Source organism: Pagrus major, chromosome 18 (assembly GCF_040436345.1).
Source record: "Pagrus major chromosome 18, Pma_NU_1.0".
NCBI lineage: Eukaryota > Metazoa > Chordata > Actinopteri > Spariformes > Sparidae > Pagrus > Pagrus major.
Window position 1 is genome coordinate 12682327 of NC_133232.1, and position 64033 is coordinate 12746359.

Below are 64033 nucleotides of genomic sequence, written 5' to 3' on the forward strand. Positions count from 1 at the left end.
AGACTCCAGAAGTTAAAAGAAGTTAACATCAACTATGAACATACCTGTTGATAAGTGTCCTGTGGACAGGAAGCGTCAGTTATCTCCGTCTCTGTCACGACAGCATGGCGGGAGCCTGTGACAGGAGGAACATCCCTTGTGGTTGTGGTCATCTGCAATGATTTGATGGAAGAAATAATCAAAAATATGTTAAGCAATTGGTCAATTTGATGTAAACACTCAATAATTTTCAATTAGAGTAATACATTTCAACATTCAACGTTGTGAATGTCCCCGATTAGAGCAATATTTCTGCCCAAGGAAAATGTCTATTAAAGCTCAGATCTGTCCTCAATGTCCCAAATTCGTGAAAGCATTCATACATAGATTAATTAGATTTAATTTATTTTTCAAATGACACTACATTCAACCACCATGTTATTCTGAGACAATATTAAACCCTACACACTTAAACACTGTGCTGTGCTCTTCTCCATAGTCATATGTAATTTCTTCACCTTCCTTCATGTCTTTTAGAGCAAAAAGACATAAGTGTGGTGTTCCTTCCACGTCAATTTTTTTCATCTTACAATTTGGATGTCTGTGTTTATCATTAACTAAACGCCCAAATGAACCGTCTTCTCTGGAGGCATCAATACTAAAAAAGGACAAAAAACAAGAAAAGGGAGTGGAAAATATTACAGAAATGAAAATAGTCTCCTACAGGTCATATATTCTATTTGTTTTAATTTTGATACATTTTGAAATGTATTTCATTTACATTGCAGGATTACATTAGCAGATGGCAAAATGGCAATCACTGATTGTGCAAGCCTGTATGTCAAATTTAACAATGTATTCCCACTTCTCTCCGTATTACCATCTGGTTTTGCTCTGATACAGGAGAGACGAAACATAAGTGAGTAACTCAACGACAGCGTTGCAGACTTACTGCAGGAAACACATTTGACAGAAAATGAACATGTTAAACTGAAACAAGGGGGTTATAGTCACATATTTTTCTCATCATATACATCTCAGGCTAGAGGAGTGGCCATACTACTTCATAGAAATGTCCCATTTCAGGTGAATTCAGTCATTAAGGTCCCTTTCGGAAGATTTGTGATAGTGCAAGGGTTATTACACTTGGAACCCATAACACTGGTTAATGTTTATGGGCCTAACACAGATAATCCTCAATTTTTTGAGAAACTGTTCTTTACCTCATCTGACCTACACACAGAGGTCTACATGGGAGGAGACTTCAATTTAGTTTTGGATCCAATCTTTGATCGGTCTTCTCAGAAAACCAGCTCTCTAACACAGAGTGCTATATATTTAAAAGAAGAGATGCTAGGAATGGGGCTTGTAGACATTTGGCATACACTAAATAAAGATACTAGAGAATACTCATTTTATTCTCCTGTCCACAATAGTTATACCCGTATAGATTTATTTTTGATGCCCTCCTCTAAGATACACCAAGTCACTTCTTGTGAGTACTTGGCTAGGACCTTGTCAGACCACGCTGCTTTGTTAGTAACTATACCTGCATCCACACCAATTATCAGGTGTTACAGATGGAGATTTACCTCACACTTACTTAACAATTCAGAATTTGTGAATATGATTAGCAGGGAAATTGACTCTTTCTTAAATATTAAGGGTGTCACGATTTCGATTTTAAATCAAAATCGATTTCGATTTTAAATCACGAAATCGATCGAAATTAATTCACAATCTCGAACTTCAAATTAAAAAATGAAATCGTCGATGCTGCCACGCCCCCATGTCACGTCCGGTCGGCTTGCCAAGGGGAAAAAAACACACGTGTTGAAGTGCTGCGAGTCAACCTCCTCTAACTTAGCTACTAGCTAAGCCAGTAGCTATTAGCTACAGCCAGTCAAACGATAGCATGGTGTTACACCATTCCTGTTCGGCTCCTGGACCGTGGTCGGGAAGCACAGGGGAGATGATTTCCTCCAGGTCTGAAGTTTATGTTTACCTTCGGGGTGAACCCCCATTCACGTGTTAAGCTGGTCGGTAAATAATACCAGGGAGCTTTGCTGTATCTTGAGGAGCCGTCGCCTTTATTCACAGCCAAACTGCAGCCTATATTGTTCACTTTATTGCTCTCGCTACTACTGCTACTCCTTTCACTTCTCCTTCCTCTCCCATTCATTCACTGTCCGCACGTACGCACGCTCCCTCACTCTCGCTCGCCCACTCACACCTTACGCACCTTGTGTCCAACTGTAACTGTGGGAAATAGTTTGTTAAGACACTTAATTGTTCAGAGAAGACTATGGACATGGCTGATTTATTTTTTTGTTTGTTTTGTTGTAAACTTGAATGTCATCTTCTGTGAAGAAGACTGCAGTTACAAAAGAGAAACTAGATGGCAGGTTATTTTGTTTAATTTTAAGTGTTTTAAATTTGACAATGTAGAGTGGGTTCATTGCTAACAAAGGTCAGATATTATATTGCATAAAAGTCTAGTCTAAAAATGGCATAGCAACCTGTGCTTTAAAAAAAATAAATGTAAAAATCAAGAATCAAAGCGAATCGTGACCTTAGAATCGAAAATTGAATCGAATCGAGGATTTGGAGAATCGTGACACCCCTATTAAATATAAATCAAAACACTGCAAACCCTAACATTGTATGGGACGCTATGAAAGCGTACCTCAGAGGTCAAATAATAGCTTACACCTCAAGTAAACGCAAAAAGTATATAACCAAAATCCAATATCTTGAAAATAAGATTAAGAAACCAGAAAGACAACACGTACAGTCATGTGACAATATCATTCTCCAACAACTGAAATCAAAACAGCTGGAATACAACATGCTTAATACACATAAGACAGAAAATGCTATAAAAAGAATGAAACATAGATATTATGAACAGGGAGACAAGGCAGGGAAGCGTTTAGCTTGGCAGATAAAGAAAGAGGAGACAAACATGGCAATATACATAATCCAAAAGGATGACACATTTACTAGTAATCCTAGAGAGATTAATGAGACTTTCTTGAGTTATTACCAGTCATTGTATACATCTCAAGGATGTAACACTGTGAGTATACAGCAGTTTTTGGATAAGCTTGTTCTCCCTACCCTATCTGATGATAAGAACGATGATAAGTTCGACTGTGTAGAGTGGCAGTACTTGTTTGATATGATGGGAAGAATGAACATAGGTCCCAAATTCACCAATTTGGTCAAACTGCTTCACGAACACCCTACAGCACAAATACAAACTAACAAAGACATTTCGGCCAGATTTGTTCTATCACGCAGCACTAGACAAGGCTGTTGCCTTTCGCCACTATTATTTGCAATCGCGATTGAACCGCTAGCTACAGCTATAAGGTCTAACCCAGCCATTCATGGTATACAAATTGGTGACTGTACTCATACTTTGTCTCTATATGCGGACGATATATTGGTATACCTCTCAAGTCCAGATGAATCTATCCCAGCTCTTATGGACACACTGACAGAATATGGTAAAATATCTGGCTATAGATCAATATAAATAAAAGTGTTGTCATGCCCCTGAACGCCAAAGCTAAAGCTGACCCTCCTGACACTATGTTTCGATGGAGCCCTAATCACATTACCTATCTTGGACTTAAAATTCCAGTTGAAGAGCATAATTCAGTCTCCCTTAACTATACACCATTACTAAAAAAGACAAAAGAGGACTGTAAGAGATGGAATGATTTACCTTTGTCTTTAATCGGGCATATTAATTGCATAAAAATGAAAGTATTACCAAAATACTTGTATCTTTTCCAGATGTTACCAGTTCGGGTCCCGAAGCAATTTTTTAAACAACTCAACCTTTGTATCACACAGTTTATATGGAGAAACAAACCACCCAGGATAAAGATGACAATATTGCAAAACCCTCTAGAAAAAGGTGGACTGAAAGTCCCCAATTTTGAGCATTTCTATTGGGCAGCACAAATTAGAGCAATATGGGTCTGGCAAACAGTGCAAGCCCATTCACCTAAGTGGAAACAAATTGAACAGAACCATTTACCAGAGTTGAAACTGGAATCAGTTCCATATATCAGCTCGCTTAGCTCTCTTTTGGTTACAACAACAAACCCAGTTATTGTCCATACTTATAAGATATGGCAGCAAATTCGGAAGAAAACGGGCTGTATTCAACCTATTTATGACAAATCCCCTTTCCACTCCAATCCCTCTTTACCTAAAGCCCTTAGAGATATTATTACAAACCTATATTTTACAAAAGGTATTACAGCTTATGGGAATTTGTTCAAAGATGGAACCCTTCAGACTTTTGAAGAGCTCTCATCTCAGTATGGACTACCCCACACCCATTTTTCAAATAACTCCAGGTTAGGCACTTTGTTATCTCCGAACAGGGTGGCCATCTTCAACCATTAAAAGAGCAGCCTCTAGATAAACTTCTACTTAGTAAACAGGGAGTGAGGGGGTTTATATCCTACTCTTACTCAGGAATTTCTCAGATTATAGGTTGGGAAGAGCTAAGAGTGAAATGTAAATGGGAAGAAGACCTGGAGTCTAATTTTGAAGAACTGGGAAAAAAAAGTTTTTTTTTTCCCAGTTTTGCCCAAGATGCAAATCGGGAATAGGATCGTTGGTACGTATGTTTTGGACTTGCCCTTGTTTTAATTCATATTGGGTGTCTATACACAAAGTGCTTAATGATATCACAGGACTAACTATCCCCGCAGAGCCAAGAGTAATTTTCTTGGGTGACACATCTATGTTGAAAGTCAATAAAAACTAGAGATGCACAGATCGATTGGCAACCGATCGCAATCGGCCGATAATGCCCCTATCGGTTTTGATCAGAGTTCTCAAAATAGATCAAAGCAGGCCGATCAGATGACGTTTCAATATAGAGACAGTGCATTGACTGCATGCATTCCCACTTTTCAGACCCAGGTCTCCTAAAGGGGGTGTGGCAGTCTCTACATTGAAAGGCGGGCAGGCGAGGAGGGAGGGTGAGAGAAAAAAAGCATCAACACTGAAAATTTACACTGTGTGGACAACAAATTTGTAGTTTGCAAGGTGTGTGCAAAGGAGATACTTCGAGGAGGAATGCTACAAAAGAATTTCAACACAACGAACCTGATAAGACATCTGAAAGTTTCTCACATCGAGGAGTATACTGAGTTTTCAAAGTTGGCTGCTGCTAAGGCAGAGAAAGAAAAGGAGCGTGCAGCAACCCAGACACCACTTACTCAGCTGACTGTAACAGAGACATATAAATGACAGCAACCCTACAGCAACGACAGCAAGAAAAAGAAAGAACTAAATAAAAAGGTAATGGAATTCATATGCCTTGATCATCAGCCTCTTTCTGTTGTAGAAGACATCGGGTTCAAACGCCTCGTTAACTGCTTGGATCCACGGTACACGCTGCCTAGTCGTAAATATTTCACTGATGAATGCCTGCCAGAGCTATACCAAACTATATACAGTCACATCCAAAGCCTTATGAAGGACGACAAGATCGTGTCAATCGGCTTCACGAGTGACATTTGGAGTTCTAGTGTGAGTCCCATTTCGATGCTGAGTCTAACTGCACAGTTTATTGATGAAAAGTTCGAGCTGAAGAGAGTTGTGCTTCACTCACAAGAGTTTCCTGGGTCACACATGGCGGATGCCATCGCTAAAGCTTTTTACAGACATGTTCCAAGCATGGGGGATCCCAAAGGGAAAAGTACACGTTATCCTACGGGATAATGCGAGTAACATGGCGAAGGCTATGAGGGATGCTGGTTAACCAAGCCTACCGTGCATGGCGCACACACTCCAGCTCGCTGTGAATGAGGGCGTTTTGGCACATATAATAATCATATACATATATTATATACATATATAATCTGCCTGCCATTTTCACCGCCAACCAGTGGAAATTGATTGAAAATATGATTTCACTGCTTGACCCCTTTGACGAGCTCACACACAAGATAAGCGAATCAACTGCATCGGCTGCAGATGTAATTCCATCCATCAAAGCCTTAACTTGTCTTCTTGAGAAAACACAAGAGATTGACCATGGTGTGAAAACCGTCAAAGTCACGCTTTTGGAATCTGTCAAGAAGAGATTCAAAGACTCTGAATCTGAGCCCCTGTACACGATTGCAACACTCCTCGATCCAAGGTGTGAATAACTTCACATTCCTCTCTCTCTCTGTGTGTGTGTGTGAGAGAGAGAGAGACAGAGAGAGAGAGAGATTGATTATTATGCTTATCTAGCTTTGATTGATAAAAGGGGGTATGCTTAAAGATAAAATTTAACAATAGCGTTGTGTTGTGCTATCCTGTAGTGTAGGATGGTTTGCATTTCCCTCAAATTCGATTTCAAAATAAGCAGTTAATAGAAACTAATATAGAATAGATTAACCACGTTTGGACTATGCTATGAGGCCAGCCAAGCCCATGACTAATCAAAACACAAGTTAGGCATGACCTATGAAATCCATCATGACAAATTAATTAATGTTTAGTTCTGTCTTTTGTTTTCTTCTAATAAAAAGGTATAAAGACAGATTTTTCCACACTGCACTCAAGCCACAGATACGCAGGCTGCTTTCTGACATCCTGGGCCCGGCCACTGCAGCGTAGCAATAGGTTGGTGAGGAGAGTTCTGCAGCGAGCAACTCCGAGCCCCCACAGAAGGTACCACGGACTGGCTTGCATGCTATGTAAGCTGAACTGTTGGCTGAAGATGGGCAACATGAAGCTGCTGCTGACATCAACACAACATCATCACAGATTACTCTTTACCTATCAGAGCCAGTTATCCCAGACAATGAACAGCCACTTGATTTTTGGAAGGTCAATGAAGGCCGCTTTCCTGCTCTCGCACAAGCAGCACGATCCTATCTCTGTTCACCTTGCACAAGCGTAGATAGGGAGCATCTTTTCAGTACAGCAGGACTTATTATGGATGAGAAGAGGAGCAGGTTAACTGCAAAAAATGCCGAGATGCTTATATTTAGCAAGGCAAATCTGCCATTCATGCTGCTTAATCAGAAGTAAGCTTTGAGTCTGACTCTAACCCCCCCTCCCTCTACCCCCACCCCCTCTCCCTATATTTCTAAAAGTTACATGAAATGCCTCAGTTGAAATGAGAGGAGATATAGCCAGGCCTACAGATTGAGCTACAATGTTTATTTATTTATTTTTACTTTTGTATTTTATTGTGCACTTCATTGCCCATGGCTCTCTCCCTACTCCTCTCTAAAGGGCACAGAAACTACCTCAGCTGAAATAGATATGCCTACAGATATAGCTCAATAGTTTTTTGTTTGATTATTGCTAATGCTGTGAACTTGTTTGCACACTATTGTCTGTTATCTCTTACATGCAGACAAATTGTCTTGAAACTATATTATTGTATTATATTATTTTGGCTATAGCCTGTTTATGTTGCAGTTTGAGTTTATTTTTTGACAGGAAAGCTAGAGTATAAGCTCCAAGTTGTATGTCCAAGAGAGTGTCTCTAGAGATAATGTTGCAGTTGCACATATGTCAGTGTACATAGTTCTTATTCTCATTTGTATGACATATTTATTTTATTTTTCCACAAAAAAGCTTGTAGCTAAACTCCAAATTGTGTCTCTAAGAAAGCGCCTCTAGAGAGGGTGAAATGTTTATTGTTGGTGCACATGTTGTGTGTTGTGCACATAATCCATTTTTATTTAATTCCTTTTTCCACAGGAAAACTAAGGTTTATTGTTTACAACTTGTATCGACTCTAAGAGAGTGAAATGTTTACTGTTGTCTGTGTTGGTGCATTGCACATGTTGTGTGTTGTTGTTGTACACATAATTATTGCCACAAGAAAGCTTAAGCTAGTAAGCTACAGTTACTCTATGTAAGCTGAGTCCAAGTTGTCTCTAAGAGAGTCTCTAGAGTGTGAAATATTGCACATTGCCTCAGCCTGCAATAAAACGGTGGTTAATTCATGATACTTTCTCATCTCCCAATTTTTATACTTAATAATACAATGTCAATGTTGTGTAAGAAGAATCATTAATTAAATATATGAAAGTTACACAAGACAACAATATAGAAGAATTTATGGATTTGACGCTGTGATCGGTGATCGGCAATATCGGGATCGGCAGATACTGCTTTCGGTGATCGGTGATCGGTGATTGGTGATCGGCCCCAAAAATCCTGATCGGTACATCTCTAATAAAAACCAACTCAAATTTATTAGAATTGCCCTTATTACAGCCAACAAATGTATAGATATGCATCGGAAAGATGTATCACCACCTACATTTGCTAGATGGATAAATGAATTAGCATCATGCATACCAAGTGAAAAGATTATGTATAATTTGAAGGGTAAACCTAGAGAGTTCCAAAAGATCTGGGGTGGTTTTCTAACATATGTGGACACGGAGTCCACAATACAGTAATCCTCTTATATTTAAACAATGTCATGTGATTCTTAAACATGCTTATTCAACATTTGGTGCTGTTTCTAGCTTTATTTTTTATTTGTTTTAATTTTCTTTTCTACCTTTCCCTGCTATTTAATCCCTCTCTGCAACAGTTTTGTTTTAGGCTATTTTTGTTTATGTTTGTTTGTTTTATGATATACTGAAGGCTTGTATTTATTCTTACTTATTTGACTTGGTACACACTCTGAAAGAATGTACGGTCTGACCTGTAGGGGTGGGTTGAGTGGGTGGGTGGGTGGCTGGGGGGGATGGGCTGATCTGGTACCTATTTGTTATATTGTTGTACATTGCCCTTTCATTCAGCTCTAGGGTTCTTATGTAAAAAAAATCCAATGAAGATATTGTTGAAAAAAAATGTAACAATGTATATAACTATAAAGCAGTATAGTAACTGAAACTCTTACCACCATGTTTTCCCTCTCCACTTGAATGCAAACAAAAATGCAGAGCATGAGGGGTGGTAAGAGCTTCTTCTCCTCTGGGCTTCATCATCATTAATCAAATCTCCCCTGTATTCAACTACAAAGTCTCCTTTGCAGAATGAACCTCGGGTGAATAAACCACGTCCTGTGAAAAAAAATGAAGACAAAGAAAACAAATTATGTCTACTACAATTGTTTTTTGATCTGTAGCTAAATGTATTAAAAAACACACACTGTAGATAAAGAGCGAGAAATAATGTCTAATTTGAATTTATGAAAAAGTGGTAGTGGTGTGCTCATGCCCTGTCTTTATACTGTCAAACTCAAGAAAATGCCGGGGCTCTTAAAGAAAAGGGTCAACATGAGGTAAAAAGCAATGGAGCAGGAGCATGGAGCAGGACAAAAATACTTGAATTGGATTTAAATGCCTTTGTTTAAAACATGGCAACTTATGTCACTATAAAACACTGCCCTGTTTCAACCTAGAAGGCATTCATCAGGGTACAAAATGGTGGACAGAGAGCAAAAATGTTTATAACTTTGGTAAGGGGTGCCACCTAATCCTGATTGAGTGAATACAGGAGGCTGACATCAGGACATCCCAATACAAGTCATGTTTAAGATGACACACCTCCCCCACATGTTCTTCCTGTACATCCTACACTCATAAGAAATACCCAAACATTAAATTGCATCCATTATTATATCCATCACAAGAACACATTCCTGTACCTAGCCATGTTTTGAATAAAGGATTTTAAATCCATTTTAATCATTTTTATTAGGGATGTCCCGGTCCCGATCCCGATCATGGGATTGGGATCGGGGCCGATATGGGCATTTTTTCACTGATCGGAATCGGCAATTTTGAACGTGGACCCAAGCCCGATTATTTTTACATCAGCTGTCGTCAACGGAGCACAATTTGTGGCAGAATGCAGTCGTGCTCGTAACGTTAGTCTGGAGAAGGGTTGGAGAAGGGTTGTTGCCGTTGCAGTCCAACGGCAACACGTAACATCTGCGATACGACCGCTTCACGAGCTGGTAACAAAAGAGCTGCATTTAATACTACAAATTTGATACGGCACATAAACAAAAACATGAGTTCACTCAAACAATACAGGCAAAGGCACCAAAGCGACAAACACTCGTGGATACTTTCAAAAGGAAAGAGAAATATCCTCGAGTCAGCGACATGGCCACAAATATTACAGAGAAGGTCATTGAATTCATCGCTCTGGATAACCAGCCCACCTCTGTGGTAGAGGATCAGGGTTTAGTTACTGACTTTGTTTACTTGGTTGTTTTTGTTAAAAAAATTTTTAAAAAACTAATGAAAACCAATGTTGCAATAGGATATGCAGAATAAGAAAGAGCCATATGAAAGTAAAAAAAAAGCTATTAAGAACAGCTTGGATGCAGGTGATTTTTTTCTTAATGCAGCTGTATTATCTAGAAAAATTCTAGTTAGGGCTAAGTATCGGATCAGGACTCGGTATCGGCAGATACTAAATATTAAATGACTCGGATCGGGGTAAAAAAAACCTGATCGGGACATCCCTAATTTTTATCTTCCACTTCCTGCTTTTTCCCTTTTCAACATTTAAGTTCACTTCATGGCTGCTTGATTGAGATGTGCTGCCAACTGCCAGCTATTAAGGTGATCCTGTTGGTATACGGTTCAGCCATGCAGCTGCTGCTGAGGTGATACATGCAGGCAGTGCATCACCTCAGCAGAGGGAGGAGGACAGGATGAATGGCTGTTACTGTATGACGTCTGTATGCTTTATCCTTTCTAAACTTCACTCAATATTATGATTTCAGGAATATGTATTTATTTTACTGAAATTTTGACTCATTTCCAGTGATATATTAGTTTATATAGTGATGTTCCTGCTGTTAGCTTTACTGTTGTTGCTCAACAACATAATGTTACATAAAAATGAATAAAAAATTCTTATCATCTCTTTCTGAATCTATTCTTGGAAAAAGAAAATAGTAAGCAAAATAACTGATAAGGAGTATAGGTACTGATAAGAAACTTATCACCATCTGTCCATCTATACATCTAGATAGATAGCCAGATAAACAATACCACATTTAACACCATCTTACCTTTCACTGCATTGCTGTAATTCACCTCCAATCTCCATGTTTTGTCAGTCTTTAAAACAACATGGTGACAGGCATCCAAGAGGACTGATCCTTGGTGGCATTTCAAACTGCAAAGAAATTAATAAAAAATGAGATAGCTTAGGCATCAGTCCTAGTAAAAAAAATTTAAAATTTTTTAGGTTACAGAGTTTTAAACAATATGTTACCCAAGTAACATATGGACTCTTCCCCTTAGCAAAGTGAAAAACAGGAAGTGCAAACATTCCATTTTTACCATCTCTCTCCACCTGCCACTTTTGAAGCATTTAAACTGATGACGAGACTCAAACAAAAGAGTACCTGTTCTTCTGTTCTTTCTATTGTGCTATGCCAACTCAATTTTTGTTAAATCAAGCCTAAACTTAGTTGTGAAATATTGAGTTTATTGTGTAATGAAATCAATCAGTACAGTAGGGTCCCTAAATTCTTCATTTAACATATTGCTCGCTTATTATTTTCTTCTATGATATATAGATATATATTCTCTTAATTTTATTTCCACTGGCATGATTTAGGTTACACGTCCACCACGTTCTTAATATTCCAAGCAAAACCTGGCTTGCTACACTGTTTAATAACTATAACCAACCAACATTAAAATCGTTTGAAATTAACTGCGCCTTATCTGGAAAGCATGGCTCTAAAAACTTTGCCCGCTTCAATACTTCAGGTCAAATTGTGATCGAGTCAAGTGCATTGTCCTGCGAAACCAACCACCCATCCCCCCACACCAGGTGTGATGGACTCGGTGAATATAGCCGCTATATTCCTACCCTGGCACAGATAAAAAATAAAAATAAATAAAATAACTGACACCCGAACATACAAATGACCTTAATTTTAACGAGTCAGTCCACCCTGGTACCCGAAAACTCTGATAACTGTCTTAATTAGCTGACTGTTAACTCTAGCAAGTGCTAATTTATGATAGCTATACCTGTGTTCGGCTAGCGAGTGTGTTGATATCAATGTGTCATTACCAGTGGTGACCAATAGAGGGGGCTGGTGATTTTGAACAACATATAGAGGCACTTCCTGTGGTGGTCATTCAGAACGTGGATGAAGACGTAAATAAAGGTTTTGAGTGTTAGCTCATATGAAAGACAAAAGCCTCATCATTTTAAAAGATGAACAAGACATGGTACCAGGAGTGAAAGGCAGGTCAAGCATAACTTTCTACTCGAGATGGAGACTTTGAGGCCACCGGAGGGACTGAAACTGGTGGGAAATGTCAACGGCAACTGGCGGTGTTTCAAGCAGCAATTTGAGCTGTACATGGCTGCCATTGGACTGGACTCAAAATCGGGAAGTTCCAGGCACATTGCTCACCAAGAAAAAACAGTATATGAGAGATACGTGTTCCGTTCACGGATGCAACAGCCTGAAGAGACGTTTGATTGCTTTGTGACTGATTTAAAACTAAAGGCGCAATCATGTGATTTCGGGGATCTGAAAGACTCCATGATCCGTGATCAAATTGTGTACGGGATCTATGATAAGCGGACCAGGGAACGGCTGCTACGGGATGCGCAGCTAACTCTCGAGGAGGCGGAGAGACAGTGCCATGCAAGTGAGTTGGCACAACAGCATGCAAAGACGTTCAGTGAAACAGGTATCACTGCGGGACATGACAGTGTAAAAGTAGCTGTGGTTAAAAATAAAAAGAAAAGAATCACGCCACAAAAGAAAAGCACAGATGATGCGAGCTACTCCTGCAAACGCTGTGGTGGCAGACACGAGCCCCGGAGGTGTCCTGCATATGGCAAAAAGTGTTCAAAATGTAATGGAAAAAATCATTTTGCAAAACAATGTCTCTCTAAAAGCAAGCCCAAATCAGTGCGGTTAGTGGAAGAGACTGACCTGAGTGAGACTTTCTTTGTCGGGATGGTGTCATGTGATAATACACAAACAGAGCAGGAGGAAATGACAGGCGCTCAGAAAAAGGAGACACGTGGCTTGTGTCATTTCAAATAAATGGAGCTATAGTAGCACTAAGGATTGATACAGGTGCACAGGCGAACCTGATCAGCATGACAGAAATCAGTACTATGAAAGAAAAGCCCAAAATAATCAAGAAAAGAGTGCCGCTGAAGGACTACAATGGAAAAGACATTGAAAGCAAAGGTCAGTGCAGACTGAAGGTAACAGTGAAGAATAAAACTTACAATGTGCTGTTTTCAGTCGTACCTGAGGGCCGTGAGTCACTGCTGGGAGGGGTTGCATCAAAGGCATTAAACCTGGTGAGGAGAGTGTACCACATTAACTGCTCAGAAGCAATAAGTGTACACTAATGCACAGTTGACTCCATTTTGCAGTGTTATGATGATGTCTTCAAAGGATTGGGATGCCTGCCATACACATATAAAATCCAACTAAAAGACGATGCAAAACCAGTAATTCATGCGCCACGCAGAGTTCCAGCTCCACTTCGAGAGAGTCTCAAAAAGGAACTGGACAGGATGTCTCAGCTGCAAGTCGTCACAAAAGTGGAGGAACCTACTGAGTGGGTAAACTCGATGGTGTGCGTGGATAAAAAGAATAAAAACAAAGAACTGAGAATATGCATGGATCCTGGAGATTTAAACAAGAACATAAAACGTGAGCATTACCAGATACCAAAGCATGAGGAGATTGCAAGTGAAATGGCAAGAGCCAAATATTTCTCAAAACTTGATGCAGCGCAGGGATTCTGGCAAATCAAGTTGGATGAGGAAAGTTCAAGATACTGCACTTTCAATACACCTTATGGCAGATACAGGTTTCTCAGAATGCCATTTGGCCAAGGGAGTAGGTTTGATTTTGAGATTGGTGGGGACACAAAAGTGCTCCAAGGCAGCACTCCTAAAAGTTGACGTTTTTTGCATTAGCAATCATAATTTCACGTCATATCTGCATGACGTGAAATTATGATTGCTAATGCAAACACATACACACTAGTAACACATGATGAGGCCTCTTAGAACACCAGACTTGATATAAAGCTCTGATTTTAAAGCCACATGGGTGAAGCATTGCTATTCAGATCATCATCACACTAACATTTGTCACAGTGCTGAATCTCATGACTAACATATCCATCATTATTTAACCTCACCTGTGAATTTCCAGCCTCTCTTTCAGCTTCTCCTCCTCCATCTCCTCCAGCTTCTCCTCCTCTATCTCCTCCAGCCTCTCCTTCTCTACCTCCTCCTGCTTCTCTTCCTCCATCTCCTCCAGCCTCTCTGCTGTCTGTCACCATACAAAAATATGTTGATGCATGACATGAACAGATACATTAGGGATACAATGATCATAGAGCTTGATGGTACAGTTATTGCCTGAGCAAAAAATGCTTTTACTAAATATTAGGATTACTTAATATTAATTAAATATATTTTATAATTATAAAATAACATGATCATCTAGAATGTGATGTTTTATTGTATTTCCACCACAAATTTTCTTTATTTGTGTTTTTAAACTCTCTGCTCTCTTCTACACAAATACATGAAAATAAGAATTAAAAATAACTTTAAAAAAGTGTATCTCTTTGGCATTAAATATTCTCTTTTATTCAATATCTGTATTGTTGAGCCTCTACCTATACACCCTTGAAGTAACTTACACTTTGACTCCTAAAGAAGTCTCTTATATCCAGTTTTCTTTTCTTTGACATCCTTCAAATCCTATACAGCACACACGCACGCAAACAGACACAAACACAAATGTAAATGACACCACTGATATTAAAATCCTTCTAGCTGACGTGACCCAGGAAGAACAAATGCCGAACATGTTGACAACTTACACTCGCAGTTGCAGATAACATGCACTGCCTCTCCTCCGGTCCAACTAGCAGATTGCAGGTAGTTTGTACAAGCAGAAGGAGTGACAGTGGGGACAGCCAATCACATGTAAGTTAGTGAGAAACCGGCAGCCGATCAGGGAGCGGTATTTAGGTTAGAGGCGGGACTTCTAGCAGAGACCGACATTTAACCCTTTGTGTGCCATAATCATTGACTAAACACTACGGACAGCGGTTGTATTGATAGTGACTACACAGTAGCGGCTGAATAGTGGTAGGGACGTGTCCCTAGCGTCCCTACCCAATTCTACGCCCTTGCATTTGGCATAATCTCAGTTTCTGAGATTTTTCATCCTGCCATGGACAACATGTTGGAGGGACTAGTACATGAAAATGGACTGAGACTAAACCTTGCCAAGTGCCAATTTGGTGTACAGGAGATAACATTTTTGGGTGACACACTGTCTGCTCAGGGCATTGCGCCTGATGAAAGAAAGATAAAAGCTATCCTAGGCATGCCACGCCCTATTGACAAGAAAGGTGTGCTTAGAGTAATGGGCATGATAAACTTTATTGGAAAGTTCATACCAAACTTGTCAGTGAGAACGTCAGCATTAAGAGAGCTCCTTCATGATTCCACAGACATGAGTGGACAGAGACAAATGAGAGAGAGTGGAATGCTTTAAAGACCACAATGACAGCTGTCCCCGTGCTGGCTTATTATGATTCAACCAAGAGACTGAAGATTTCCACAGATGCTTCAAAGGACGGGCTTGGTGCTGTCTTGCTACAGGCAGAAGGAGAAGGTTGGAAGCCAGTAGCTTATGCTTCCAGATCCATGACTAAGACTGAAAGCAGATATGCTCAAATTGAAAAAGAGTGTCTTGGACTGACTTATGGACTGGAAATCTTTCATTGTTATGTATATGGACTTCCCACTTTCACAGTTGAGACGGATCACCATCCTCTTGTGTCGATCATCAAGAAAAGCCTGAATGAGATGTCGCCGAGGATTCAGCGCCTCATCATGAAAATGCAAAGGTATGACTTCGAGTTGATATACACACCTGGCAAGCATCTAGTGTTAGCCGATGCACTGACTGCTAAAGACAAGGAGCTGCAAGCTGTGATAGAACACCTCCAAAGTGGCTGGCCCAGGGGGTCCTGCCCAAAGTACTATCACATCAGATCTGAGCCAAGTGTGGCACATGGACTGTTATTAAGAGACAATCGGATTGTCATTCCACACAGCCTGAGACTGGAAGTACTACAGAAACTACATGAGGGACACTTGGGAATTGAAAAATGTAAAAGGAGATCCAGAGACACTGTATACTGGCATGGTATAAACAAGGACATTGAAAACATGATAGGAAAATGTGAAACATGCAAAAGGCACCAGAGCAAGCAGGCAAAGGAACCCATGATGATTCCTGATCTTCCTACTGAACCCTGGAAGAAAGTAGGAACAGATTTGTTTCATTGTAATGGGAAAGATTATGTGTTAGTTATTGATTACTATTCCAATTTCCCAGAAATTGCTCTGCTCACAAATGCAACTGCCAACAGTGTTATTACTCATGTAAAGTCCATATTCGCTAGGCATGGAATACCAGAGACTGTAGTTAGTGACAATGGTCCGTGTTATAACTGCAATGAATGGCGGCAGTTTGCAGAACAACATGGTCTCCATCATGTTTGTTTTTTTATTTTTATGGATCCCCATTAGTCACTGCCTCAGCAGCGACTATTCTTCCTGGGGTCCTACATCACAATACAAAATTTAAAATATATACTGTATATATATATGCTCAATCCGAAAACATATATACACATATACATGTACAAATATTACATACATGTTAAAATATTTAAGACATTCAAGACAACAACAACTACAAATGACACTTATCCTGTAGCACTTGTCCTGTAACAAACAACCACTACAAAAAATAAAATAAAATAAATGACAGTAGAAAAAAAAGAAAATAAATGAGGCAAATGTATGTCTAAATATTAAATGCAGTCCAAAAAAATCAACACTTTTTTTAGTCTTTTCCGGAAACCAGCTCTACTCGTGATTGAGACCAGATGCTGTGGGAGTCTATTCCAGCATGTAATTGCCCTGTACATAACTGTTCTTTTTAAAGCATCTGATCTGGGTATAGGCAGGGTAAAAACACCTCTTAAGGCTCATCTAATTCCATGGTTGTGACTGTCACTAGCACGCACCAGCTGAGAGTAGAGACAAGAAGGCTTAGTTGATGTATAAATGTTTTTCAAAAATAAAATTAGGCTACAAGCAAGTCTCTCACCAACTCTCATCCATGACAATTCATTGTGCATTTTTTCGACACTGTGCCTAAATGAGCAACGTAGAGCAAGTCTTGCAGCCCCATTTTGAGTGAGCTGAATTTTATTTAGTTGTAGTTTGGATGCATTTGCTGGTAAATAGTCAAGATGTGTAAGCACAAGTGATTCTATTACTTGCTTAGTAGTTGTTTTGGTTAAAAAGTAGGCACTTCTTCTATCGACTGAAATACTTCTGCTCGTTTTTGCTACAATGTTGTTAATTAGAGTAGCCCAAGAAAGTGTTTCATCGACTGTAATCCCCAGCAGTCTGGCCTCCTTAACTTGCTCAATATTAGCTCCAAGCAAAGAAACACATAATCTTTGTTCCTTTCTATGAGCATAATTTGAGCTAATAACAAGACATTTGGTTTTTGATATATTCAGTTTCAACTTATTTTCAGTGACCCATTGAGAGATCTGCATTAACTCATCTTGAAGTACACTACTCAGATCTGTATCATTCTCTGCCGAGGCATATATTGTAGTGTCATCTGCGTAAATTATACTGCGAGCGTTTTTTAAGACATATGGAATATCATTTACAAACACTGAGTATAATAAAGGTCCAAGGCAGTTTCCCTGAGGGAGGCCACAATTTAATATTTTGCAACTTGAAAGAGATCCAATAAACGAGACACATTGCTGTCTGTTAAACAGGTAGCTTTTCATCCAGTTAATGGCTGGAAGTTTAAAACCATAAGCAGCTAGTTTTATAATTAGCAATTCGTGGTCGATAAGATCAAAAGCTGCGCTAAAATCCGGCATCACTGTTCCAACTAATAATTTGTTGTCAATTTGTTTCAGCCAATCATCCGTTAATTGCGTGAGAGCAGTGCATGTTGAGTAGCCAGTTTTGTAAGCGTGTTGAAAGTCAGAATTGATACTATTACTAGAGAAATAGTTTTGAATTTGCCTAAATACAATTGTCTCCATAGGTTTTCCTAAGACAGGTAAAATACTGATTGGCCTACTGTTCAATCCAGTGAATGCTTCTTTCCTGTTTTTCTGTAGAGGAGTAAGCTTAGCTACCTTCCATACTTAAGGATACTTGAGGACATTTGGTATGAAGTCAGTAGAGAAAATATGCAGATTAGATGTCAGATTTATAAGACACACTAGATTTAGAAAAAAGCAGAGGCAGAACATAAGCCACCAAAACATATAGACTGGAAAATCACAAACTACCATGAATAAAGGCAGAGTTGTACTCCTATGCAAGATTGTCCAAATCCTTCAAACTCCTGACCATCAACACTTTTGCTTGTCCTGGAGTGCCGTTTAGCTTTATGTAAATGTTGCAGTTGGAGGTCCATGTTGCTTGAATTTTTTTCTCTTTGCGTAGGTATCAAGCTCTCTGTCGATACCACATCCAGTCCCCAGCATGCACATCCACATCCACATCCAGTCCCCAGCATGCACAGGCAAATGGCAAAGCTGAAAAGGGAGTGCATATCATTAAGCAGCTTTTGAAGAAGGCCACAGATAGTAAGTCAGATCCATATTTAGCTCTGCTGAGCTACAGGTCTGCCCCCCCTTGACTGTGGTCTCTCCCCAGCAGAACTTTTGATGAATCGCAAGCTGCGCACTACACTGCCCCGCTACACAGAGAGCAAACAGAGAACTGAGATTCAGTCGAAAATGTAGAACTTGAAATGGAAACAAAAACAGCGTTATGACAAGTCAACAAAAGCTCTCAGACTACTTGCAAAGGATGATGTGGTGAGAATCCAAGACCAGGATGCATGGAACAGAAAGCGACAGTTCTTCAAGAAATAGGACCAAGGTCCTATGAAGTGAGAACTGAGGATGGACATGTGTTCAGAAGGAACCGTCGTAACCTTCTGAAAACCAGAGAGACTTTTCAAGGGACACTGTGTGGTGATGCAGACGGAAAGAATGCTGTGTCACAGGCTGACACGGTGCCTGAGTTGAAATCAGATGGACATGTGCAGGTGAAAACAAGTGATATTTCCACAGTTACCTGTACTGAGGCGATCTGAACGTCAGAGCAAAAGACCAGTTAAACTTGATCTTTAAATCAGTGTATTGGATGCTGAGGTTCTAATGTTAAAAAAACAAAAACAGAACAAAACAAAACAAAAGAAAGAAGGATTGTACAAAGTATGGTTTTGAAATGTGTTTATTTGTCTATAAGAGCTTGGTGTTAATTGAAAACATGGTGAACAGTTCAACAAAAACAAGCTGGAGATAACAGTTTACAAAAAGTTGATATAGAAATGAGAAATGTTGTAATTGTGGTTACAATAATTCTGACTTATCGTACTGGTACTACATAAGTGTGTTAAGGCATGTGTTTTCTTATGCTCATTGGCATTACGCTACTGTATATTTCAAGAAAATACTTAATACTTACTGAACACACCGCTTGTTATACCCTGTTTCGTCGACTTCAGTGGTGGCACGGAGCTGTTGCGGTGGCTCGGAGCTGTTCTATGATAGTCCACTTCCTGTTAGATTTCACATTAAAAGCCTACAGGCGGAAGTCACAATGTAATGGCGATTTAATGAAGGGAAGGTAACGTGCTACTCAGCAAATTAAATGGATTTCCTAGTCTGGTCTGCTGGGGCTCTGTCACAAATCATTTTGCTTTTGATTGAGTTCACCATACTTGCCATAAGAGCAAATATTGATATCTCATATCTCAATTAACATATATAAATATATATTTGTTTTCCCCTTTTCATTGCTTTTAGAAATGGAATCATGGACAATATAGAAAATGTATACAAAACAAAAAATATGCAAAAAAAAAAAACTCTTCAATGTCAAAGTGAAAATAGATTTCTACAAATTGATGTAAATTAATTGAATATATAAATGATTGCATTTTCGCCCCTTAAAGTCAGTATTTAGTAGATGCACCTTTGGCCTCAATCACATCACTGAGTCTGTGTGTGTGTGGATAGATCTTAATCGGGCCTGCACATCTGGACACTGCAATTTTACTCCATTCTTCTTTGCAAAACTGCTCAAGCTCTGTTAGGTCGAATGGGGATCGGGTGTGAACAGCCCTTTTCAAGTCCAGCCACAAATTCTCTTTTGGGTTGAGGTCTGGGCTTTGACTGGGCCACTCCAGAACATTCACCTTGTTGTCTTTAAACCATTTCTGTGTAGCATTGGCTGTTTGCTTCGGGTCATTGTCTTGCTGGAAAATAAATCTTCTCCCAAGTAGTAGTTGTAGACTGCATCAGGATGTCCTCCAGCTTCACAGTGGGGATGGTATGTTTGTGGTGATGTTCAGTGTTTGGTGTCAGCAAAACATAGCATCTAGTCTGATAGCTAAAAAGCTCCATTTTGGTCTCGTCAGACCAAAGAAACTTCGTACAGTTGACCTTGGAGTCTCCCGCATGCCTTTGGGTGAACACTAGTTGAGATTTAATGAGCTTTCTTCAACAGTGGCTTTCTCTTTGCCACTCTACAATAAAGCTTTGACTGATGAAGAACCTGGGCAACAGTTGTTGTATACCGAATTTTCAGCTTTCCCCCATTTCTGAAAATGTTTTGTTTTGTATATTTTTTATATATAAGAGGAAAACATCCAAGGGGGTGAATAATTTATACAAATATATATACAGTATATATGCACACAAATATATGTATACAGTGATATAATATATACATATTTATGTGCATAGGTGTGTGTTGACACAAACAAAAGATCAAAAAACAAAATATAAAGGATTAATTTGACCACATTCTCTAAGACAAAGTACATGCAAAGTACATACAGTATTACCTGATCCTTGATACTATCAATTAACAAATATACATTAGGACGGACCTGAAATGTTAATGCTCAAGGAGAATTATAGTTGAATCTTAGCTTTATCATCTGTCTTTCTTATTAATTAACCTGATCAGGGCACAAGATGAAGAGTAACAATCCACAAAATTAAAGGGACATGGGGCAGGATCAAGAAATAAGATTCGATAGTGACACGACGGCCATTGCGGCCGTGAGGGTAACTGCAGCCAACGGCCAAGCCGGCACGGGAGCGCGCATGAACTCTTCACATTAGTGCAGCTGATGCTGTGACACTACCATTGTTTCTTTACTCGTTGTTCACGTGACTGTTTACAGCAAGACCGACGTTGGTAGCCTAAAACTGCAAACAGCATCATGTCAAGCGACAAAGTAAGTAAACTAACAATGTTTATTTTAGTGTAACTTTTTGTTTGGTGACTGAACTGTATCTTGTATTTATCCACTGTACAATAACACAATGCCATATACAGTCCTCTATATTTATTTTTATTTTATTCTTATCTCTATTTTCTATTTTTAACCAAGAATTTATTGTTTATTCTTTATTTTCAGCTAAGAGTTTATTGTTTATTTTTTATCTCATTTATGTATATATACAGTCGTCCTCAAAATTATTCATACCCTTGCTAATTTTTGTGATTTTCTATTTTTGTGATGAAATGACTGCATTTTTTCAAGTTTGTTTATGAGTTATACGTGACCAACAAGTGAAAGAATGACAACAATACACAATTCAAGAAATTCTTCATTTCAGGGGTATTTTATTCAAGGATTCCCAAAAAATGCCATGTTCAAAATTATTCATACCCTAGTCCAATGTCTTTCTTTAATAGTCAATAGCATAGCCTTTGTTTTTTATGACTGCTTTGAGACGATTCTTGTATGTGTCCACAAGCTTCCTGCATGTCTCCTGTGGGATGTTTGCCCATTCCTCCTTTGCGAAAGCCTCAAGCTGGGTCAGGTTGGTCGGTTTCCTAGCCATCACTCTGGTCTTCAAGTGATGCCACAAGTTCTCGATGGGATTCAGGTCAGGACTCTGACTTGGCCATTCTAGGACGTTGACATCATTGTCCTTGAACCATTTCTTCACTACCTTGGCAGTGTGTTTGGGATCATTGTCTTGCTGGTACGTCCAGTTGTGGCCAAGCTGTAGTTTCTCAGCAGATTCCTTCACGTTTTCATCAAGGATCCTGATGTAATCTTCCTTTTTCATTATTCCTTGGACCTTGACTAGGTTCCCTGTGCCACTGGAAGAGAAGCATCCCCATAGCATTATGCTTCCACCACCGTACTTGACTGTGGGCACAGTGTTCTTTGGTTTATATGCTTCGCCTTTCTTCCTCCAGACATATTGAGCATCCATATGGCCAAATAACTCCAACTTGGTCTCATCAGACCACAGGATGGTTGACCAAAAGCTGGGATCTTGCTTCAAATGACCTCTAGCAAAGGCCAGGCGAGCCTGCACGTTTCCTCCTGAGCAGCGGCGTCTTCCGAGGCCTATGTCCATGGAGACCTCCTCTGTGCAAGACTCGCTCAATGGTGGACCGTGAGACCTTTGTCCCTGCCTGGTCAAGCGTTTCAATTAGGGCCTTGGTTGTGGTCTGGGGGTTGTTGTTGACCTCTCGGCATATTTTCCTGGCAAGTTTGGGAGACACCTTACGCTTCCTGCCACGCCCGCTGAGGTTTTCAACAGTATTGAATTTCTTGTACTTGTTAATTATGCTCTGGACGGTTGCCACAGGGACATCATACTGCTTTGAAATGGCCTTGTAACCCTTTCCTTCACTGTGGGCACGCACAAGACGTCGACGTAGGTCTTCACTGAGCTCCTTCTTCTTGACCATGATGACCAGAAATCCAGAAATTGAGAATGATCAGAACACTTTTCCTCTATTTATACTTTTCTGGAAAGATGCTATTTTTTTAAATCAGTGTTTAACATTTGTTCAACAATGTTAATGGTATTTATTCCATTGTAACATTTTGGAATAACCACAGGACAAAGATTTTTGTAGAGACATTGTCAGGGGTATGAATAATTTTGAACATGGCATTTTTTGGGAATCCATGAATAAAATACCCCTGAAATGAAGAATTTCTTGAATTGTGTATTGTTGTCATTCTTTCACTTGTTGGTCACGTATACCTCATAAACAAACTTGAAAAAATGCAGTCATTTCATCACAAAAATAGAAAATCACAAAAATTAGCAAGGGTATGAATAATTTTGAGGACGACTGTATATATATGTATATATATATATATATATATATATATATATATATATATATATATATATATGTGTGTGTGTGTGTGTATATATATATACATATTTATTTTTATACACCTCTTTGCAAGTGGTTGTTGTTGTTTGCAAACTGCCCTGTGTGCTGCTTCCTGCTGGAAATTCAATTTCCCTGAGGGAGTCATCCCAAAGGGATCAATAAAGTCAAGTCTAAATCGAAGTCTAAGTCTCTTTTCATCTATCTCCTTAATATTTCAATTATATCATTATGATGATCATGACATCTTTTGACTTCCAAGGGAGCCCTCAATACTGTCTTGAAGGACAGCAAAGTCCTCCTCACTCATGGTGCTGAAAGTTCCTTCAGTTACTGCAGACTTTAATCCAATCACACCTCAGACAATTGCGCTTCCATCCGGCGCACGCTGTTTAGCGTTTTCCAGCATTTTTTGTGGGGTTGGCACCTGCAACGTGGCCTTGATAATCCCTGACCATTTTTTCTGAAGAGAAAGAATCCAGAAGCAAAATAATATCAGATAGTAGTTAACATCTAACTCTGACATCTACACTACTGACTGTGCAATGGAAATATGATGAAATATGGTATATTTACCATAAGCAGGGGTTTGTGATGGCGAATATGTCTTGAGGCGTTTGTACTTAACAGCCTGGAATAAAATAAAATGAAAGAGGCATCCAAACTACCATTACACAAAAATCTATTTATAATTTAGCAGTAAAATCACACAAATAGATAGTCAGCTATATTCCTGAGGACCACCCTACAACTCTGCACATCTGCTAAATGAAAAAAGGTCAAAAAAGCTCCCGTAGGTTTGTTGTTTTTGTCAACGCCGTCATTTTCTCTGTCTGACGGTGGTTAAAGAAAGTAAAATTTACATGATGTGACACAGCATAAAAATTGAATGAAAAAGGAATATTCAACATTTAACATTTGTGTACTCAAGGTGAAGACACAAGGGTTTAAATGCTCTAAATCTATATCAGACCAAACAAATAGTATAGTATAAGTTGACAGGAAAAACACATACTTTATGAATAAATGACATAAAACTTTATTTACATTACTTAATTGTTGAGAAATTGTTCTATGAACATGAGTATAGATTTCTTAATTGTTTTGTTTTTTTCAAAGTTCAAACCAGTTTTATCCAAATTCTCAAGAATTTAATTCAAAAAGTGACAAAATAACAGAACACTAATGTCCTCATTACTTTATTGGAGGAAATGTCAACCGTGAAGTTAACATTGTGTTGTCTGATGCAGATATAAGTAGGAATATTTACCTGGTCTGTCTGGTTTCAAATGTGGTCAAAGTTTTGGCAAGGGTTCAGTATCAATCACATCCATCACACCCTCACAGATGAAAGTCTGGAAAATGTGAGAGTTGAACTTTCGAATGATGTCAGACAAAGAAACAGTGAGGTGGTGAAGCAAAACCCAGCAGCCGGAGAGTTTAAAGCCAGGTGGCCTGCATTCTTTCATATTGATGAGGTAAACACATGCTTGCCTTTTCCCCTATTCTTATTATGCAATTTCAGTGTGCAGCTGTTAAAATTTAACGTCTGATAAGGTAAAACAAAAGATGACCAACATTTGGAGAGAGAAAAGCTCCTGTAGAGGAAGCAGTTCTTTATTTTGGCCACTTGGGGGCAGAAGAACTCTATGGCAAGCTACTCTTTTAACTTCTAACAGATAAATGCTGAATTTATCAGCTGAAAATGAGACAAACTTCATGGTACAGTTGGACAATCTTTTACCCCAGCTGACATCTGTTTTCCAGAAGAAAGGAGGTGTTTCTGGCCAGAAACTATCCAACCATCTGTAAATCTGTGTATACAATGTTATGGAATTTTTTTTCATACATACTTCATACACTGTGTAATTGTATTGTCCGTATGAAGCCCCAGTTTGCATCATCAGTAACAGCCTGGATTATTTGCAAGGTGCAAAAATAATTTCTAAGGAAATGTATTGTCTTTTTAAGGCAATAATACCATATGGGCTAGAGATGCAGCCATGTGATCAGACAGGTGCCAGTTCAATCCTGTGTTCCCAGGTGGTGATAATAAGATCGGGCTGTAGATGTACTAAGCACTTATGTTTTAAGAGGACAGCATTGTTGTCAGTTGTACTCAGAGGTGTCAAAAGTATTCACATTCATTACTCAGGTAGAAGTATAGATACTAGGGTTTAAAAATACTTCTGTAGAAGTTGAAGTATCAACTCAAGCTTTTTACTCAAGTAAAAGTGTAAAAGTACTGGTTTCAAAACTACTTAAAGTATAAAAGTAAAAGTAATGTAAGGGGAAAAAATGCCATTAAGGACAAAAGCTTAGGCTGCGCCACAGGGGCCTATAGTGCACTACCCCACCTCCCCAAAAAAACATTTTTCTAAAGGCCATAATGACTATAATGTTATGGGGCGATGGATCGCGTACAAACCAATAGGGTGTCGGACAGGGTTGGAATTTCGTCATTTTAGGGGCACCAAGGCCACATGACAGGGCACAAAGGCCATTGAGTAAAATTCCATGGTTTTACCTTTCAGATTGATACCATAACAACCTAATTTATAATAAGACATGGATTATGTATTAAAACATTTTTTAATGTCAATATCAAGTTAATGTTACATTAGAAAACAGTTTTTTTAAAGTACATACAAAAAAGAGTGTAAAAGAGTGTAATTCACACAGAAAGTCGGCGCCGCAGCTCCAAAAGAGGCGTGACGGTACACGTCATGATGATGACGTGTGTGTTTTTTTCAATGTGTTTTCCCCGGTGTCCTCCTGTTAATCTAAACATGTATCCGCTGACTGTTTATAATCATATGGATGCTGTTATAATGTGCTGTGATTGGGATCCTGACCCACCAAACATCCTGTAAAATGACAAAGTTACGTTTTTTTCTTAATTACATAATCGCCATCAGTAAACAGGATGCTGTCTGACTCTATCACTTGCGGGGAGGGAGGCTGTTTATGGGGGAAAGTTCACTGAAGTCTTCACCGCAACAAACATTTGGCGAGTTAAAGTTTTTTGCCGGGGACGCTGTTTTTCGGGCAGAAATGTGACGAAGAGTCGGTCGGACTTCTCCACGAATAACTGCGGTATTTTTTTCCTCATATAAGTTGCCAAAGACACAACCAGTTACTACGTTACTGTTGTATGGTCATGTAACGTTGCTTTGTATCTATATTTTGTTGAGTGAAGGATCTGTACAGTTATCAGACAGTGAACACCAGACCGACACGCCCCCGCTCCGCGCCGCCGGCTTATCCGTTCACACTGATTCGGTTCGCCAATACTGTGCCTCTCCGGAGGCGCATCAGAGGTGCAGCAAAATTTCACGAGTAACTAGGCTATTTTTAAAATGTAAGGAGTAGAAAGTACAGATAATTGTGTGAAAATGTAAGGAGTAGAAGTAAAAAGTTGGCTGAAAAATAATTACTCCAGTAAAGTATAGATACCCAAAATTTCTACTTAAGTAAGGTAACAAAGTATTTGTACTTCGTTACTTGACACCTCTGGTTGTACTGTATGTCTAACCCTAACCCTAACCCTATCTTCCCTTGTTATAATTGCCTTTTTCCAGGGCTCAGGAAATTCATTACTTCTGATAGAGCAGTTGACTACATGAGTCACTGGCACTTGAACAACAGAACCGTGTTTTTTAATAAATAAAGTATCTAATCCAAAATAATCCTTAGCTTTAGATTGCCTTAACTGCATTATAACTTTACCAATTTCACTGATTAACCATGATTAACCTCTTTAATATGAAAAGAAGTCGAGAGATCTCTCTGTATGTCTTCGAACTCAATTGGTCAGAAATTAGTCGCCAGTTCCTCAACTGATTTAATGAAAAAAGTATTAAATTCGTTTGAAATTTCCAAAACATCATTACCAACTCTTCCATTTATATTCAGTTCCACGTTAGATCTTTTCATATTTGATGCCCGATTAGTCAAAATATTTAGATGTTTCCAGAGTGCTGTGCTTTTCCCTTTAGAGTCAGCAATTAGTTGCATAAAGTAACAGCTTTTTGCCATACGCAACTCCTTTGTTACCTTATTTCTTAAGCCTTTGAAAATAAGTGTGTCTGAATTATTTCTTGTTACCAATGACTGTTTGCGAGATCTCTTTTCTTCATTATCTGGTGAATATCCTTATTTAAGCATGGTGAAGCCCTGGAACGTCATGGCTGTTTCAATTTCTGAATGTATTTCTGCATCAGATCAGTAAATGTTTTCATCATTGTATCACAAGAGGTGTTTACATTGTAAGATTGTATAACATCGTCCCAATTAATATATCGTAACTCATTTTCAAATTGTGTTGTTTTGTTCTTTGGAATACCTGCAAACTCTGGTTTACCATTGCACCAGGATTTTAGACGTTTTTTGGTAAGTTTTCTAACTATTAAAACCATATTGTGGTCAGACAGGCCTGTGATTAAATTGTATGTCTTTGTCACTCTCTCAGTTCTATTAGTGAAGACCAAGTCAATAAGGGTTTTGCTGACTTTAGTAAGTCTCGTTGGTCCTTTAATTATTTGCTGAAAATTATGGTTTGAATAAATTGTTTTTAATTTTTGCTTGCTGCCTTTGTCCAACCAGTTTATATTATAGTCTCCCAAGAATATAGTTTCACAGCTACAATTTAGTTGTTTAAGTAGTTCGTCTAGATCTTGGTAAAATGAGACACCATGTGAGGGAGGATTATATAGGGTTACAATATTAAATTTCATTTTTGTTGACAACACTACATTAATAGCAATACACTCTAAAGGTGTGTCCAGATTAATTTCAACACATTTAAAACTCTCTCTTATATAAATCATTGCTCCACAACCGCCACCCCCCCCCCCCCCCCCACCTCCCCACCCCCCGCCCATCAATCTAACTTTCCTAAAGCATACATAACCTGATACTTCAGTCATATGTGTTGGGATATTACAGTTAAGCCATGTTTCAATCAAACATAAATAATCTACATTGGAGTCTGTTAGTAGGTGTTGAACCTGATCTTGTTTTGAAATAATACTTTGAATGTTTAAGTGTCCTCCTACAATACCCTTTGGTTTGGTCTTTGACTCCCATATGACCTTTGCATGATTTACAGTCTGGAAGAATCTAAATCATCTTTGTTTACCTTCAGCACTACCACTGTGTTTGCAGGATTCACTGATTGCCCGTTTCACTGCATATTTTCTTCCTGTTGTTGTGTGTTGTTATGAGCAGGAAGGTTCTGACACTGTTGGCAAACTAAAGTCGACAGCATGAGGAGTGGAATCCCAAGTGTGTTGTTGTGGGTCAGGCAGCAGTTTCAAATGGAGCAGGTCTGTGGGTTCCCTCTCTCCTGTGGAAACATGCTGCACCTGCATGGCCTCAGCTGTATCTAATGTTCTCTGATTGCTCAATTCATTATGGATTTATCACTGTAATATTAAAAAAGTCCCCATTCCATGTGCGTGTGTGTGTGAATGGTAATATCTCCAAAATATTTACTGTCTGTGAGCCAACTTCCTTAAAAGACTGAGCTCTTCTTTGTTTTTCACCTTCTCTGTGACTTTGAGATGCTGCATTATATCCACGTAAGTCCACACATAGGACACTGGTGCCCAGCTGTTTTATTGCTGGGCCTTCTTCTGGGGTGAGGAGACTTTCGGCCTTCTCTGGTCTCTGTGTTCAAATGGAAGAGATGGAAAAAATAACATGATGATTTACAGAAATACAATCTTAATCATGTCAAATTTTGCACTAAAATTAGGCGAATTGCTACTTTTTTTGTCCAAGAAAAATGTTTTCAAAAGTGGCATCATCTCACCTGATTGACAGTTGTTAAAATGTTTTGCTTGTTATTGTTGTTATGTTTATTACTATGCACAGAACTGAATTGCTGAGGTTTGCACAATAACTGCCCTTGTTTGGAGATAATAGTAACTCAGACCTCTATATATTCACAAGTTGTCACACCCTCTTCTCTCCCTCACTATTTTCACTAATTCTATCATTATCATATTAACTTCAAGGTTATGTTAATTCATGTGTTTCAGCTCAAGTTAATTCATTTGATTTATAAAATGTTGTATTTTACATGTATATCTACAACTGCCTATTTTCATACTAGTGTTTTACATTTAGCATTAACATGTTACATATTTCCAGAAGCATCTTTAAAACAGCTATAATAATGTGTTGAAATTGGTTCACATTGGACTCTGAGTGGATAGTGTAGTCACATGAGAGCTGATAAACAGGAAACTTAACATGTGAAGCCGCACAGTGACAGAAATACTGTCCTATAAAGTGGATCTGTCTCCCCCTGGTGTTTCTTTTTATCAAGAGTAATTGACTACTGTCTATTGAACCCTCATGTTATATTAATGCAATATAATTACAAAGCAACTATTATTTTTTTATTATTATCATCATTAGGCTTGCTCAATAAATCCAGTTATAATCAGATAATGTCAGACCACTGCATGAAGACACGTTGTTACACATGCACCCTCTTCTCTCCCTGCAGGTTTCAGCAATGGAAATATTTTATATTTAATATTATTTCATATGTGCTGGCTTTATGGGCTAAATATCAAGTAGCAAAAGTTCATAGTAAAATAGATGTTCTTTGTCAGAATTACTATAGAAGATATAACAACAATTAAGGACAATGTAGTGGAAATAGGACTCTTTAATGTTTTAAAGTTTTAAAATTTTCATTCTGCAGTTTGAAATAATTCATGCAGAACAAACACTATCTGACACGTTCATTTTAATGGAACGACAAAGTCAGGTGAGCTATCTTACCTCTACATATGCCATTATTTTCCCTAGCTGTAGCAGAGCGCAGTGACTCAGACTTCTCCAATTTCGGAACAAATTAACCACTTAGCGCCCGCCACGGGTTTAAGTTGCTATAAACAAGCGACACTGTGCATGAAAGCATATGCAAGGAGACTGTGGGCGGCACATCCGGTTACGAGATGTAGGGTGCTTACCTGAGAGGTAGGTCCCTCCAGTTGACCAATCACCGCGAATTTGACGTTGTTCCGACGTCATTGACCCTTTTTACTTTTTTTTTCGCAACTTTGACTTGCTCCCGCAACTTCATTGCAACTTTTCAGAAATATTTGCCGCAAAATCAGGTATTTTTGAATTTTAGCGCAAGGTTTTTGCCCACTTTTTTGTTTCTTTTTTCCAAAGTTATATTTTGTGTGAAATAAAAGGTGTGTTTTCTGAATTTGATATGGTAAATCGACACCCATTTAGTCTTTAAAATCTCCTCTACTGTAAAAACACAGACGGAGTTGATTGTGCTGTTTTATATAACACAGCACTGGTATGATAATTCTGAGGGCATCATGTACTATACTATATAGTGGTGTCTTTGTATTTAGCAAGGACAAAATAAAATGTAATTTTTTAAAGAGGGGAGCATTATTTATGAACATGAAAGTAAGAGCGTGAGAGTAAGAGTGTGGTGGTAATTTGTGCCACAAGTTCAATTACTCATTATTAAATTAATTTTTCATGTTAGGAGTTTGTGCAAAGGTTGGGTCCTTTGTCAGACTTATACTGAGGGGACAAAGCAGAGAACTACGGGAAGGGAAGATATTGGAATAGTAACAGGCATCAGTGGGACATGCATGTGTACAGATGAAGAGGGAATGAAAGAAATAGAAGCTCAGTGCATCATGGGACATCCCCCAGCAGTCTAGGCCTATAGCAGCATAGCTAAGGGATGGTTCAGGGTTCAGCTGAGCCAACCCTAACTGTAAGCTTTGTCAAAAAGTCTACTCTTAAACAGAGAGAGGGTGTCTGCCTCATGGACCAAGACTGGAAGTTGGTTACACAGTAGAGGAGCCTGATAGCTGAAGGCTCTGCCTCCCATTCTACTTTTAAAGACTGTGGGAACCACAAGTAAGCCTGCATCCTGAGAGTGTAGTGCTCTGGCAGGGTAATAGCAAACAATTAAAATACAATACTTCTTGTGAAGGCTGACTCCAAGACAGGTGTACCTTACAGACATCAAGGACATTGAGGTATAGACACCTGTGAGCACACAATACTGTGCTTCCACACACACACACACACAAAATGACTGGATAATCATTAATGCTATCAAGACATGTTTTTAATTATGCTCCTTTGTTTGTATTAACCAGCCACCTGTGTGGACCGGAAGAAAAATTTACAACGCTGTATGTGACAGGCCAAAAATGTTTCTAACGTGTGGAATTTCAGGGATTGGTTTGACGTAAACAGTTTTGTTTTTATTTAGAGTCTACACCACCATGCAACCAACCTGCGTGGAACAAATCCTCATTCCGGTGGACCACAATGATAATGGCTACCATTAGTCACCCTGTGAAAAATAGGTCTTTACTTTCTTGTGTTCATGTAGATGTGTGCTGTCTTCATTTAATGTTGAACTTGTACACTTCATACTCTACTCTTGCCAATTCATGAGCAAAACCACCGAGACTGTAATTACCCTGTATAACATACATCCTTACATGTTTCCTGGTACTCTTGTAAAAGTGAGCTATGATATAAAGTATTAACATAATACAATATCTAACTTATAAACTCCATTTTCTATTCTAGCCCATTCATAATGAACACTCACCCCCCTATGAGGCTGGACAACATCTGATGGGACAAGTGCAAGCACCTATTATTGTGTTGAAGACAGGGGTAAGTGGCTGCACTAGAAAATGGTCATGACTACAGAATCTGAATTACAGTGGCCAGAGTGACTGACAGATTACCTTCGCTCCTTTGTAGTGCTGCTGTGGAAAGAACTCCATGACTATTTTCCTCGTGGTCTGTTTTGTCGTGGTGTTAAGTCTACTGCTCGTCTACATTGTCTACCTCACATTATTTATTTGGAAGTAAGAAGTTTGGGTGGAACCCACGTTACCTGTTTTATCATTAAAAAGTATTACACTTTGTGTTCAAAAGCAGTAATTGTGTGTCTTTCTGTTTATTACATCTTTATTTACATTTTCAGATCTTCCATCACACAGATTAAGAATTCCAATGTTTCAATTCAATTTTATTTATATAGCGTCAAAACAAAATACAGGTTAGAGAGAGGGAGGGAGAGAGAGTGGCAAAGCACATTCCACTAGATGCAAGATGGAGGAAATAAACAATGACAATGTCAATGATACTAATGAAACAACAACAATAATGACAATATTACAGATGGTGTTGAGCAGAATCATGGGGCAGAGGGTGGTTTGTACAGGTCCAGGCCCTACAGCTCCAAATACCTACAGAGAGTAAGAGGGGAAGAGAAAGTATAAAATGGTGGGAAAGGGAAGATGTTGGGTTAGTAACAGGCATTAAGAATTTCTCAATGAACACAAAGATGGTTTCTCCAGATAATATTGCTGTATTTACACTGCAATACAAACATGCAGACAAAGGCAGATGATGTGGCTTCTCCAGCATCATTTATATTAATATTTATGTAAGTTTTAGTTTGAATGTATGTAAAACAATGGCAGTCAGAGCCCGTCATTTTTCATCAATATCGCTGAGGTTCTTCTGCAACACAGGAATATATCTGTTATAGGGACTTCCTAACTCTGTTGTAGGCTACAATAAAATAAGTAGTAACTGGTAGAAAGAATAGAAACAAAAGTGCTACATAAATATATACATACATAGGCCAAATATTACTAAAGCAATAATTCTGATTTCATTGAATTTCACTGTATTGAGTGTGGTGTCAGAATTTTCAGAAGAGAATCTCAATCTCTCGTGCACACACTGCCTGTCACAATGCAGCACCATGAAATAAATTAATACAACCTTGGAAGAGGGCACAGTAACTAAGTTTGAAACCCAACATTTAACCCACAATGTCAGTACATTATGTCTACATGATCCCACTTCTCCTTCCAAGACACTGTTTGGTAGAGCTGCACAATATATCGTTTGAGCATCGTCATCGCGATGTACGTGTGCGCAATAGTCACATCGCAGGGCCTGCGATGTAGGAAGCAAATGAACTCATCTAATTCCAAGGGTACCTGACACACGCTGTGCATGCGGACTCTGCATGTGCAGCGATCCACCAATCACATTAGTTCTTATTCAGTGTGCCTCAGCAGACCACGCCCCTGCACGTGGAGTGAGTCGCTTGTAACAACATTAAAAAATGAGCAACGAACAAGAGAAAATCACCAAAAACGAAGACTTGGTGCCAAAAAGAAAAGCGACGTCAGTTATCTGGAATTATTTCGGCTACAAGAAGGATGATATTGACCAAACACGTGTTCTGTGTCGACAGTGCCTTGCATCTGTTGCCACAACGAGAGGTAACACAACTAATTTGTTTACTTATTTTCTACTATTTACAAAACAAGGGGTTGTGGACCACTCAAGAATCTGATGTAGAGCTGCTCTTATTATTTTATATCATTTTTGATAAAAATAAAGATGTTTAGTTTTGCTGTAAAAGATTTCAGTTGTTGAATCAAAGGTTGAATAACCCGTTTATCACTCATTGTTAGTTACTTAATGTAAGTATGAAGCTAGAATGTTCCATTTTAAGATGGAGAGCTCAAAAGGTTCAAAGGTTTGTTTATTGTCATTCAATTCACGTTTGCACATGATAGAATGAAACATGTACTCAGGTCCCAGCACAATAAAAGCAAGCAATAAAAGATAACAATAAGAATAACCCATTGTTTCGACCCTGTCTGGGTTTTCTTCAGGCTTGCAAACAAATGCTAATTGTCTGACTGACTTGTGGAGAGATGCTTCCCTTTCAGTGGTCTGAGCAAAGGTGAGATCCTTCTCCTGAGCGTATCATTTTATACCCCTCTACTCTTGTGTTTCAATGGTCCCTCCCCCTTTCGACGTTACGGAGCAATACTATAGTTCCCCTACGGATTTAAACTTTTTGTACATGAAATAATCTGAATGTAGGTTTTTAAAGTAAGTATGAATTTATGTATTTATGAAATGATCTAATTTAAGACTAACTTTTTAAGGTAAGCATAAATTGTTGTTTTAATTTTTTAACCCTTGTTCAATCCTCCCAATTGCCATACACCTTTTGTCCTCTGGGGTCAAAAATGACCCCGTCTGGTTTGACTGTTATTTAAAGCATATAGTATAAATTGTCAATCAATTCTGTGTTACACCTTTCGTCTTACTTCAGTCCAACCCATTACCACAAATTTTTCCCTTTGTTTTGGAATTTAGGGCCAATATAACTTGTTTACATAAAAGTATACCCTGTTTTTGAGTGAAATTAAAATGAAACAATTAATTATTTTGACTTTATATCATTTTGACTATTTGACTTATCACAGAGTGGTATTTGTCAAAGTTTAGTGAGGATGCCGTTTTTGAATCATTTGAATTGTTTTAATGGCAGCACATAATCACACCTGCTGTCCTATGGGGTCAAAATTGACCCCGTCTGGTTTGACTGTTATTTAAAGTATATAAAGTGGATACTTTACCCAATACTGTGTTACACCTTTAATAACAACTTCATTCAAACACATTAACACAATTTCTTTATTCCATTTGAAATTTAAGGCCTGTAAGACCTCGTTTAAATGAACTTTTACCTTGTTTTTGAGTAAAAATAAATAAAATCATCAATTATTCTGACTATAGTTAACGCGTCACGTGTGTTGATAGATCATCAGACTGGTATATGTCAAAGTAGAGTTAGGACGCTGTTTTTAAACCACTTCAATTTTTTTAATGGCAGCAAATAATCACACCTGTTGTCCTCCCGGGTCAAAAATGACCCCGTCTGGTTTGACTGTTTATGAAACAAAGTATAAATTATCACCCACCTCTGTGTTTCAACTTTTTAGTCAACTTTATTTCAACTCATTACCTGACATATAAAACATGTCAACATTCATTTCCAAAATATTTAACTTTTCAAAACTAACTTTTCAGAATAGGGAGAAGGAAGAGCAACAGAAATGTAGCTTAATGCTGACCTTGCGTCGCTTGATGTGAGGTATCACCAGTTGTCGCCCGAGCTCATATTCAGGAAAGGAAGTTTTTTTCCCTACACACAAATTCAATGCATTACTCCTTTCCATATATATTATAAATATTATGAATAATAAATGTGTATTACCTTGTCAAGGTTATCGACACCCCCTTTGTTGTGATTGTAATCTTCGATGATTTTTGGCCTTTTAACCTGGCCTTTTAACCTAACCCTAACCTGGCACGGCCTGCTGCCCATATTTTTAGCCCATATTTCCCTGGTTTACTCGGGATGTACTGTTTGAATGGACAGCGACATCTGAAGGGGACCAGGCGCTCATCCAGTCACATCAGTGCATGGATCGTACATCAACGGCAAGAGCGACACCCACTTGGTCCCATACGTCTCGAACGGGAGCAAGTTTGTCTCGTGCACAGCGATCTTCTCTTGTGTCTTTATCATCAAATCGAATCGCTCTTGAGATTTTATGAAAATGGTAGCACGGAAAATTTCCATGCCAGACTGGGCTTGCAATATACTAGCTGTAGCTTCTTAACTGGATCGGTACACACCAGCGAGAATCAACATACCCACATATGCCTGCAGGACCATTCGATCCATCTTTCTCCACTTGTTGCCATACACACGTTGCCCCTCCTCGTTTCTCATGTTCAATAGGCTTGGGCAGAAACATGTCAAAAGTGGACTTTATGTCATCAATACGAAACCTTGCATATGCGGTTGGACCATGGTGGTTTGTCTCTCTCTCTGCTGTCAACATGCGTCGTTCGTCACTGGGAGGGATGGAAGACCAGATCAATGTTTCATCCTTTGACTGGAAATATTCTTCTATCTCAGCTTGGTCCTTTTCCTCAGATTCTTCCTCATCAGTTGATTTTCATCTTCTCTTCATCATCTTAAGTGCATTCCTCCACTTCTGACGCTTCTTCCATTTCAGCTTCAGATTCTACCTCATCATCATGTTCATCATTTTCCTTCACTTCATACCCTTCTTCCATTTCTGCAGCAGGCGATGTGGGGGCTTCTTCAGAGGAAGAAGCATGTGGTCCGTATGTTGGATCAATCACCTCATCATTATTTCAAGTTCAAGTTACTTTATTTGTACCCAGAGGTAGATTTTGTTTGCAGTAGAGTCCTCGTACACACATATGGAAAAAACATAGAGGCACATATCACGCATCATTAGGGATGTAACGGTATGAAAATTTCACACCACGGTAATAGTGACCAAAATTATCACGGTTATCGGTATACCGCGGTATTTTTAAAATGTCTTCAAAATGTTGAAAAAACACTGATACACTGATAAATTGAAATAATTTCACCAAGATTTATATTTAAATAGATTTATTATATATTAAAAGGCTTAGGGTATAAGCAGCCTGTTTTTGAAACGCTTCCTGTAATGTCGGCGTTACAGAGGTAGAATGAGATGTACTGGCAGTAGCACTCGATTGGCCAGCAGACCCTCTCTGTGAAAAAAATGAATAGAAAATGTCATTATTAATTATTACTGTCATTGTTACTTAATACTAAGGGTGCAACCAACAGATCACAAAACTCACAATCTAGATCATATCACTTTTGTGAGAAACAGGTTGGATATTTTTTTAGATCAAAACAAAAAGGATTATTGTTAAATTAATTATGAACACTATTTTGGCTCTTATCTCTATCTAGACACTTGTTATATTCACCATTTTAGATTATTCTTTATATATAGTCTATTCTACAAATAATCCACAAGTAGGGCCTATTATATATTTCTGATATTACTTATATATATTGGCTGTCTGTCTCTGTCTGCTTGCTCGTCTGTTGTCAATGGACTCGGTCAATCTGATTGGTCTAATGGCTGCTGAGCCACAGGTAGACGCTGCTCCGGTGAACGGAGCTGAGATGAAAGTCAGTCATCTCAGTCAGTTTGCATTCACTAACTCAGTCCACCCAGTACGTGTTTGTCTCAAATCCTCCTCACTGCAGCTCTGCATCAATATTTGGGGAATTATTAGGTCGACTTTAAAAAGTGAAATCTACAATTAATAAGAGGTTCAGATAACGTGCCAAATCACGGATCAACTTCGTTCAGTTATACCACTATCTGGTCAGTTTGCATTAGTGACAGCAAATTAGACAGAGAAAATTCAACATACACACACATCATGCACCCGAGCTTAAGGTTAATTTACCTTGCATTCACTCAACAGTTGAGGGTGATGGTCGCGCAAATGAGTAAGTAAATTGGACGTGTTACTGCCCCTCGCAACAACTTTCTTCTTGCAGCTCCTGCAGATAGGGCTGCCATCCTCGACCAGCTGTCCCTGAGCATTCTTATAATAACCAAAATACGCCCAGACTTCAGATTTGGTTCTCTTTGAAGGCGGAAAAATGCCGCTACTATCACGTCCTCCCTCCGCCATGTCTTCTTCACTACATAACAAGCGCACGTTGCACGCTGCGCCTGCGTAGGGAGACTTGGATAAAGTATCTCGCGAGTTTTCCACACCGTGGTTATCGACCGCGGCGGTTACCATGGTAATTAAAACTTAAACGGTAACCTTCACCGTCGGGAATGTTACCATGGTTTACCGTGACACCGGTAACCGTTACATCCCTACGCATCATCCAACTTAGAACAGTGGAAATAAAAAAAATGGCAAATTATAAAGTTCTTACAGGTCCAGATCATACTAAGATATTGAAGTGAACTACAATACTAATAGTAAAAAGAAAATAAGTAAGTAAATGAAATAAATACAGCAATGAGTAAATAAATAAAAGCAGCAATAAATAATCACCTGTGCAAAATATAGCTATGACTTATTCCTCAGTGTAATGGCTGCAGGGACAAAACTGTTTTTGCGTGTTTTTGTTCTACACCTAGGGATTGTAAACCTGCGCTCAGAGGGGAGAAGCTGAAACTCAGTGTGCAATGGATGGGAACTGTCATTTAAAATTGAACCACATATGCGCTGTAGCTGTTTTGTATGCAAGGTCTCCACGTTGAGTTGTGGCTCACCAATCAGCCTGCTAGACCACTTTACTATTTGGTTGAGTGAGCTTTTATTTTTCAAAGAGAGGTTCCCAAACCAGGCTGCTAGTGCAAATAATAAAACGGATTCAATAAAAGCATGGTAAAAGAGAGTCATGATGGATTTGTCAATGTGGAAGCGACTCAGTTTCCTCCAACAGAACAGGCACTGATGCCCTTTTTATACACACAGCTTCACAGTTAGTTTCAAATGTGAGTTTTGAGCCTATAATCGTTCCAAGGTTTCCCTCCTCCCCTCTTCTGACCCTGAATCCTTCTCATCAGTTGATTCTTCCTCCTCATTATGTTCAGCATTGTCCTCCTGGTCATTCTTTTCCACAACATGGTTAAAAATGAGCTCACAAGCCTCCTGTGCAGTATAGCGCGTGGGTCAATGACGTGACGCAATTTTTTTGTGTTCTTATGGTTCAGTTGAATTTATAAAAGGTTAAAATTAGAAAATAAACTTACAAATTACTCGCATACATTCTCTTTTTGAAGACCTCATCTAAAATTTCTGGATTTAAATCAATTTTCAGAGAATATTCAGCGGATAATGGCAAAAATGTCAATGTGGTGTAACCATAAAAACTTTGTATCAAATAGTTAAACTTGTTCAAAAAAGGTGAAATTCTCAATAAAACACCCTATCAACTAGTTTGGCATAATCTTACATTTGTGTTGTTTAATAATGAATAAAATACATGGAACACCATTGTTCTGAATATTATAATTAATTTGGGGAATTGTGTCTCTAAAGTCAACTTCCTAAAGTGTCAAGGTGGTGTAACCAACATTTAAGGAGCCATTTTGTTAATTTGTGCAAGAAGACCATGTGACAGGAAATTATATCACAGAGAAGGACCCCTGATTAGCCTAACTGCTGCATGACGAGGTTAGTAACTCTCTTGGAAATCTTGATAATTTGACATTTTTAGGGTATGGTCAGGTGTGCTTAGGGTTACATGTCAAATGGTATGACCCCAGGAAAACATTTATCATTCATAATAATTGTAAAAATAAGTATTTATTTAAAAAAATGTGTTTGAAATCTTCACACCAAGGCCATGTGCTTACATAGGTGTCCATCATAATGCCTGTTAAATTTGAATTTAAATTGAAATGTCAAATGGTGTAACCGGTTTCACCATCTGACTTTTATTACATTCCTTTTGGTTAGAGGCCGATTTTGTCAAATATCAGTAGTTTATGATGCTGATTAAAGATGTAATATGAACTAACTTACTATGTGGAACTATGTTTAAGTGTTGCGTGTTATATTTCTCTTGACGAAGTGGTGATTTATCCACAACTTTATTATCAAAGCTCTGGAAGGTTAGGATAAAATCATTATTTTGCATGGCTTTGATATTTTTTTAAATGTTTAGCTTTAATATATATTTGTATTCCATTCACTTACAATTTTAAGCAATATATAGTGCAATATATGTAATTTCATAATATAGCAGAATGAAGTGGGTGAACAGTGACAATGTTGAACATGAACAGCAGCTTTAAAAAGACTTAAAACTCCAATATGAGAAATGTTAGTCAAAGATTAAAATGTAGATCTGTAAAATTACATTTATTAACTTTCTATTGTTTCATAATTATTGCAATATAATAGAGCCTCTTTTCCCCCAATAGATGCCATTATCAAGCAAAGAAAAAGTGGCTCGTCACAGAGCACGAGTCAGTGCATATCCTGCTGCAACGGCCAATTACCTTGCCAAAAGGCGCGAAAGGTGGTTTTACACACACACACACACACACACACACACACACACACACACACACACACTTTAAATACTGTGAAAGAATATCAGGTTAAAGTCAGAGTAATATAGTGATTTAGGCTAATTGCTTTTATTTTTCTATTTTACCATTTAGTTATCAAAGGAGAAAAAGAGAGGGAAAGACTAAAAGTACTCCAGCAGCTGAGCTTTCCAAAACAAAGCAGGAGAAGTTGAGGGAAGAGTGGAGAAATTACCAGCGAGACTACAGAGAACAGAAAAGGGTGCTTGCTGACGTTCTCAACTTAACCCCACAATCTATGGACACGTCAGATGAGCAAATTGAGCATCTCGACAATCCAGAGCCTATGCATAATCATCTGGACGATCATGACTATGAGCAGCCAGTTGTAGAGAGACCGCAAGCATCCTCAACCCCTGCAAGGAAAGGAAAGGAAAGGAAAGAAAGAACAAATATTATAGCTCAGTGCTGAAAGAGAGGGAAAAGCTGAGGTCTGAACGTCGCAAAGTTAGAAGGGAACAGAAAAAAAAGAAAATGGTCAGTGAAAAGAACAAAATGAAAAACAAAAAGAAAGCCTCACAAATGAAAAGAGAGGAAGTGGCCAGCTTTCTCTGTAAGGATGAGAATAGTTGCATGTCATCACGCAAAAAGGATACAATAACTAAAAATAAAATCAAGCAGCAAAGGAGGGTACTGCTGCACTCTCTCAAGGACCTCCATGCACTGTACAATTCAACAGCCATGAGACACCTCAGAAGTCTGCATTCATGTAGGCTCACATGGAGCCTGTATTGAAGGATGCCATAGGCAAATGTAACACACCCACAACTCTACATATCATAAGTGATGGACCAGTGACCCAATACAGGAACAAGAAAAACTTTTTTTTCTCAGCACAGTGCCTTTTCTGAGTGAGTTTCAAAGGGTCACTTGGAATTTCAGTGAGAAATTGCATGGGAAAGGAGCTCCTGATGGAGTGGGAGGGGCTGTCAAGCGTACTGCAGACACAGCAGTCCAAAGAGGCACTGACTTGCAGACAGCTGAGGAACTTTACAACTTCCTGAAGGATCAGCCCTCAAGCATCAAGTACTTTTGGATATCCGAGGAAGCCATTGCCAAGTACGACGAATCAGTCCCAACAAATGTCCCAGCCGTAAAAAGGTACACTGAAAATTCACCAAGTGACCTCTGAAGAGCCAGCTGCGATTCAGTGGAGGGAAATTTCATGTTTCTGTGCAAGACCTGATATCTGCAAGCGCTATGATCCAACTGCAGTAGATCTCCGCAACCTGCAATCAGAAGACCTCCCCTCAACATCTACCAACTGTCAGCAGGATCTTAAAGGCAAGTTCATTCTGGACAGATATGAAAGTAAGCCTTTCGTGGGACAGGTCATCCAGGTGGTGGGTGAAGAAGTGGAAGTGAGCTGCATGCAACCCTCTGGGTGGGAAGAATGTCTTCACCTGGCCTCATCCACCTGACATCCTATTCTATTATGAGTCTAATGTGCTGCACATAATCTCTGAGCCAGAACATTTGAACTCACGTCATTCAAAACTCATGACAGAGGACTGGAAACATTTCCCAGCACACACACAGCCCTAAACACACAATTCTCCCTCTCTCTCTATCCCTTCCAGCACCACCTCACACACACAACTTTTGACATGTTTTTACACTTATTCATTGCAGTCAAAACATGAGTTCACATGATTTTTTGAAGTTTGTTTTTTAAATTAATTCATAAAATAACACAAGTTCACATGATTTTTTGATGTTTGTTTTTTAAATTAATTCATAAAATAACAAGTCCACATGATTTTTGGATGTTTAATTTGTAAAAATGAATTAATCCTGATGTTTTTTCTTCATTGAAAATAATAAACTGGTTTGTTTCAATTGGTGTAACCAGTATTTTTCATAAAAATATTATAATATTCAGGAAAATTCATGTGGAATAAGATGTAATCCTCTATTGCAATGTATTAACATGTTTTTTAACAGTTTATACATAATTTGTCAAATATTATTTAGAAAACAAAGTGTTTTCAGCATTTGTCCTGCTCTATATTACAAGTAGTACACTTGCATACACTCTAGGTGGAAATAAATATTTAATATTTCTCCTTTGTTGTGGTTACACCACTTGACATTTTCAGGAGCAATCAGTCTTACCTTTCGTAAAAAATAATTCAAATGCTATTTCAAATTACATGAAACCAACATAAATACAAAATATATATTTTAGCAAATCTGATGCAAGCTTTTAAAACATTTTTGAATTGCTCATAATGCAAACCCTTATTTGTCACTGACCCGCCTCTGCCTCCTCATTGTGCTGCCTGTCTCTCTCAGACTAAAATGTGAAATGCTCCAACACCTGTGAGAGAAGACCTTTTTTGTTGTTGTCATAACCGTTGCTTGACCCCACACATCAAACATCCAAGATCAAAGATGTTTTGGAAAGCAGTATGGTGTGACAATTTGCTCCATCGCACCACTTTGTGCTGCAGGGTCTTATTGACCCCAGAGGACAATTGTTAAGGACAAGTAATTTTATTGAACAATAATTAAATCAAATTATTTCAAATTTATTTAAATCATGAAGAGCATAGTATCGGACAACATCCATTATTTTCAGACCATTTGATGAATAAAAAACAAATTTTGACGGGAAAAGATTTAACTTGGGGTCAGAACCCCAAGTCTACACGAGGGTTAAGGTAAGTATGAATTGTTGTTTTAAGTTTTTAAGGCAAGTATGAATTGTTGTTTTTAACTTTTATCGTTAGTATGAATTGTTGTTCTAATTTTTTAAGGCAAGTATGAATTGTTGAGTTTCACTTTTATGGTAAGTATGAATTGTGGTTCTAACTTTTTAAGGTAAGTATGAATTGTTGTTTTCAACTTTTATGGTAAGTATGAATTGTTGTTCTAACTTTGTAAGGTGTTCTGTTTAAGCCGCACGTGAGTGGTCAACTACATGATGTGTGGTGGCGTCTATGTGTCCGCACTGAGCGGGGGGGAGGGGCGGGGGTTACAGACACAGCACACACAGACGGAGAGAAACAGGAGGTAGGGAGACGCGTGCGTGAGAGAGAGAACAGCCCCTACAGAGACAACACGCTGGAAAGGTGAGAAAATGAGTGACGGCAGGAGACGCAATAAAATTGAGTGTAGAGTATGCAAGGCTAAAATCTCATATCGAGCAGGCTCTACAAATAACCTGCACAGGCACATTAGAACTGTACATTCATCGGTGCAGTTGGAAGAGAACCTTCTACTAATGAAAGTGCCAGTGTGTCTGCTGCATCTGTTGCTGCTGCTGCAGTTGTAACCCAGCTTTCATTTTGAATTGAAGACCGTCCGGTATTGAATTGTTCTCAGGGGTTGAGAAAGGGACTCCCAATTCAAACAGACAAGGAGCATCTTGTCCGGTGCCTTTGTAAAGAGTAAAAATAATAATTTCATTGTTTATAGAGAATGTAAACAATCATTTGTTTTCACAAAGAAAGAAAGAGGGAAATACATTTGTGTTTTATTTTTATTTTAATCTATTGATGCAGAGTTAAGGTCATACAGTTGTGGTTGTATGTTGATGGTTATGTATATTTCTATGGTTTCCACTTCCAGCATTTGTAGCATTTCAGTTCAGAAATTGAAAATTGTGAATAAAACTGGATAGGTAGTAAACTGCTACCATAACCCTGGATAAATTCCACTTATTGGTTACCCAGTGTCTACACTACACCACCACAACCCAGAGCTCTATAAAGACAGTTTGTGTAAAAGGCTATGTACTTAAAAATTTATTTTTTGTAGCACTCTGTTGAGTATAATAAGCCATATAAATAATGAATATTTGTACATTAGTAATTAAATTTACACATAATTTTACATTATTTTTTGTAATCAATTAATTGAAGCAACAAAAAAATCGGAGGAGCCACTTGGGAGCTGAAAGAGCCGGCTCTTTTAGTGAGCCGAGCCATAAGAACAGGCTCTTTTAAAACAGCCGGAAGTCCCATCACTAACGGGAGGTGCACGGTCCTTCCCACTTGAAGCCTCAATCACTTTGTCCCAACTGGGTTGATGGTCGCGCTGGCGCCTCCTGCCGTAGCGTACCTCTGTCCAACCCCCATCCATTGTTTTGTTTTGGAGCTGTGTATTTATGTAATTATAGTTATTGAAATATTTTATTATTATTATTATTATTATTATTATTATTATTATTATTATTATTATTATTGTCGTCTACGAAATGAAAATACATTTATGTATTTTTTAACTAACTAAAATGATCTATGAATTGAAAAAAATAAATGTGTGTGTAAAATGAAAAGAAATTAAATTGTTTTTAAGTATATAAATGAAAAAAGCGTGTGCCAAGGGTGACGTTTTGACCTGTAGCACTTCCTCAAGCCAAGGCGCACTAAAAAGAAAACAAGTTGGCTGTTCTTGACTGGCTGACTGAGGTGCTTCTCTTCCTGTGGTCAGAGCAGAAGTGAGCTCTCTCTCCTACAAGCCTCCTTTTATTACCTCCCGATTTTGTGTCCCTTAAGCTTTAGTGGTTTCTTCTTAGATTGTCCTTTTCACTTCATTTGTGCCTCCCCCTTTCCTCCAATGTTATAATCTCCATATGAATTTAGATAAATTTAGAGTTTTTAAGGTAATTATGAATTTTTGTTAACTTTTTAAGGTAAGTAAGTAGAGGTGTGTAGCACTAGTGTCCGCCAGACACACTATTAAAGCACCGATTCTTGAAACTTGGCAAAAACATGCCCCACTAAGAAAAGTGCTAATTCTGTTGGAAATTAATAACATTTTCATGAATAAAAAGAATCAAGGTTATAATCAGGGGGTCCTTTGCACATATGTAAGGTTCTTTTATAGGTTTATTTTTAATTTTTATTAATTTAATGATTATATGCTGGCCCATTGCCTACAAAATCAGTTGTCCTCGGATAGGAGAATCATTTCAACTTGATTAAAAAAGAATAATATCTTTACCACATGACAGTACATTGTAATATGTACGAACAGTGAGTTTTGAACAATATTTACTATTATTTTGTGGTTGCTCAAAATGTGTCCCACATATTCGTCACCACTGTCAGATATTCATAAAAAAGCAATAAAATCAGGCAACTACAAGGTCAACTACATTCCTGAGGACCCCATTTTCAAACCTTCAGCTCTACTGCATGCTTCAAGATCAATCAAGCTCCCGTAAGTTTGCTATTTTCTCTTAAACTTGTTCATATTTTTGGACACTGCTACTGTCACAACCATAACATGTCAACACCGTCTCTTTTGTATAAAAAATATTAGATTAGATTATGACATAAATGTTTACTTTTTACGAAGAGGTCTGAAGTAGCTAGCAACAGAGGGGAAACAAGATGGCTAATGTGAACAACTCATGCATATCATGTGAAAGAGTAGGTTTTTGTCACCACCGTCAGGTTTTCTGTCTGACGGTGGTGGTGACAAAAACCTCCAAATGGTCCTCAACAGAGGCTAGAATATAATTGTTGATCTGTAATGTTTCATTAACCTCTTTTATATTTTTATTTATGTAATTCCCCCTATATTTCTTCAATATCGTCCAACCCTAGGGGATGAGGTGTGCCTTCCTTCTCTCTCAATTCACTATTATGCCATGTTCATTTGGCTTACGTCATTTGGGATGCACATAGTGCACCTACTACCTACGTACATAGCACATAGTATACAATATCCCTTGTAGGCTATGCATCTCCAATGACTAAAGCCAAATGAAAATGGCATGACAACATTTAACCAAATCTAACATTCACTGTAATTGTTATGTGCTTTATTTCTCACTGCGCATGTGCAAGTTACAGGTTTGTTCTGGGGGAGGAATGCGGAAGTCTGTCATTGTTATTGGTGTGCTGAGGTTGCAGTAAAGTCATGAAAACCTACAGTTGTCGTCGTAGTTATTGAGCCAACATTGGTAGTAGAGGATGGCCGCTGGTAATTATAAAGTTCCGCCAGTGTTTGATGAGAAGAAATCTTACGAAAGCTGGAAAAATGAGGTCGAAATCTGGAGACTGGTTAGTGACTTGGATAAGAAGAAGCAGGCCCTGACGGTTGCCTTGTCGCTAATGGGAAGAGCGAGGGACAGCGCGCTGGAAGTAGCCGCAGAGGATTTGAACATAATGGATAATGGAATGACTACACTTCTGAAAAAACTGGACTCTGTGTTTTTGAAAGAGGAAAAGGACCGCCAATACGAGGCTTACATGGAGTTTGACCGGATAACGAAAGACAATGGCGTTTCGATAGTGGATTACATTGTTGAGTTTGAACGGAGGTACAACAGAATTCACCAGTTCAAAATGGAGCTCCCGGATGCAATGTTAGCATTCAAGCTGCTAGACACTGCGGGACTGAATGTTAAAGATAAACAGTAGGCGCTTACCGCTTGTCCACGCCCCTTTGCTTTTAAGCAAAACGTCACTGAAAAGAGCAGGTGCAGTTTTGGACATTGAGAATGACAAAGCCATTATTTTCAAGCAACCTGTGAAACTTGAACTGACATCGTCAGGACATTATTGTGTGAACTTGAGGGATGAGAGTTCCCCAGATGGAAGTGACATCCAAAATGAAGATGACATCCTAATTGTGACAGAAAACATGACAAAACAGGAAAAACAAAAAATTCTATTGAAACTGCACAAGCAGTTTGGACATGCCTCAGTTGACAGACTGAAAAAACTACTGACCTGCTCAGGTAATACTGATGAGGAGTGCACCACAATCCTGAAGGATATTGTAAACAACTGTGAGACATGCATTAGATACAGTAAACCAAAGCCAAAGCCAGCAGTAGGTTTACCCATGGCCTCAACCTACAATGAAACTGTAGCTATGGACTTACATGAGCTAGAGCCAGGAGTGTGGTATATGCATGCCATTGACCACTTCACACAATTCAGTGCAGGGAGTATTATAACCACCAAGAAACCCAAAGAGATAGTGAAGCACTTTATTCACTGCTGGATAAGTGTTCATGGTCCTCCACGCAGACTGTTCACTGACAATGGGGGTGAATTTAATAATGAGGAAATGAGGGACATGGCTGAAAACTTTGAAGTGAAAACGACTGCAGCTTATAGTCCATGGAGCAACGGTCTATTAGAAAGGCATAATCAAACTCTCACTGAAATCCTGTTGAAAGTAAAGAGAGACAACGGATGTGATTGGAAGACAGCCCTAGACTGGGCCCTGATGGCAAAAAAACTCTATGCACAATGTACATGGCTACAGTCCCTACCAGCTAGTGTTCGGGCAGAACCCAAATCTGCCGTCAGTTCTCACTGATAAGCTCCCAGCTCTAGAAGGGACTAGCATGGCTACTTGGATGGCCCAACACATCTCAGCACTACATGCTACAAGGAGAGCATTCACAGAAACAGAATGCTCTGAGAGGATACGAAGAGCCCTTCGTAAACAAGTGCGACCCACTGATTACAGATATGAAACGGAGGATAAGGTTTACTACAAACGGGTGGATTCTACAGAGTGGAAAGGTCCAGGTGTGGTCATCGGCCAAGATGGTGTGGTGATATTTGTTCGCCATGGAGGCACTTATGTTCGTGTACATCAATCCAGACTTCGAAAGGTTGATGGCTCGCAAGATATGCTGAGAGAAAGAGATAATCAGTTGATGGGAACTGAAAATGCCACATTACCAGAAACTGGACTCTATAAAAATAAGACTGACAATGAAAGTGAGGAAGAGGCACCCTCAAATGATGAAGATGCTGAGGATAACAATGAGCCCCCTCACACATCAACACACTCAAATACTACTTGTGAAGGACTTAAGCTGAAAACTGGACAAGTAGTTACATACACAGACAGTGGAAGTGACCAAGTACACACTGGAAAAATCCTCAGCCGGGCAGGAAAGGCCACTGGAACGCACAAAAACTGGTACAATTTACAGTACACAGAGCCTGAGGAAATTGCTGGTACAACTGGATCAGTGGACTTAGGACAAGTAGACAATCTTCAACTGGGTCCATCTGAACATGTTGAGTTATGTGCAGACTGCCATAAAGAGGACGTACTGATTGTGAATGATGATGCCTTCATACCTGCCAAACACGCTGAACTCAGCAACTGGAAACAGAACAATGTGTTTGAAGAGGTGAAAGATGAAAGTCAGAAATGCATCTTTACAAGGTGGGTGTGCACACTCAAGGAGACACCAGATGGTGTTGTCCCTAAAGCCAGACTAGTTGCAAGAGGCTTTGAGGAAAAGAACACTGAGGAGCTACCAAAAGATTCAACTACGTGTGCTTCAGAGTCCCTAAAAATGATCATGGCTGTTATATGTCAAAAGAAATGGCAGCTGAACTCCATAGACATTAAAGCAGCCTTTTTGCAAGGTAAAGAGTTAACCCGAGATGTCTACATTCGGCCTCCCCGAGAAGCTCAGAGCAAAGGAACTGTGTGGAAGTTGAAGAAGTGTGTTTATGGCCTGACAGATGCTTCTCTGTACTGGTACAACAGGGTAAAGGACATTATGCAGCAGTCGGGAGGTTCTGTTTCAAAAGTTTACCCAGCAGTGTTCTACTGGTTGGATGACTCCTACCATGTGATGGGAGTCCTTGCTTGTCATGTGGATGACTTTATCTGGGGAGGTTCGGAAGAACGTTCTCCATGACAGTCATTTCTCACTTGAAAGCTACTTTTCAAATTGGACGTGAAGAACACAACAGCTTCAGCTACATTGGAATGGAGGTACTCTCTGTAGAGGATGAAATACAGGTGCAACAATGGATGTACATAAAAAATCTCCAACCCATTCATGTGGACCCCACGAGAGCCCCCCCCTAACAGACACTGAATATGATATGCTTAAGTCAAAGAGTGGCCAAATATTGTGGGTGGCGAGGCAGAGCAGACCCGACAGAATGTGTGACATATCCATCCTGGCGTCAAGTACAAAGCATGCCACTGTTCAGACTCTGCACTGTGCAAATAAACTGATCAGAAAACTGAAGTCAGAGGAGGTGACTTTGAGGTTTCAGTACTTGGGAAAAGACAGCTCCCTAAAGCTGGTGGTGTTCAGTGATTCATCCATGGGAAATCTTCCAGATGGAGGCACTCAAGGTGGGCACCTGATCATGCTTATGGGAGAGGTTGGAAGATTCTCGCCTATATGCTGGCAGTCAAAAAGGATCAGGAGAGTTGTTCGGAGCACTTTAGCTGGAGAGACTTTGGCACTTGGAGATGGCATTGACAGTGCAGTCTTCCTAGCTACACTGTACTCAGAGATCACCACAGGTGACTGTACAAGCAACAATTTGCTAAATGGACTAAACAACAAAGTTTTTTTTACTGTTCTACTTTAGTTATTAAAGCTGAAACTTTAAACCTGGCTATCTGTTAAGAACACTAAAAAAGGAGAAAAATAAATATTTTCTTTGCACTGTTTTTCTTTAAAGAGAAAAGGGGAGTTTGTTATGTGCTTTATTTCTCACTGCGCATGTACAAGTTACAGGTTTGTTCTGGGGGAGGAATGCGGAAGTCTTTCGTTGTTATTGGTGTGCTGAGGTTGCAGTAAAGTCATGAAAACCTACAGTTGTCGTCGTAGTTATTGAGCCAACAGTAATTCCCCCCAATTTCATAGTCATTACGCTCAACTTTGACTTTATGTGTTTTAGGAAGTTATGGCTAGGCAGCAGCTATCTGTGGAGGAGAGAAGGAGAAGAAACAGGGAATATCAAAAGAAGCGTAGAGAGAAAACACACAGTGATGCAGAGTTAAAGGAGGAATACCTCAGAACGGAAAGGCAAAGATGGAAGAAGAGGGTGAAGGAAGGGAAGATAAAAAATATCAATGACTTGAATGAAAGGGAAAAGAGAAGTCAGAGAAAGGCTTGGAAACGTAGTCAACAAGTATCAAGAGAACGTAAGAGAAAGGGCTCAGATCACCCAGAAACTCCCCCAGACAGTCCAGCGGATCATGCCATACACGAGCCAGCACGGAGTAGGCAGGCTATCGACACAAAAACTGTACGTCGATGCGTTGTCCGACCAAAACAAAAAATGGCGGCAGCGAGTAGCAGCAGCAGCAACGCCAGTGAGTCAGCTGATGCTGAACTCGGCAAAAAAAGAACACGTATTTCGAAGGTATGGGACTATTTTACAGTAAAAGGGAGCGACTCTGTTGTTTGTCAGCTTTGTAAAATGGAAATGGCCTATCATAAAAGCACGACGGCTATGCACCAGCACCTCAAAAGGCAGCATCCAGGAGCAGCTTGTGCAGATGACCCCTAACCCTAACACCGTAAGTTTTCAACTTTTTTTTCTTTTCTTGTTTGTTTTGTTGTACATATTACGCAATGAGTCGTCACATTTTAATACCGTATTATAACATTAAACATCATAATGTACCCTGTCATTCATCCAAACACCCCCACGTACACATGCAGGCACACCCACCCACACACCTCAAACTCAAAACTGATATAAGCTGCTCTCTGTTTTGTTGGTTTTTATTTCTGATTTTTGTTTGCTTTGTTTTTGTTTGTTTTTCTGTCTGCCTGCTTTGTTTTGCACTGTATTAGTCCTGTACTACATTGATTGTTGTTTTGTAATTTCTTTTTTGTAATTTTCATTTTGTAATTGGTCACTGTCATGCCGTGACAGCTCAACTACACACATAGGATTTGATTACTTGCTGATTTAAACAATGGCAATAGACAGTATGATTAGGATATATTAAAATCCTCTTATTATTATTATTATTTATATATAATTAATATTTTTTAAAATTATTTTTATTAATCTGTGTGCTGTGTGTGTGATTTATGTTTTCAGGAATAAGCAGAAAAGTGTGGAGGACTACTTTCAGAAGAAAAAAACAACCCCCTGCACCCCCCAGGAGGCTGCTGTACTGACTGAGAGCGTCCTATCTATGATTGTGAAAGACATGAGGCCGCTTGCTATGGTTGAGGGCGAGGGATTCAAAGAAATGCTAACCACTTTTCAATCAGGTTACACTCTGCCCTCTAGGCGCCATTTTACAAGTATGATGGAGAGAAAATATGAAACTTCAGTGGAGAAACTAAGGAACGAACTAAAAAAGGCCACATCCAAAATTTCCCTTACCACTGATGCTTGGACTAGTCTGGTCACAGAGGCCTACTTAGGAGTAACTTGTCATTTCATTGATGACAATTGGGATCTTGTCTCCTTCAATTTAACAACACTACCAATTGAAGAGCGACACACTGCAGAAAACATTGCCTCCTGGGCGGAGAAGGTGGCAGAAAAATTCAACATTTCCTTGCATAACGTCCCCGCCATTGTGCATGATAATGCAAGTAACATAGTCGCAGCTCTCCGCATCCTCGAAGAGAAGTTTGGAGTGGCATCTTATCGGTGTGCTGGGCATACACTGCAGCTAGTTGTACACCATGCAATGAAGGACCCCATGATTGATAAGGCACTATCAGCTGCACGGGGCCTCGTGAAGCACATCAGGAAAAGTGAGCCAGCTAGCACCAAACTTAAGCAGAAACAAAAACAAATGGGCACAGCTGAGCACAAACTAATCCAAGATGTAGCTGTCAGATGGAATAGTTCATACTATATGGTTGAACGTCTGTTAGAACAGCGATGGCCAGTGGTTGCGACGCTGTCAGATCCAGAAGTCACACACCGTGGGAAACATTACCTTGATCTGAAAAATGATCAGTGGATTCTTCTGGATGAACTGAAGGAGGTGCTCAAGCCATATGAGCAAGCTACTGTTTTTCTTAGTGGACAATCTTATGTCACAGCTTCTGTTCTCTCCCCCCCCCCCCCTGCTGAAAGGTCTCCTGAAATCCACCCAAAACAGATCCTTTGATTCTGCTGCCGTGAACCTGTTCCAGAGCCATGCAGAAGGGGAAATCTTGTCAAGGTGGCAGCCGAAGGTATCTGCATTTCAAGAGGATGGGAAAAATGTGTCACTCATTGCTGCTGCCCTTGATCCACGTTTCCGAAAACGGAAATTCCTTTCTCCAGAGGATGCTCTGAAACTGCAAGTAAGAGTACAGAGTGTTGCACTTGATCTCAAAAGGGAGCAGAGAGCACAGCTACAGCAGGCAGCTGTGGGGCAGGAAGCCTCAGCAAGTCCCTCACCAAAGAAGAGGTCTGTGTTGGACACTTTGTTGGGCACAGATTCTGAGGAGGAAGACAGCAACGAAGTCATGGATCAGGATGAGGATGGGGACAATGAGACCATGAGAAAAAAAGTACTGTTGTATTTTGGGGAAACGCCTATCGCAAGGGACAATGACCCCCTTAAATGGTGGAAGGATAACGCAACAAGATTCCCCACACTGGCTGCTTTAGCCAAATCGTATTTGGCTGTACCTGCCACATCAACGCCATCTGAAAGGCTTTTTTCAGTTGCTGGAAACATTGTCACCAAAAAAAGGGCGAGCCTGACTGCTGAGCATGTTGAAATGTTAACATTCCTCCACTCCAATGCATGACTACATCATGTCTTGAATTAACACACACACACACACACACACACACACACACACACACACACACACACTCACTGAGTATTCTTAAGGGAAAAGTGGCAGAGTGTATGTTAAGAGCACTTTTTTGCAGATAGCAAAGTAAATGTTATATTTTGTTGGTTCAAGAAGGACACCACTGCTGCTGCTGTTTATATTTTATTTATTTATTTATTGTTAACATTTGTTTGTTTGCACAACAGTTTTACTTATTGAAAGACAGTATTTTATTTATTTTATTTTTTGTTAAATGCTATCTCTGGCATCAGATTGCACTACTGTATTCATTACTTGAATTTTATTTTGGAATCGTTAGATTAATCGATGCATCGAAAAAATATTTGCTAGATTAATCGATTACAAAATTAATCGTTTTGCCCAGCCCTAATTCTGACTGATACAGTATTGAACCGCCACAAGGAGTTCACCAAGAAGGAACCAAGAGTGAAGCTCAGTTATTCATCCTTCTGTGCCTTACGTCCATTCTATGTCACAGCACCAAGACCGTTGGATCGTAAGACACACCAATGTCAGTACCATGAGAATGCTAAGCTGATGCTTGAAGTCCTAAGAGAAAATGGTGTTGTCAAGTCTAGCAAACTGGAGGATAGTTTTGAACTTGTCTGCTGTTCACAGACAAGCGAGGCATGTCTTCTGTGCTCCTGCACCCGGTGTCTCCACAAACATACACTTCCCACACCACAGCAAGACCAGACCAATGTTGAATGGCAGCAATGGGAAGGAATTCAGGATCAAACAGCAGTTCAACACAAGACTTGCGATGCACAGTGGCACGCTGGGAGAGCTTCTCCAACGAAATAAAGACAAACTGAAGACAGAAACAACAACACACGTGTGCTCAGTTCAGAACCAGACCAGAGAGTACAGGAGCATGATCGAGAAGTGCAATGATAGCACAGTAATTGTGCACGTGGACTTTTCTGAGGTGTGGAAGTGCAAGTATAGTTCTGAGGTACAGTCATGCCATTTTGGTCAGAACCTCCCACAGCTCAACCTGCACACTGGCATGTACTATACAAAAGAACAGAAGACAGGCTTTTTCACAGTATCAGAATCCAAGCGACAAGATGCGTCTGCCATTTGGACTCACATGGAACCAGTCCTGCCCAGCAAGCAATACAAGAACAAGAAGAACTTTTTTCTCCTCTGCAGTGTCCCTCCAACTCTAGGTTTCAAGAGAACAACCTGGAACTTCTTCCCCACCTCACATGGGAAGGGAGCCCCAGACGGCATTGGAGGAGCTGTGAAAAGGACTGCAGACAGCCTTATACTGCAGGGGAATGACATTGTGAATCTTCCATGAGATGGTTGGCAGAAGCCGCTGCAGCACTAAGCTCTATATCATTACTGAAGCTGACATGCAGCCATATGACGCACTCCTTTCTCAATCACTAAAACCTGTACCTGCAACAAGGAAACTCCATAAGGTCACACCAACACACCGAAACGACTCTGAGATCGATTGCAGATCACTGTCCTGTTTCTGCAGTGAGCCACAGATGTGCGAGTGTTTCAGTACAACAATATTCCAGGTGACTGCCAACACACCCAGAGTACAGGTTGAGGATGATGGTCCTATACCAATGCAAAAGAGGAAGGGTCCTTTGGCAATGTTGATGGAGAAAACGGAACAGGAGGAAAGTGAGCAGGAGGAAATGGAACGGGAGGAAAGTGAGCAAGAGCCAACGGAGCAAGAACAACTGACCAAAAGTGGTCCTGACGGGACTGTGACAGATCTATCTGCTGATGTAGTTCATTGCGGAGATTGGCTTGCGGTCATTTATGACCAGAACTGGTGGTTAGCAAAGGCTGTCACTGTGGACTCATCATCAAGATGTGGAAGTGGAGTTTTTCCACCCTCATGGGCCCAACACACGATTCTATCCAAAAGGAGGTGGAAAGGATATGTGCTTCACCATTTGACCATATTCTAGTCAAACTTGAGGAACTGTCATCACCAGGTCGTGTAAGCAGGACGAGGGAGATATACAACCTGTCTGCTGAAGTCATGGATTTCATAGAGGAGAAACATATACACCATATACTTCCTGATAAAGCTAAATGAGTGGTGGAGTGATGTAAAACAGTCAGGGAATACTCACAGGAGGTCACGAATTATTATTATTTTTGTGTCAGATGTGTTTTGTGGTATTTACACAGAATGCTTTCTGTAATTTGAAACATTTCAGTTTATGGAAAAGAGACTGTAAGACGTAGTTATTCATTTATCTGTTCTTCACGTCCAATATACAGTTTATAGTCTAGTTTACAGAAGAATATGATCTATATTATTTTATGAGTGGGGGGCACTACATGACAGTTAAATATGAGGTCAGTGATGAATTCTATCTTATTGCTACTGGTAATGATTTCTTTTTTACTTATGATGATTATTATTAAGGGGTACTTTTATTAATGATAGCCTATTGCTAATTGAACATGTTTCTTATTGACTGTTTGCCACAGTGCTCACAATTGTTATTTGTTATCTGTTCTTCATGTCCAATATACAGTTTACAGAAGAATATAATGTATTATTTTATGAGTAGGGGACACTAGATGACAGTTTAAGATGATGTCAGTGATGCATTGTACATTATTCCTACTGGTAATGACTATTTTTTACTATGATGATTTGATATTTGATGATATGTAAGTAAACGTTGTATGATGTTAGATCTTTTAAAAGGAGTACACGTGAAACAGTATAAAAAATGAACAAAAGTGAATATTCAACATTTAACAGCATATGTGTACTAAGAATGCCAGATAATGATTTAAAAGCTCTAAATACATATTAGACCAAATAAATAAAAATTAATTTGCTTTTTATTGTGTCTGACAGTGTTGACAAAAACAAAGTAATAACTGGAAAAACGCCTATTTTATGAAAAAAATACAAAATGAGGAGGTTGCACCGGTACATTGCTGAACAGCCAAGACCTTGGTCTATAATGATATACCTTCAGATTTTGTAATTTAACTAACTTTTTATTTTCAAAATTAAAACCTGTTTTATCCAAATTCCCAAGAATCATTGAAAGCCACTGGACCATTTCTAGGTTCTGATGGAGTGGGGCGACAAATTAAACCAGAGACCAGGTTCTTTCAAATTAAAGCCGGTACTTTAAAGTAAACAATAGAACAATAAACATAACGGTGTTCAGACAGTGTCTAAGGTATCCTGCAGGTATGGGTTAGGGTTGGTATTCACTTTCCCTTTTTTCAGGTTTATTTTCCTAAATAAGAAATATTCTTCCTTAATAATTCATCCAGGTAGGATGATTTAAATTAGAGATTTTGTTATGTTAGACCGGTCTGTGACTAACTATCTCAATTTATGGTAATAGGTTGCACCTATTTTGGTTTCCTTATTTTTCTATTAATTCCATAAGTAGAAAAACCTTTTCACCATTTAAAAGCATCTAAATCCAAATAAAGTGAAACAATATTACACCTTAAATCACAATATTGACAATTATGAAACAGAATGTAAACATGTAACACTTCAGTTCAAGTTCAATAAGTTTAAGTTCAGTTCAGTTATTGTTCCAACTCAGTTCAGTTCAAAAGAAATATCTACAACACTCCTACCTCTCTGGCAGTTTACCAGTAATCCATCCGGCAAATCCTCATTGAAGCGATGAATATGAAGGTGAAGATGAAGATGCCTTTAAGGGATGTAGTCTGTGGGTTTGGCTCGCCATCTTGTGTCCCACGGTCGCGTGCCTACGTGTTGTCTCCCGCACCGAGGAAGAGTGTCTCTCTTTAGTCAAACTTCATTCAGGAGCAAGCAAAAAAAAAAACTGACCTGTACAGCAGGCCATAAACAAAATAAATTACTCTGTCCATGCAAATGAAATAGCCTTTTACAGCGAGTTTAAATCATAATGTAATGTACATAATGATGTAATCTTTTTACATGAAATAAAACTCTTTGGTTGATAACCCGCAGACTATTAGCCGCTAAACAGTTTAGCTAAGGCTAGCTCTCTTTGCTAGACCAGTCACTCATTCAAGTGCAAACAGTACAACGAAGCATCAATAAAACGAGCTGAAACTCACCAGAACCGCTGTGGTTTATTCAAACATGGTCCTCATGAAACACCAAGTAGATGGGTATTATTTTCCAGGCGTTAAACCAACTGTCTTTGTAACTATTTCACTCGTTAATTTCTCTGCTTCTCTCCCCTCCCCCCTTCGCACTCGGCTCAACTCAGCTCTGGCCGGAGCATGCATAAACACGGGCAACGAGTGCCTTAAAGGGGAAGCGTCATCACATTTCTTAAAGGCATTTTTAAATAATTTCCATTAAATTATTGCCGAATCTGTGTTAAAGCAACACTAGGTAGTTTTTCGACCTTAAAATAATGTTTCTAAACTCAGTTAAGTGGTAGAAAAACGTATTGTTATTATTGTATTGTCTGAGGAGGCGAAGAAAAGAAAAAGAGAAAGTGATAGAACAGAGCCCGGACACAGATAAATACTGGACTAGCTTACACTCGGTGGAACTGAAAGAAGAAATGGGTTTCAAGACTGATGGTGACCTAGCCTAGCCTTGATGCTACTGGATTTGTAAGTCATTACATATATACATATTTATTATCTTACCGACTTTTACTTTGAGTTGATTTGTTGTTATGTGGTGTTCATTGGGGCACTATTTGTCCACAGTTTATAACCGTAATAAAGCCGGGAGATAATCTAAAGCTGTCCGTTTCGATAGCTTGCACGTTTTCATGTAGCGACTGTAAACGATGACTAACTTATTAAAACACTGTGAACATCTTGTCTCGAAAAGTTGCAGATTCCTTAGTTCATGCAGATAATCAACTTAATTGTTGAACAGTGTGGTCGGGAGATAATGTTAGGCTATTGTTGTTATCGGTAACGTTAGCATGCTACTTACTGTTGTCGTACCGAGTTGGTTGTAGTTATTACTCCAAACACAACGTGAACTTGTGATTGTATTCAGTAACTCCCGAAAACATAGTTACATTTTCAGACGTTACTAAACGCATTCATTTCACTCATTCATTTTTTCAGACGATTTCGTGATTCGCCCGCTCCGTCAACAAATTCACGTGTATTCATTTTCCCCAGGGATGCTCATACAGCAACAGTATTTACGACACTGGTAACAGATAATTGCGCTTCTCAACCAGCTGGGGGTAGTAATGAGTCCAAACTACCTAGTGTTAGTTTAAGTGGCTCTTAATGAAATGTATGCATTTAATCCAAAAACATATTGATGCTTCTTAACAAAATAACCATATTTATGCTTTTAAAGTAAATATTTATATTGTATCTATTTTCCTTCTCTGGACTGTGGACCATCTTGGATTACACTGTAATACTGTTGCGGTAAGTGAAGACCAGTCATGTTCTACAAAGTGTTTTACCAAAAGAGTGTGTGCGTTTTTCTTTTTAGAAATATTATATCTGTGTTGGATGAACCTGGTAAGCATTGAATTACCTGTTTCACCCACATATTGCATTCCGCACTACGCTTTATCAGGTAGACACAGTTTTTTAAATGAACATTGCCATATTTGTGTGTTAGGGTTAAAACATTGTTATTTTGATGATGGCGCACCCAGGGTTGGTGCTGAAAAAATTCTCTGTGCCATTTAAGTCTGGAGTGAGAATGGCTGTGTGCAAATTCAGGGGCTGCAGCCTTCAAGGACGCGGCCTTTGCGGCCCACGGAGGCCGGGTCCTTCGGAGAGACCTTGAAGGCCGCGTCCACCGTTGTTAAATTGGACGGTCCAGCCTTCGGAGTATTTCCTGGTTGCGTCACAAGGTGTTCATGCATTAAAGTCTGTTTTGGTTCAAATCTATCAAACGTGTACATTATTTGTGTGTGTACAATGTGTCAAATCTAAATTGAATTATCAACATTACAAAATAAACATTAACCCATTGGTGATTAACAACTATATTTACCATAGCAGTACCAGCGTCACGTATTTTAACTGAAAGTTAAACTTTGGAGGTTTTATAGTCTCTTGAAGTTTAACATATCTGGCGTTGGATGTTCAAATGAGTACAAACCCAGTATAAACCCATTACTTAAATTTAAATGTCATGTCTGCGCCACTTGATGTCGCCATTTTCTCTTGCTTCCTCTTCTGTTTCGGGACTGAGCAGCGGTGCGCAAAGGATCTTGGGATATGTGAGGCCGCGAAGGATAGTAGCGGTGCGTCCTCCTAAACGAGGGTGGGGAAGGCTGCATTTGTGGGCTGCATGTGGAGCAGCCTTCGAATTTGGACAGCCTTCGCGCAGCGTTGTGACGTAATTGGCCTTCAAATGCGCCCTTCGTGGGCTGCAGCCCCTGAATTTGGACACAGCCACAGTGTTTTAATTTTCAGAGTGGCCTTTTATTGTGACCAGCCTAAGGCACACCTGTGCAATATTCATGCTGTCTAATCAGCATCTTCATATGCCACACCTGTGAGGTGGGATGGATTATCTCAGCAAAGGAGAAGTGCTCACTAACACAGATTCAGACAGATTTGTGAACAATATTTGTGGGAAATGGTCTTTTGTGTATATAGAAAATGTTTTAGATCTTTGAGTTCAGCTCATGAAAAATGGGAGCAAAAACAAAAGTGTTGCGTTTATATTTTTGTTCAGTGTATATTGGTATAGAGACTGTCTAAATCCATTGTAAATAATAATGAGCTTAAAGGGATTGGAATTTGTTTAACCTTTTCTACAAAATCATATGTATCTTTGATATAACCGGCATGCTTCGTCGAGAGCGGATTAAGATGAAAATCAATGAACTCAGCTGTATAGTAGGTTTCACTGCTGCAATCAGACATAATGGGCTTGGCTCCCTGGAGGGATTTCCCCTGGTTTGCTCCACTTAGAAAGGTCCTCGTGGATTTTAGGCAGCATATAAAAAATTCTGCGTCTAGGCTCCCAGAATATATGTTTTTTTGTTTGTTATTGATACATTTTTTACTATATAATGATTGAATAATCTTATCAATAAGTGGTATAGTATCTCTATAAATTGGCTTTTTCGATTTAGAATAATACGTTTTATCATGTAATTGTCTATATCCTTCCCACAGGTATTGTTCCCTATGCATAATAACCACTGCACTACCTTTATCAGCTGGTTTGATAATATTTTTGTTATTGCTCAATGAAAAGAGTGCTTCAAATTCCCCATTGGTAAGGTTCTGTTTAACCCAGCCAATTTTGTCAATTAAAGCAGTGATTTGAGGAGGCAGGGTTAGGTTTGGGGAAATTGATACCCCCTCCCGAAGGAGAAGGCGGTGCACTCTCCATCCACCCTTGAGACTACCCGTAATCCTGGTCACCCACCTTAATTGGAATATAGGCTATAATGAACTGATTGGTTATTAATAAAACTATAATTACGTTATATGTATGTATATTATTTGCCCCACTTTGACCATCACATGTGCTAAGGCATCATATGCTGCAGCCCGTGTCCTCAGATCTTGAGCATCACATGTGCTGCAAGCCGTAGCGTTTTTCCACAGCCAAATCCTAAGTGTGGCGCTCTGTGCAGTGTCCCTGGGCGGCCACAGGAGGGGGCAAAGACAGCCATGCAGACAGCCAGACTTGCAGGCAGGGTCAAAGGTCAAAGCTCTAGGTATTCAAGGAGTATCTCATTTTTCTTTAGGAGTGGGTTCTAGACTAACAGAAACTTGTGATCTGTGGTCACTTATCTCCATCTAGTGGACAAAACAAGCCATTGAAGCCACCTTAGGAAGTGACCACCATTAGACCTACACTCAATTAAAAAGCAGTGATTTTGACCTCAAGTCAAATGGAAATGCAATCAATGGAACCCAAAGACTTAGCAGAAGTAAAGTGTTTGTTTCATCTTGGACATTTCCTTTGGTTCTGTAGGCACGTCCAAACTATTCTACAAAGGGCCGAGTGGCTGAAGGTTTTCTTTCCAACCAAGCAGCAGCACAACAGACTTGACTCATTTCATCAGCTGATCTCAGACAGCTGATTGGTCAGACTGTGTGGTCTTGGTTGGAGGAATAACCTGCAGCCACAGGGCCCTTTTTGGAATTGTTTTTGACATGTCTCTGGTAGAATGAAATGCATTCCATGGCGCCTGCCCCCCTTTCTCTGTCTTAAGCATTTATTTATTTGTTTTTTTTCTTGTAGCTGCTATATGGCAATAAATTTCTTCATCCTTGTGACAAAGAGCACATCGTCACCTGGCTTTGCACACATGGCACCACGCACTTTGGATTGAGTGTGACTACATATGCACTTTAATAATTGGAAATTGATCTATAAACAACGAGATCAATATTATCAACAAGAGAGCTATACAAATAAAAACATTAAGATCCAAACAAAAGAAACAGAGATCCAAATCTTGTACAGATTTCAAAACACCCAAATGAAGTTCGTTTTTAGAGTGAGTTCACCTCGAATAAGCCGTGTTTTGTGTTTTCCCACACAGGTTCCAGTCCTTTGAAGTGTGGATCCAACAGGCAATGAGGACGGGGGAGGGGAAAATTCCTGCCGGCAGGAGGCCCTCACCAAACAACTGAAATTAGATCTCCAAAGTCTTTGCAGGAAAAGTATTAGGTAGCTCTCCACAAGAGCTCAGCAATGGAGCAATAGTCTGATAGTTTTTTGTAAAGAGAAAAAAGGCATATAATGCATAAAAGTCTTACTAGGGGATACAAAATCCAAGAGCATGCAAGTCCTGACGTTTCGCCTAGGTCGGCTTCATCAGAGGAATCAGATACTGAGAGGGGCCTCAGAGCTGTTAAATTAGCTTTTCAACATTCAGCACAACCGAACAGGCCGGACGAGTTGATTTTAGAACTTCTTAAACTAACTCTGACACGTAACGACTTTGAGTTTAACGGGAAAAACTTCTTACAAGTATCGGGCTGTGCTATGGGGCGTAAATATTCACCGGCGTACGCGGATATATATATGGCAGACTGGGAGCGATCAGCTTTTGACAAATGCACCAAATTACCACTGTTGTATCTCAGATACCTGGATGATATCTTTGGGCTTTGGGTCGGTACAGAGCAATCTTTCTTGCGCTTTTTTACAGTCTTGAATGAACATCATCCTGATATAAAATTAAAATATAGCTTACAAAAGGAAAGAGTCGAGTTTCTGGATACGGTAGTCTTTTTTACCCCGGTTTATGGTAGTGAAGTTAAAGGTTTGGCGACTAAGGTTTATTTTAAACCAACAGACAGACATGCTTTACTACACAAAACAAGTTATCATCCGAGACATACCTTTAGGGGTTTAATCAAATCGCAATTGATTCGTTTTCACAGGATATGTACTTACCCTGATGATGTAGAGGAGGCGACCGGTATCCTGTTTCAGGCTCTTACTCCCAGAGGTTATTCCAGACGCTTCCTGCGTGATATTAAAGTTGAGGTGGCAAATAATTTTACCAATTTGGCGGATATAGGGAGGAGGACGGAGAGCCCCCCGCTTGTTCCTATGGTAGTCACCTTTTCTCATCACTTACATCGGTTTACCTCTGCAGTTAAAACTAATTTTATGGATACACAACAGGAATGTACTCAACTACAGGACTTTAGAACCATCACGGCATACAGGCGTAATAAAAATTTAAAAGATGCTCTGGTTCACACTGCGTTCGATAAGAAGCGGCGCAACAGTGACCCCTTCTGGCTTTCGTTCACTCCTTTTATTTTCAATAGACTCTCAGGTAGAGGCCATCCAATCGCACAGAGAATTGCTCCTGACTCTAAAAATGTCATATATGCCATTCAGTGCCAACACTGTGATAGACTTTATATAGGAGAAACTGGTAGAACATTAAAAATGCGTATTTCAGAACACCTTTATCATATTAGGAACTCCAATAAGTCAAACATTTTATATGTGCATTTTATTACTTATGGCATCCATCATCTCAAGTATATGGGTCTTGAAAGCAATATTCTTTGGAGTAAATATCAACGCAAACATGTGGAAAGTAATTTAATTCATAAACTGGCCACGATCTCACCATCAGGTCTTAGGGTTAGGGTTAGGGTTAGGGGCGGGGAACTGATCCCGTCTCCGGTTGGGGACGGGGAACTGATCCCATCTCCGGTTGGGGACCGGAAAATCATCCCGTCTCCGGTTGGAAACGGGGGCTGCTCTCGCCATCCACCCTCCTCTCTCCTCCTCATACGGTTGGCGCGCCGGCCGGCGTCGACCACCCCGTTGGACCAGGGTCCATCCATCATCTACGTAGTCAGCCATGGTAAGTGACCAACTACGTATTTTTAGAAAAAAATAAAATCTATGAAATGTAAAAATTATTAATTTAAACAAATAAGGAAGGTGTGTCGGCAACGTTTCGACCCTCTCCGGGTCTTCCTCAGGCCTATGACACACTGAAAACTATTCTCTTCTTTTTCAGATAGCTGGAGAGCGATGTGTTCAGCTCGGAGTCCAGGTAAGTTATGAGCTCTTGCTGGAGCTCCTTCCTTTTATACCCTCTGTTTGCCTTGTGAAATTTTTAGTTAACTTTATCTCAGAATTGTTTTTTAGGTCTTAAACAGGTAAGTATATTATGAATTGTTTTTTAAGGTAAGTATTGTTATATTAATAAATTGTTGTAATTAAGGTAAGTATAATTATTTAAGGTAGGTATTGTTTTTATTGTTGCATTTTTTAATGGTAAGTATAAAATTGTTAGTCAACCATTCCCCTATGTATTTAAAATTTTAAAACTAGGTTTATTAAGTAAGACTACTAATTGTAGAAATTAAAATGTATTTATTGTATTTATTAATTATTTATTTATATTATAATTAATTGTATGAATTAATCCCTTATATCAAAATGAATTGGGAAAGGGGAGTGGTTAGGGTTAGAGAAGGGGGAGTGGTTAGGGTTAGGGAAGGGGAAATGGTTAGGGTTAGGGAAGGGGAAGTGGTTAGGGTTAGGGAAGGGAAGTGGTTAGGGTTAGGGAAGGGGAAGTGGTTAGGGTTAGGGTTAGGGTTAGGGTTAGGGTTAGGGTAGGGTTAGGGTTAGGGGGTTAGGGTTAGGGGTTAGGGTTAGGGTTAGGGTGGGTTAGGGTTAGGGTTAGGGGGTTAGGGTTAGGGTTAGGGTTAGGGTTAGGGTTAGGGGGTTAGGGTTAGGGTTAGGGTTAGGGTTAGGGTTAGGGGGTTAGGGGGTTAGGGTTAGGGTTAGGGTTAGGGTTAGGGTTAGGGGTTAGGGTTAGGGTTAGGGTTAGGGTTAGGGGGTTAGGGTTAGGGTTAGGGTTAGGGTTAGGGTTAGGGTTATAGGGATGAAAACCACCGTTGTCACCCCCTGACAAGACTTTGTTTGTTAATAACTTTTGATAGGAATGTCGTAGAGACTTGAAACCAAGTTCTACCCCCCCCTGACTAGGCATGGGCTTTCCAACGGTGCCATCCC

The 64033-nt window shown here is 39.3% G+C and overlaps 1 long non-coding RNA gene across 1 annotated transcript; it reads right to left on the reverse strand.

Moving 5' to 3' along the window:
- Window positions 1-32284: 32284 nt before the first annotated feature.
- LOC141013579 (uncharacterized) lies at window positions 32285-56779 on the reverse strand. The gene is made up of 3 exons (XR_012180438.1): window positions 56677-56779; window positions 56206-56422; window positions 32285-32525 (listed from the first exon to the last, which is right to left on the reverse strand). It is a non-coding gene; the product is annotated as an uncharacterized lncRNA (long non-coding RNA).
- Window positions 56780-64033: the final 7254 nt, after the last annotated feature.